This window comes from Arachis hypogaea, chromosome 3, assembly GCF_003086295.3.
Source record: "Arachis hypogaea cultivar Tifrunner chromosome 3, arahy.Tifrunner.gnm2.J5K5, whole genome shotgun sequence".
NCBI lineage: Eukaryota > Viridiplantae > Streptophyta > Magnoliopsida > Fabales > Fabaceae > Arachis > Arachis hypogaea.
This window is the reverse complement of record NC_092038.1, coordinates 101,470,135-101,542,223: the sequence shown is the minus strand read 5'-3', so window position 1 is coordinate 101,542,223 and position 72,089 is coordinate 101,470,135. Positions and strand designations below refer to the sequence as shown.

The window sequence follows — 72,089 nt, the reverse complement described above, 5'->3', positions numbered from 1 at the left end:
TACTCTTTTACGAAGGACAATGATGGACACGAGATTTGGAAGAGGGACACGGACTGTTTTTATGAATTTTTTTTTGTCCATGGTGCTATTTTTTATTATTCCACTGTTACCCCCTTCTTATTTTTCCTATTTTGCGTTGTTCTCAGAAAGTACTTTTTTTGTCTCCATGCTCTTTTTCTATTTCTACGTTTTCCTTCTTTCTCTTTTTTTCTTTAGGTACTTTCTCTTTTTTATAGAAATTTTTATTGGACTGGCTAATTTCTTTTTTCTTATCATTCTTACTTCAACATCATTTTAACCTTATATTATATTATTTGATTTGTAATAAAAATAATAACAAAAATAATTAGTCTTGAGACTTTTAAAAGATAAATATTATAAAGATAAAATTGATATTTTAAAATGCTAAAAAATAATTTATAAATTGTAATTGATTTTATATAATTTAAAGAAAAATTAATTTTTTGAAAAGAAAAATAAAATTTTAGATAAAAAAATTAGTTTTCTAAATAAAAATAGATTTTTATGTGCAAAAATTAATTTTTTTCCATGTAAAAATGGATTTTTTTGTAAAAGTGATTTTGTATTTAAAATTAATTTGGCTTATTAACCTAAACGAATTTTTTTATTAATTAAACTCAGATTTATTTATTTTTTTGTTAATATTAACCATATGTATTCCTACATATTAATAATAAATTTAAAAAGAAAATAATTATATTTATAAATTTTATTTTAATATAAATACTATTATATAATTTTTTATTAAAATTTTTGACTGCTTCAAATATTTTTTTCAAGTTCCTACTATCTGTACTCCTATGTACTCTCATTCTTTATTAAATTAGTTTATACTAGAAAATTTGGAATCACATGGCTATTTTAGTCATTTCATATAATATTTTAGTCTTGTCCATGTGTATCCAAACATAATACTGGACATTACATTAGTATCCTATCCATCGTATCCAAACACGATACACAAAACATAATTTTTAATGTCTCTGTCCTATTGTCTTTGTCTTAGTGTCCTGTTCTGTCGTGTCTCTACAAACAAACACTACCTAAGGTGACATCGTGAAAGCGTATATCTCTCGTGAAACCTAGAATTTTGGTTCTATCGTAATAACTCGCTTACTAAGTCTCTCGGCTACTTCCGTATCGTGGGCTCTAACATAACTCTTTCTTGGCATCTTTCTGTGGGATGAACGCCGTTCTCACGCTATTCTCTTTGACTATTATTACTAACTCTATTATTTTATTCTAAACTTTGAGAAAGTTACATCATAATCTTAAAATACAGACAAGAATCAGAAAATAGAGAATTAACAAGAAGTAGATGGCACATTGCAGAAAGAATTAACAGTAAACAATCACAATCAAATGTGCAAACAATTTATGATGCATGCCTGTTCCTAGTGCAGGCCATGAGCTCATGTGTCAGCTGTCTACCTGTATTCTGACGTTACTCGGAGTGAACCTCGAATATGGTCCCTTTACTGTGTCAATTAGACACCTTGGCATCACGATTACCCGTGTCAATTAGGCCTCATTATAATAACATTTTAATGTGTATCACAGTAAGGAACAGTGCTATCCATTAGGCGAATATTTTCGCAATAGCAATCTCAGGCTATCAGTTAGGCAGACAATTTCGCATTTGCAATTGGGCACAAAGGCCCATTCAACATACAATATGCTATCAGTTAGGCAGACATTCCCGCATTAGCAATCTTAGACTATCAGTCAGGTGGGCACCTCTGCATTAGCAGTATGGCAGAAAGGCCCAGTCAAACAAATAACATTCAACTATCCTTTTCATTCATTGTTTCTTATTTCCTGTCTTTTCATCATGCCTCCGCATCACCTTATAAATATACATACCTCCGCATCACCACATAACTAAGCATACCTCCACATCACCATATTACTAAGCATACCTTCGCATTACCCTTTTAACTTTGACCTTCTTAGGGGTAACTTGCATTCTTATTCATTTCTTAGCTTGTTTAGCCTAATAGCTTTTTAGCGACCAGTTTTCTATCTAACGATTAATATCACAAACGAACTCAGATTCATGCAAACTTTATGTCCACATGTTCGTATTGAACTCAAGTTTCTAAAAAACTAAGAATCATATTTTTTTGGAACAGCACCTTGCTGTCTTGTTGGGTGATTTTTATGTTGTGAAAGCTAACGTACGGACTATCTCTCTTATCAAAGTAACGCTAGAGATCCTAACCTTTACTTTGAATTAGATTCTACTGCATTTGGATTAGAATTGAATTTTATACAAGGTTTTAAAATTCTACTACTGCACTTGTAAAGATTCAGAAAAATAGCAAGCAGCAGTGTTTTTATAAAATCCATAATAATTTCAATTCTAATCCGTTGCTTCTAAATTTTAGGTAGATTACATTCAACTTTCCTAAGTTTCAGAAAAAACAAGTTTTAAGTTCATATCACTATATTTGATTAGTTAATTCTCAATTGGAAGTAATGCCTATTTTCATAAATCAGTTCAGAATTTCCAGCAAGCAACCCAGTTTCCAAGTGACTTAATTAAGTCTACAAAATAGATATGAACATGAAATTTGTACTCAATTAAAGTGAAGATATAGATTTTCAAAACTCATTTGATAGAAACTTAAAATGTTATGTAAAACAAAAGTTCCGGTGGTTTGAAATTGATGTTGCAGAACCAGAAAACCAGAAAAATTCTGCAGCAGCTACTGTTTTTAAAAATTCATATCTTTTAAACCACTTGGCCAAATCCCTTGAAATTTTTATGGCACATTCAAGACACACCTAAGTGTTACAGAAAAATAATTTCATCCTAAAAGGTGATCCGGACTGTTACCAGAATTTATTTTAAGTTACTGCTAAATACGCAGAAATTCTGCATCAAGTCATTCCAACAACCTCACATACCAAATCTTATATTTAAGCCTAAAATTCCTCTAAAATCATAATTCCAACTTTCTTGTGACTAACCAAATTTGCTAGAGTGATTAGCACAGTCCCAAAAATCTAGAGTCAATATTTTCCAAGTTTTCAAGTGCTTCTACACAAGTGAACTTTCATTTTTCTGCATCATGTTAAAAGCAGAATTTCCACATGCACTTTTTATCATTTAATCACATAATAAATCATCATTCAACTGGATTTAGTTATAACAGAACCCATCTCAAGCACAACAGCTTATACTACCAACTAATTCAATCATAAAACATGGCCTTTAGCCTTCAACTAAATTCTGCACATAGCAACATAAAACCCTAAGTAACATTATCAAACCTACAATTCACCAACAGTACCATCAACCAGTCACAAACATATCCATCTAAACATTCAAACCCTTACCTCTTTTGAAGTTCAAAATTCTATTTGTGCTTCTTTCTTGAATTAGAGATCCTAACCACACGAAATTGAAGCTTCGGTCACTCCCCCTACGAACAAGTGGCCGATTCAAGTTTGAGCAAGAGAAGAGTTCTCACTCGTCTTTTACTTATGGTTACCACTGATCTAGCAGAAATTGAAATTAGAATGGCAGAAATGGATCAAGGAGAAAGAACATAAATTCTTTCTTTGAATTTGAAGAAGAAGAAGAGAAACAGAGTTGTTGGTTCTCGCCCAGTAAGGATGCTTCATAGATTCAAAATGATGAGGAATGCAGTCTATCTTCTTGCTGTGGATGGCTCATTCCTTCTCCATCAGCTTCATTTCATTCTTTTTTCTGTTATTTCTTCCATTTGTGCATATTTTAATTTTGATGAGGATGAAAAGCACTGGGTTCATTAGATAGAAGAAAAGGAGGTGGGATGAGGTGGTGCAGAGGTTTTGTTGGTTTCTTCTCAATAAGACACATAAGGATGAGCATTTAATGGAAGAGGTAACCAAGAGGTGGAACTCGGGTTGGGGCTCCTTCTCAGGTTCGGTCATCAGAGGTAGAAGAAATAAGAAAATTAAGGCTAATCATAGTTAAGTTCTCCTGATGATGGGATTTTGATTCTGGTTCGGCTGAACCAAGAGAAAGAAGGCGGTTTAATGCGTGTGGGATCATAGTTAACTAAACTTAATGATATATCTATACTGTTCTTTTCACTTATCAAGTCTAAATCCGCCTTATTATTTTATAATGAGGTGATTCTCAGATATTTATTAAATTTCTCATCACAGAATTTCTAAGAATAACTCTATGGAGAATTGGGGTGTTATATCCCACCCACCTTACAAAAAGTTTCGCCCTCGAAACTTCGAGTATATCTTAAGGGTTATAAAACCACAAAAGATCCTATCTTAACTATCTCAACAACTATCTTACGCAAGAAAAGGTTTGATCCTAAAGGTGTTCGTAAGGAAAATCGATGGAAACTCTCTACATTCGTACCTCGTGTCACCTTGCTTCTGCTGCACATCACTCACATCGGGTCGTCTTGGATTCATCGTTAGCATTCTAGTACTATTCATATCCCAATGTTTATCAATCAACCATACTTCTAAGTACAATAGCTGCATGCCACACAAATGTGGTCATTGGTGTTTAAAAGTTTCTGATGGCAGTCTATCTAATAATCGCAGGTGTTGCGAGAAATCCTATATCGATAAATTCATCCACTCACAATCATTGAGGTCTTATTCATTCCCAACAATCAACATCAAGGTGATCAGCCTTAACACATCAGGTCAAGTATAAATAATTCCTGAACAAGCGCTCACAGACGATCATGCTGAATGCATTAATAAAGATACCCTAATAGCATGAGAAAACAAAAAGCAGAGTATGCGACGAGGCATAGTCAGTCCATTCCCAGGCTCTATTAGGAACGAACTGCTATGATACCAAGTTGTAATGACCCAATTTCCGACAGGTCCAGATCACTGCCAGTCATCAGGTGTTACTTCCCAGTAGCCCTGTAAAACTCTAAACTCGATAATATTTACTACATATAAGCCTTTCGAACTACGGAATCGCGTATGTTAACTTATTTTTATAACATACTTTTTTTAACAAACCTATTAACAAAACCATGAACATCTTCAGAGATATACAATATAAGATAAACACCAGACTAACAGCAAAATTAAATTTAGTAATAAGATCACAAAAAAGCTTTCATACATATATACGTCTTAAGTTAGTTCATACAAACTTGACATAGTTATATATATATATAACTGACAACTTTCTAGATACTTGGTTCATATAGAAAACCCTTAAATTGGTACCCGGGCTAAAAGAAAAGAAAATATCAAGTCTTATCCCTCAAAAAATGCCACAGAAGTAAGGGAAAACAAAGTCTAAGGAATGAATACCATCTATCGTACATTCTTTCTACCGTCGAGGCAAAACTTTGCAACCATCAGCTCAAGACTAGTTTCGAGCATCTCCTGTAGGGTCCGACAACACGTGCTCCTCTGGTACCTCTCTGAATATAACTCCTGTGGCGGCAATCAAGTCTGGATCTTCCATCTGTGGGGGAAGGGAAAAGGAAGGGGTGAGAACCTATATGATTCCCAATAAGGTGATCGTGAAAGTGTATCTTTCTTGTGAAACCTAGAGTTTTGGTTCTATCGTAATAACTCGCTTACTAAGTCTCTCAGCTACTTCCGTATTTCTTGGCATCTTTCTTTGGGATGAATGCCGTTCTCACGCTATTCTCTATGACTATTATTCTTAACTCTATTATCTTATTCTAAGCTTTGAGAAAGTTACGTCATAATCTTAAAATACAGACAAGAATTAGAAAATAGAGAATTAACAAGAAGCAGATGGCACATTGCAGAAAGAATGAACAGTAAACAATCACAATCAAATGTGCAAACAATTTATGATGCAAGCCTATTCCTAGTGTAGGCCATGAGCTCATGCGTTGGTTGTCTACCCGCAACCCGATGTTACTCGGAGTGAACCCCGAATATGGTCCCTTTACTGTGTCAATTAGACACCTTGGTATCACGGTTATCCGTGTCAATTAGGCCTCATTATAATAACATTTTAATGTGTATCACAGTAAGGAACAGTGCTATCCATTAGACGAACATTTCCGCATTAGCAATCTCAGGCTATCAGTTAGGCAGACACTTTCGCATTAGCAATTTGGCACAAATGCCCATTCAACATACAATATGCTATCAGTTAGGCAGACATTCACGCATTAACAATCATAGGCTATCAGTCAGGCGGGCACCTCTGCATTAGCAGTTTGGCACAAAGGCCAAGTCAAATAAATAACCTTCAACTATCCTTTTCATTCATTGTTTTTTATTTCCTGTCTTTTCATCATGCCTCTGCATCACCTTATAAATATACATACCTCTGCATCACCACATAACTAAGCATACATCCACATCACCATATTACTAAACATACCTCCGCATCACCCTTTTAACTTTAACCTTCTTCGGGGTAACTTGCATTCTTATTCATTTCTTAGCTTGTTTAGCCTAATACCTTTTTGGCAACCGGTTTTCTATCTAACAATTAATATCACAAACAAACTCAGATTTACGTAAACTTTATGTCCACATGTTTGTATTGAACTCAAGTTTCTAAAGAACTAAAAATCATATTTTTTGGGGCAGTCTATCTCCAGCTATTGAGAAAAACCCGAGACTGTTATTCTTGGTTTGTTGGAACAGCACCTTGCTGTCTTGTGTGGTTTTTATCTTGTGAAAGCTTACGTACGGACTATCTCTCTTATCAAAGTAACGCTAGAGATCCTAACGTTTACTTTGAATTAGATTCTACTGTATTTGGATTAGAATTGGATTTTATACAAGGTTTTAAAATTCTGCTACTGCACTTGTAAAGATTCAGAAAAACAGCAAGTAGTAGTGTTTTTATAAAATCCAATATAATTTCAATTCTAATCCGTTGCTTCTAAATTTTGAGTATATTACACTCAACTTTTCTAAGTTTCAGAACAAACAAGTTTTAAGTTCATATCACTTCATTTGATTAATTAATTCTCAATTGGAAGTAATGCCTTGTTTTCATATATCAGTTCAGAATTTCCAGCAAGCAACCTAGCTTCCAAGTGACTTAATTAAGTCTACAAAATAGATATGAACATGAAATTTGTACTCAATTAAAGTGAAGATACAGATCTTCAAAACCCATTTAGTAGCAACTTAAAATGTTACGTAAAACAAAAGTTCCAGTGGTTTGAAATTGACGTTGCAGAACCAGAAAACCAGAAAAATTATGCAGCAGCTACTGTTTTCAAAACTTCATATCATTTAAACCACTTGGCCAAATCCCTTGAAATTTTATGGCACATTCAAGACACACTTAAGTTTTACAGAAAAATAATTTCTTCCAAAAAGGTGGTCCAGACTATTACAGAAAAATAATAATTTCTTCCAAAAATAATTTCTGCATCAAGTGATTCCAACAACCTCACATACCAAATCTTATATTTAAGCCTAAAATTCCTCTAAAACCATAATTCCAACTTTGTTGTGACTAACCAAAGTTGCTAGAGTGATTAGCACAGTCCCAAAAATCCAGAGTCAATATTTTCCAAGTTTTCAAGTGCTTATACACAAGTGAACATTCATTTTTCTGCATCATGTTAAAAACAGAATTTCCACATGCACTTTTTATCATTCAATCACATAATAAATCATCATTCATCATCATTCAACTGGGTTTAGTTATAACAGAACCCATCTCAAGCACAACAGCTTATACTACCAACTAATTCAATCATAAAACATGGCCTTTAGCCTTCAAGTAAATTCTGCACATAGCAACATAAAACCGCAAGTAACATTATCAAACCTACAATTCACCAACAGTACCATCAATCAGTCACAAACATATCCTTCTAAACATTCAAACCCTTACCTCTTTTGAAGTTCAAAATTCTGTTTATGCTTCTTCGTTGAATTAGAGATCCTAACCACACGAAATTGAAGCTTCGGTCACTCCCCCTACGAACAAGTGGCCGATCCAAGTTTGAGCAAGAGAAGAGTTATCACTCCTCTTTTACTTATGGTTACCACTGTTCTAGCAGAAATTGAAATTAGAATGGCAGAAATGGAACAAGGAGAAAGAACAGAATTTCTTTCTTTGAATTTGAAGAAGAAGAAGAGAAACAGAGTTGTTGGTTCTCACCCAGCAAGGATGCTTCAAAGATTCAAAATGATGAGGAATGCAGTCTATCTTCTTGCTTTGGATGGCTCCTTCCTTCTCCCTCAGCTTCATTTCATTCTTTTCTCTGTTCTTTCTTCCATTTGTGCATGTTTTAATTTTGAAGAGGATGAAAAGCACTGGGTTCATTAAATAGAAGAAGAGGAGGTGGGATGAGACGGTGCAGAGGTTTTGTTGGTTTCTTCTCAATAAAACACATAAGGATGAGCATTTAATGGAAGAGCTAACCAAGAGGTGGAACTGTGGTTGGGGCTCCTTCTCAGGTTTGGTCATCAGAGGTAGAAGAAGTAAGAAAATTAAGGCTAATCATAGTTAAGTTCTTCTGATGATGGGATTTTGACTCTGGTTCGGCTGAACCAAGAGAAAGAAAGCGGTTTAATGTGTGTTGGTTCATAGTTAACTAAACCTAATGATATATCTATACTGTTCTTTTCACTTGTCAAGTCTAAATCCGCCTTATTATTTTATAATGAGGTGATTTTCAGATATTTATCGAATTTCTCATCACAGAATTTTTGAGAATAACTCTATGGAGAATTGACGTGTTATAAATGCTCACTTTACTACTAAAGACGAGATGTTTTGGATAATCCAACTCTCTCCATGAAATTGGTTTAGTAGTCTTGCCTACTTAATTATTACACGTCTTAATATTTCATGTCCTGATTATGTTGTTATATAAATTTATCAATCCCTCGTAGTACTTATTATGCTGTTGTTTTTCAGATTTTTTGCTATATTAAAAACACTATGTTTCATGTTTTTATTTTTCTACTCATTCTTCTCTTATTCTTCAAGCATATTCTGATATTGATTGGGCCAATGACCTTAATAATTGTCATTATACTTATGGCTACTATTTATGTTTTGGTGACTTTCTTATCTCATGGCGTGTCAAAAAATAGAGTTTTACTGCTTGATCAAGCACCAAAGCTGAGTATCATGCTCACCACACTTATGAATTAATCTTGATTCATTGACTTGTTGAAGACATGAGGACTCTTCTGCCTTCACAATTGATTTTTATTGTGACAACTGAATTACTATTTATATTGCTCATCATAATGCTAGATTTTGAAATCTTATGGCCAAACTCAACATAATTTCATTAGCTTCCACTTAAGTTTAATTGGGAATGTTAGGAGATATCAGGACATTTATATATTAGTTATATTGATATTCTTGTTAATAATAAGATACTAGGTATTATTATCTGATGAAAAATAATTTAAAGTCTTGGTTTATCCTCGTAATTATCCTCTTAGTTTCTAAATAAAGAAAGTTGTTAACTTTTTTTACCTGTTTTATGCTTTTAAAAAATAACATTTATATTTGATTTTTCTTTAAACTCTTTTAAGCTATGAAGCATAGACACTTTGTTGAGTTGTCATCTCTGCATGTCGGACACGTTTTAAATATGAAACCCATCGACACTTGTCTAACACACATGTCTACTGTGTCCAAATGTGTCTTAATAAAAAAAATTCTCCAGACACAAACAGACACACCTAAATACAATCACATGCTAATGTATCCAACCTTATTCTTAACATGTATTCTTAAAATAAATTTAGAAATAGCAAGGTTGCGAGAATCAGACAGATCAATAAACCGGTGAGGTGACTGATTCACTGATTTAATGGTTCAACCGGGATTCGACCGATTAATTAAATATTAAATAAAATTATTAAAAATTTACTATATAATTTTAAATATTTAAATTTCAATAAAATTTAACCTAATAAAATTTAAAATTTAAAATTTAAATTTATAACCTAATAATAATAAATAACAAACAAATTAGTAATAACTACTAACCATTGAATTTGCAAACATAATCATAATTTAAATTTAAATTTGAAATCAAACAAACAGACTATGAAATCAAATTGCAGTAACAAATTAAAAACATAACAAACTCATAATTTAAAACTTACAAATACGAAATCACAAAAATCTGATTAATTTATTTAATTAACAAAATAAAAAAACTAAAAACCAGAAGATAGCAGCACCCAATAGAGATCAAATGCAGAAGGCAGCAATGAAAAAACAACAATTAACCCAGACAAACAAGCAACAATCAACATAATCAAATCCAAAAAAACAGCAATTAACTCCCAAAAATGAAAACTGAAGCAGGGTAGGGATCTGCTTACAAACTCAGAAATTCATAAACTCAAGCTAAGCAGAAATTAGCAAACTCAGAATCAGAAATCAGAAACCAAATAAAGTACTAAAACAAGCAAAAGTAAATTGAAGATCGGCGGCAAAGGAGGAATCCAAGTGACGGCGATGGAAGAGGGAAAGTGAGCTCGGGCACAGAGGGGATTGAAGACAGGCTTGACGCGCAAGAGAGAGGGATTGACGATGAGGACGGACCGATGGAAACACGATTTCAAGGTGGCCAGCGACGACGAAGACAGAGGCGGTGACATCAACAGCGAGCATATCTGGCGACGTGAGGTGAAGCGATCCAGGAGAAGAGAATGCGATGGCGGGGCTCGACGCTGGCTGAGGAGAAGAGTTCGTCGGTGACGGCGGCGCTGGTCGCCAGCTGCTGCTGCTGGCGGTCTGGGAGAAAGAGAGCGGCTAGGGTTTTGTGTGGAGATCAGAGACAGACAGAGAGGGGCTGGGTGGTGACTGGGTTGTGGGTGTGTGCGAAAGAGAAGGGAAGGGTTTTATATATATTTTTTATTTTTTAAATTAAAAATCGGTAAAAAATTATCCGGTTCAAGCGGTTCACCGATTAATTGCCGGTTTGACTGGTTTTCATTGGTTTTTTGCCAGACAATTTTTTACTTCAACCGAATTGGCTAGGAAACCGGTTTTCGGTTAACCAGTTGAACCGGCCAGTCCAGTTCGATTTTCAGAACACTGAAAAATAGTATATATTATTATTTATTAAAATAAAAATTATTTTAAATATTTTATATAATTAAAACAAGATATTAAAATAATTAAAAAATTAGTTTATGTTTTAATATCAATAAAATATCAAAATATCATTATAATTTATCTAAAAATTATCTTATATTTTATATATATGCGTGTCTCGTGTTATGTTGTGTCTCGTATCCGTGTCCGTATCAGTGTTCATACATCATAAGTTTTTAAACTTTAGGTGCACAATTAAAAGCATAAATTAGGATTTTTTAACTTTACTCTTATTTGATTATTTTTTATTTGTTCATCACCTTTAATTAATAGCTGGTACAAAATCTTTTATTTAATATTTTCTCTTGCGTTCTAATTGTGTAGTTGAATTTATAGTCTAATAATTACATTATTTTGCAAATTACTTAAATAAATAAAATTGAGTTAAATATTATCCAATTGTAACTTTTGTAAAAAATTTACATTTCAGTCCTCTTTCGTTTCTATGTAATTTGTTAGAGATTTCTATAAATTACATAATTTAACATAATTCGCGATAACCTATAATGAATTGCCACATTTAAGTATTTAAGTGTTTGAGCATGATCCATGTGAGGGTACGAATTAAAGTAGTTCATTATTTATTGCCACAAATTACATGTATACAGAAAACTGTAGGAGGCAGCCATAAATTATGTGCAACTGGGGAGAGATTTCATCTCCTTCCATTTTCATCAAAAACCTATAAGTTCGTTTGATCCGACGATAAACCATCCATTTTCATCTCCTTCCAAAACATCACTCGAGAGATTTCAAAAGCATACAATGCAAGTATCACATAAAGGTAGGCCATAGACGAAGCAGATCTAATCATCTTTATAATTTGTTGGAAAGACTTTTGAATTAAATTTACATGTAATTCATGATAGTTTGTTGGCCACACTACCAAGTGTTGGTTAGTTTGAATTGTTTTTCTCTTTAGTTTAAAAGTATTCTTTTAAAAAATAAAGTACTTTTATTCAATTTTAAATTTATTTGGATATATTTTTTTTAAAAAATAGTTATTTAAAAAATAAATTTTTTTTTAAAAGCTAACAATACATTACTTTAAAAAAATTAAAAATAAAAAATATTTTTAATACTTAAAACTTTTTTTGAAAAAAAGGCCTATCCAGATGTGAAATAGTTTTTATCTTTTAAAATTTAAAAAAAAATGAAAAAATAAATATTTTTTTAAAAACCAACCCAAACTAACCTTAAGCTCCATAGTGATCCCTAGTAATTCGTTTTGCCCTCCTACATATTATGGGAAGTGGATCCTTTCCAGTGGAAAAAAAACTAGATGGTATCCAGTGGAAGATCTCACTCTTCATTGTATTCTCTCTCTCATTTATTTTTAGTCCCATTTGTAGAATTAAAGGTGGAAAATTACACTTTATTCTCCTTTGTGATAAAAAAAATAGAGAGGATCCATTTTCAATATGTGTTTAGTTACTTCTAATATAATTTGTTTTAGGGTAAAGTATATTTTTTCTCTCTGAAATTTGGTAAAAATTTTAAAAATATTTATAAGTTTTATTTTGTTTTAATTGTATTCCAAAAAATTTTTATTTGCATCAAATATACTTCTGACGGCTATTTTTTCAAAAAATTTAAGACCAATTTAACAATAATTTCATAAGATCAATCCTCAATACAATTAAATCAAGCATAATTTTTATACATTATTGTTAAATTGGTTTTAAATTTTTTAAAAATTTAGTTATCAGAAATATATTTAATACTAATAAAAAATTTTTAAGACCAAATTAAAATAAAATAAAACTTAAAAATATTTTTAAAATTTTTGACAAATTTTAAAAACAAAAAAACATAATGTATCCGTATTTTATATATCTTACAGTGAATTATGTACTTGTAGCAAATTATATAAAAGTCATTCAAGACAAAAATGTTTGCAATTTATGATTAGGACAATCGGATAATTTGATCTCAAATTATTTTATTCATGCAGTTTTTTTATATTTATTTAAATTTAATATTATATTATGTTATACTTTTTAGATAATACAAACGATACATGAATTTTTATTTTGAGATAAAAATTTGTGCGTCTGTGTCTATAATTAATTTTTTTTCTTATATTTGGTATCGTTATATTTTCTAAAAAATAAAATCATGGAAATTTTTTTAAATAAATAATTTCATATAAAAATAGGAGAGATTTTATTATAATTATTTTTCAAAAGTAAAAATTATTGAGTCACTTAATCCATGTAACTTTCGTAAAAAATTTCGCACGTTTTCGAAGAGTTACAGTACCCTATTCAATATGAGGAGGACGTGTTGGAGCAGTGTCTGCATGCAGAGGACACATCCTTTCTCCAAGAATAAGCAAGGTAGGGTTGAAGTTCTTTAATTTGAGCTCAACCCTCTCCCAGCATTCATTTAATGAAGGTCATTTAGGAGAAGAGAGAGATATTGGGGAGGAAATCTCCGAAAAAAAAAAGGAGGAGAGTTAGTGTTAAGAAAAAAGAGTGATTTCATATATAAAAAAAATATATTATAAGTTTGTATTAATTAAAAATAATTCATGATTATACAGATCCTAAAGAACATATTAGCAATTATTTGGATCATTTAGTTTATGTAAGTTGATAAATTTTATTTTTTTATGTATTTAATTTTTTCAAATTATAGTTAATATTATTTTTGTTATTATTAGTATCATATATTAAACTATTTTAGGATAATATTTTTGTTTGTTCAGTATAATATTATTTTATTTTATATAAATGTGAATATATAATTTTTTGATTTTTTTATTATAATGTGATTATTTTTTATGCATTTAATAGATAGTTTAAATATTGATAAATAAATAAATGTTATTATTTTTCAAAAATAAAGATTTCAATAAATAAATATTATTTTTTTCTTGTATTTTAATAAATATTTGTATTTATTTATTTTAATATTTAAATAAATAAGTGTTTTTATTTATGATTAGTAATCAAAATATTTATATTGATGTAAATTAGTATAATTAATAAATAATTATTTATTATAATCTTCATTCATTTAAATTAATAAACATATTTAATGAATAAATATATTTTTGTTATATCAGTATAACATGAATTTTATTTGCCAATTACCTCCAAAATAATTTACTATTACCCGGATTGACTCATGTCGGTCTGAGATTATACTCACGCCGTCTTTTCTAACATGTCTTCGTACATTACTGAAAAAAAAAGTGTTACACATCAGCGGTCTCTCCCTCCACGAGAGCAAAAATAATAGGTACATTATTTTAGTTCCCATCTTGTGCAACAACAACCAAAAGTGCACCTTTGTATTTTTCGTAAAGGTGTATGTCGTCAACATGAATCAGATGCTTGCAATGCTTGAACGCTCTAATACATGGATTGAAATTCTAAAATACACGGTGAAATATCTTGATATCGTCTGCCTCCTCACTCTTGTTGTACAGGGTCATTTTTTTATTTGGACAATTGAGCCAGGCATCTTCCGAACTATGACAGAGAACCACCATGACAAAGTTTGGTAAGAATCTTTCCAACCATCGAAAACTTTGGCTATAAACTTCTACTTTGCCAACCAAGCCTTTTGGTAACTGATGGTGTAGTTGAACCTTGATTGAACTTCTGCAATTATAGATTTTAGGAGTGTAATTGGTTCAATTTGGTTCGATTTTGGACCGAAAATCAACCGAATCGACCTGTTCGGTTTTACAACAATGCCAACCGTTCGGTTGGCTATTTTTTGGACAACCAAATCGAACCGAACTGAACCAATAGCGATTTAGTTCGGTCGGTTTTTTTGGTGTTTTTAAACCTAATAATCAGAATTAAATCATCATAAAATGAAGTTTAAAACCGTCAATAAACTAGAATAACAAGAGTATATGACATCCAAATTCAATACAAACTTGTCCCAACAATTAAACATAAGACAAAGATAATTAAAAATGTCTAGCAAACAACAAAAACAAACACACTTAAAAAACTGAAACAGTCACTTTAAACCAAATAAAAACCAAAATAGCCACCATGCTTAATTTGAATCCACACCAGACGCATCATCATCTTCTCGAGTTGGTGCAATTTCTACAAATACAAAACAAAGTAATCAATATAGATTATAAACATAAACATAATATAGATTATAAATTATAAACATAAACTGTGAAAGGAACTTCAAACTTCTTTTTTGCATAACTAATTCAAGTTTTTCAAACTCCTCAATAAGCTCCTCAAAATCAGTTGCTATTGGAGAAGCACGAAGCCAATTTTGTGTGCAAATCAATGCCTCAACTGTCTTTGGAGTTAAAGAACTCCTATAGTTGTTAAGCACTCTTCCACCGGTGCTAAAAGCTTATTCTGAAGTAACAGTCGTGACTGGCATTGCTAAGACATCTCTAACTATTTGGGATAAGATAGGATACTTGCTAGAATTTACCTTCCACCAATTCAAAATGTCAAAAGAATTTTGATCACGAGGCTTCTCTAAACCATCCATCAAATACAAATCCACCTCATTCTTGTTGATGATCTCATGAAAATGCATCTCCTTGAAAAAATCACCAGCCATGTCGCCAACAGGTACTCCCACATTTGATGCACCATCTATTGTTGCTGAAGTAAAAGATCTATCCCCATTCAAACATCTTGGAGAAGGTCTCTTTCACTTTTGTACACAAAAAATCAGCATCATCCTTATCATATAGCTTTTCAAAGCTAAAGTTCACAAACTTCAACTCGTATCTAGGATCAAGAACCACAACAACAAAATAATCATATTAATGTTTTTTATGTTACCCCAGTACTTGTCATACTTAAGTTTCATCCTCTCAGCCATACTCCCAAGTAATGGATCTCGACTACCACAAGAAGCCTTGAACACTCGCAATATTTTACAAAACTCATGAAAATATTGAGAAGAAGTCACAAGCAAACTACCGGACACGCTCTTTGTCACATCATGCAAAGTTTTCAAGAATTCCATAAAGTGTTTTGCATTGTCCCAATCAAGATTCCTCGGAATACCACCTTGCATTAAAGCATATACTGCATCTCTCTCCCCTAACCTTTTGAAATTTTTGAACCTATTCATGCGACAATAATTAGACAAGTGTATCTTAGATAAGATATTGCAATATCATTAGAACTAGCATTATCAATAGTAATTGTGAACACTTTAGATATCCCCCACCCCAAAAGACATCTCTCAATTTTTCTACCAATTCTTTCTCCTTTGTGATTTTTAATAAGACAAAAATTGATAACCCTCTTTTAAAATTTCTAATCATGATCAATGTAATGAGCAGTAAGACACATATAATTCAGATTTTGCACAGAAGTCCAACAATCAGTAGTTAAACAGTAATCCTTCCCAGAAGTAGAATCGTAGGTTGCACAATACTCATATAGAATCTGAATTCCTCCCCCTCAACAAACTTGAATGGTACCTCATCAATAATTATCATCCTAGCAAGGACTTTTCTACACATTTAAGCATCAAAAGTAATTGCAGTAAATACCCCTTTACCCTCTTGATTTTGTTGAAAGGTAAGAATTGTTTGACTAGGATCACCTGAGTCCCTAGAAAACTTTTTACATTGATTCAACAAATGATTTTGCATATTAGTTATACCATTTCTATGAGAATCATATGCATATGATGCTCCATACCAATTACATTTAGCCCTAGGATGTGATGGCTTGGACTTAGATCCTTTTGTAAAGTGTTCCGAAGTCCAAGATCTAGGTCTGGAAGGTTTTTTGTTATCTTTATTGGGATCATCCTTGCCATCCTCTTCATCAGTTTTCACAGTGCTTGGAGTTGGATTTGTAGGAGTTGCTCCCGGAGTTGCACCCACATTAGTTGAATTAACCTTCCTCTTCTTTGATTTAGGATGGGGCGGGGGTTTGATCTGCACATCGCTGTCCGTTGAAGTACGTACTACGGACTCAACATTTTCACCTCCAACTTCAGGCCTCGGTTCATTGGGCTGTTCATTGCTTGTTGGCTATATATATATATATACATATATAAACATAACAATGAACAACAAATACAGCAATTTTATTGATAAATCAGCATTTAAACTTGTTCAAAAAATCACTTTCCAGCATTTATGCAACAGCAACAAATTACAAAACGTACTAAGTTCAAAACACAGTAGTAAAAGCAAAATAAAGCAACAGCAACAACAACATACTAGGTTATTAAAGCAACAATAACATTTTAAAGCAACAGCAATATATAAAGATAAAAACAATCAAAGGCTATAAAAACAATCATAATGGAAATACTATTTGGTTAGTTAAAATAAAGTTGGGAATAGTATATAATGATTAATCTTATAGTGAATATAAAAAATATTTGTGAGTTTTCCAAATATAGTATGCATAAGATGTGTTCTTAAGTTAACAAAACTATTTTTAGTATTAATAAATTTAAAGAATATTTTTATCGAACAGCTTAATAATTTATAGTTCTTTTATGTGTTCTTAATATATTGTTTTTTCTTATGAAAAAAAAGATAAACACAACTAAAAAGATAAATTCTTCCTAAACTTTTACAGAAAATATTTATCATTTGTACTCTCTCCATTTCAAACTTCATCTCAATAGATTCTTAAATATTCTTTTTGTCATATAATATTTTTGGCATAAATTATGTCTAACTTGCTCTCCATTTTAATACATTTCAAGACTTTTTGACATATAATATTTTTGATATAAATAAAATTATTTGTGAGATCAGCTTCCAAGATGCCAAAAAACACATTCATTCACCATAAGATACTAAATAAAATAAAATAAAAACATGTATAGAAAATGCAATGCATTCTTTTAGCAGTAGAATGAAAATTTCTCCATGATGTATGTATGTGAGTGGCAAATCTTATCACAAAGGTTGGATTTTGTTGCCAAATTCCTACCAAGTACCGATAGACATGCATGAACAACCTTATGACAATGAATTTTTATGAGAGCAATAAGAATAGACCAGCAACAAGAAATCTCATAAATTGCAACAAATTGTGAAAAAACCAAGTTACTAACCTTAGAAGAAAAAATTGAGTTGTAGGAGAGGGCTCGGACTAAGGGTTTGTTCGACGACGGAAAAGAACGGCTCAGACGAATATCGATGACGGCGTGAAGACTACGGTTAGATGATGGCGCGATGGAGATCGACGAAGTCCTTCATTGTCACGATGGACGACTTGCGACTGAACTCTAAAGGATGGCGGTAGCTCTCTGGCTCACTGGCTCTCTCAGGCTCTTATTCTCTCAGAGTGTCAGGCATGGAGGAGAAAGAGGGAAGTGAGTTTACTGAAGCTTTGTGCTGGGGGGTTGTGTGTGGCTGTGGTGAGTGGTGAGTGGTAAGTTAGGAATTTGGGGTTTTGGTTATTAGGTTAAAGGGCAAACTTGTAAAAATGAGTATTTCTGAACCCATTATTCGGTTCAGTTCGGTTCGATTTTTGTTGAGCCAACTGAAAACCGAACCGAACCGATCTGCTTAATTCGAAAAAACAAAAAAAAACTGGTTTTTTTGGTTTTTTATTCGGTTGTTGTAAATTTTGGTATAGTTTTGCGATAAATTTTGGTCTGGTTCGGTAACTTACACCCCTAATAGATTTCACCTTGATGGATGGGTCAGTCTCAACTAATGACCTTATAGTCTCAGCAACTATATCCGAGTCCAGTTTGGAATGATCTTGTGAAAACATTCCTATAGTGAATGTGTGCCTACGGTTGTATCTGCGTATCTCCCAATATAAGACTCCGGATTTTTGTATGTTAAATAATAAGTTATTTACGATTTATTATATCTAATCAAGATTATTTTTTTCAGAGATTTTTATATTATTTGAGTAATTTATTATTTATGATTTAAAACTTTAGAAATTAAAACATAAGCAGAATTTTATATGCCTTAATTTGAGTGTTTAGATTTTTAATCTTACTTTATGAATTAAAAAATTAATTAATTTAATTATCTTTAATTCTTGAATTAGAATACTATTTGAAAAATAATATACAAGTTGATGAATAAATGATATTTTTATATATATTTATTGTTTGATTAAAATTGATTTTTAATTACTGCTTTACCCTATTTTTATTAGAAATTACAAAATCATCCTTATACCTACTTATGCATGAGCATCTTAAGTACTTTTCATTAGCATTTCTAATAGAAAAGTTGTGACTTTTCCTTAATAATTATATGATTTTCAAAACTTTTCTATTAGTACTTTGATTTCCTTAGTTTCATGATTCTTGTAGGAAATTGTTAGAAAAGGAGAAGAAAAAGAACAAGGAAGAACCAAAAACTAAAGAAAAGTGCAAAGAAAATTCATGGATGCTGTTAATCATGACCTCTTCACAGTCCAATGAGCATAACTTGAGCTATAGAGATCTAATTGACACGGTTTTAGGAGCATGAAAAAGCTAACTTTCAGAGATTTCCAACTATATCCAATAGTTTATACTTTTTCTCTGGCATCATGGCGCTAAATGCCACAACATTGGCATTTAGCACCAAACCGCGTCCAGCAGCAATTCTTCTCGGGACTCCCAGCGTTTAGCACCCGACAAGCAGCAAGGAAGTGCAAAATTGTATAAAAAGAGGCACTAAATGCCACCAAAGTGGTGCTAAATGCCTATAACAGCCCCAGACTCGAGAAATCTTCGTAATTAATGAAGATTTGAAGTCATCAAGCTTAAATTACAAGGAAGATCACTAGTTAGTCGAAGATTAAGAAAAAATTTGATTTAATTATTTAGTTTTGATTTAGTTTGAATTTGAATGATTAGATTTTATTTTGTTTTTATTTAGTTTGAATTTGAATTCTAGGTTTAGTCTTAGAGGTTTTACTATAAAAGGGGACTTCCTTCCTCCCTAACCGCACACTCACTCTCCTACTCTTCCATCTTATATTCCTCATTAGTTTTAGGTTTTACATTAGATTAGAATTTAAAATTTTCTTCACCATGGGCAACTAATCCTCTATTGTTAAGGTTAGGAGCTCTATTTACTTTGATGGATTAATAATTATTTGTTCTTCTACTCTTAATTGATATTTTTATTATTGTTTAAGAATTGGTTTCATTCTTTATCTTAAGAATTAGTGATTATTGGGAAATAACTCTAATTCTACTTGAATTCCATTTGAGTCTTGGAAATGTTATATCAGTAGAATTACAGCTTGAAACCAATTCTCATAATTCCTAATTTCCTGGACTTAATGTAGTATGTGACATATAATTGCATTATGCTTTTGAATTCTTAGGGTTGTGTAGTTTATAAATTAAAATTTGAACTTCACTCTCTAATGCAATTGAGTGATCAAGGAATTGACGGTTGGTTGCACTAGAGAAGATTGGATTGCCTTGGAATAGGAATTTAATCACTTGGAGTTTGCCATAAATATAATCTTTGCATGATCAAGGTGGTTGACATTGAATATTAATTCGGCAATTTAAATATCTCCGACACCTTAACTATCTTTATCATATCATTCTCTTCACTAATTTTAGTTTGCTTTTATTTAATTGTCTGTTTTTACGTTATTTGCTATTGAAACCCTAAATTTTGATTGTCTAACTAGAATAATCAATTGACTATTATTTGCTTAATCTGTTAATCCTCATGGCATTGATACTCACTAACCTGAGTTTATTACTTGGTACGACCCAGTACACTTGTCGGTAAGTTGTGGATTACAAATTTCACACCAAGTTTTTGGCGCCGTTGCCGGGGATTAATTGTGATTAACAACTACTAGTTGATTAATTACCTAGATTAGACACTTTTTTGTTTTCTCTTCATAAAAAATAAATAAAAATTTATTTCTTTCTATTCTTTCTCCTTTTTCTCTCTTTTTACCATATGGTGCGTTTGATTCGGTTGTGTTTTGTGCTAAGAAAAATAATAGAGAGAAATCACATGGGTTACTACTCACACTCAAAGAATGATTCATATTACTATAGATCGAGGAACTATCCAGATTTTGGTTAAAAATGTCAAGGCCAAGGAAACTAGAGTGCTCCATATTCCATCTATCAAGAATTACGATCTCCTTATTCATACAAAGAACCATCATTTCTCAATTCATACCAAGAGCCATTATCTCCATACTCATATTAGGAGCCATCCTCCAATTATTCATATCAAGAACCACCATCTCTCTATTCATATCAAGGACCCTCATCTTTTTATTCATATCAAGAACCATCATCTCCTTATTCATATCAAGAACTATCAGCTCTTGATCTTGCCATGAAAGAATTAAGAAATACTACTCAAAGTTGCATACATGATATAAAAATGAGTGTTAAAAAATAGAGAAATATGTGAAGTTAATTACCAAGCATTTGGCAGAGGAACGAACAAACTCCCACCTACGAGAAGCAATATAAGATCCTACAAAAGAATGTGAGAGAGTTAATCAAAGGAGTTCATACTCTAATGAATTAGAGAATTCTCCACCCTCACACATGGAAGAAGATGAAGATGCACAAACAAAAGAGGAAGCCATGCACACTCTATACTTGCATATTCCAATAATTAAGGAGGAAGCTATACAAGTCCCTTTAAATCTATGTATGCAAGCTTCCGGGAGGAAAAATCTGAATGCACCACCCACATCTGAATGCACCACCCACATTCGAATTGAAGTCTTCTCCTCAACACTTGAATATGTTTTCATTGGTCCTAGTGAATCAGAGAGTAGTATGGGGGTTACTTTTTAGTGGGTATCCTTTTTCTTTTCATGTCCATTGAAGTAATTTCTCTTAACCAACTGGAAGAAGAGGAAGAAAATGCAAGAACTAACCATCAAGCTAGTAACATTAAAGAAGCGCTTGTTGGGAGGCAACCTAACGTTAGGTAATTTTTTTCATTTTATTTCTTTGCTTCATGCTGGATATGTATTTCATGGATTAAGTTTGGTGTTGTTACACCAACATGATGCTTGTATTTCATTGGGTACTTAGTCAAGCTTTTCATTGATTGTGTCACACTAAGTTTGGTGTTCTCACACCAAGTTTGGTGTTGCCACACTTCACCCATGCAAGGTCCACTCCCCCATGACAATACATTAGCAACATGTTTATTTTGTCTTTTCTTTCATTTTATTTTTAATTTTATTTCTTTTATTTGAATGAGCTTCTGCCTTGCTTTCTTATATCCACTAAACAATCATGATTATTCCTATTTCCATCACCATTATTTTTTTGTTGCTTGAGAATAAGCAATCATTCTAAGTTTGGTGTTGGTGGCTATGCATTACATAGCCTAAAAGGATAATGACGGCAATGAGAATTAAAGTTGTTGACTTCTATTTGTTTTCTTCCTTTTTAATTATATTCATATGTTATCTTATTATATCCTATATGATGCATTTATGAGTCTTGTTAGTCAAGTGCATATCATTACTTGTCCATCACAACATGACAATTATAATTGTGCTTGCTCCTAAATTTAGGTAAGGATCATTTGCCAAGAATGAACAAAAAGAAAAAGGGATTGATCATAAAGAGCATGACAATGTGAGTTTGGAAGGCCAAACTAAATAAGAATATTCAATACAAGCTGAGTCAAATTGCTTGAGGCCTTAGTCTAGTGGACTATTATGGGATCTTTACACTTGACAAAGCCTTGAAGGAGCAACATGTAATGAAACCAAAAAAAAAGAGAAAAAAAAGAAAAGGGGTTGAAGAGAAGCCAAAGGCTCTGAGTACCACTGAATAAGAATATTGAAAGAAAAATAAGCTCAAAGAGCATCCTAGTCTAGTGCTTGTAGTGCTTATGTATCAAGCAAAAAAGCTTGAAAACAAAGCATTTAGAGTCACAGCTAGGTTCAAGGTACAAAGCACCCTCCCTCCCCCCCCAAAAAAGGAGAAAGCTAAAGGCTCTGAGCACCAATGATGGAGAATGTTCAAAGGACATGATAAGCTCAAAGAGCTCCCTAATTATGTGCTTGTAGTATTTCTGTGTCGAGCAAAACTTGAGACAAAACATTTAGAGTCATGGCTAGGCTCAAGGTGCAAAGCACCCAATGAAAATAAACTATGAAAATAAAGTAAATAAGCTTGCTTCAAGGTGATGATTCAAGGAAAGATTCTATAATCTAATCCGGACAAAGGTCTTAAAAGATTATAACCAATTGTGTTGAATTGTGCATAAGTGAAATGGCAAACTAATCAAATTTGGATTGCAACCAATCCTCCTTGGTGTTATGATATGTGAGGATCTTAAGCACTTTTCATTAGCATTTCTTATAGAAAAGTTGTGACTTTTGCTTAATAATTATATGATTTCAAGGCTTTTCTTAGTACTTTGATTTTCTTGGTTTCATAATTCTTGTAGGAAAATGTTAGAAAAAGAGAAGCAAAAGAACAATGAAGAACCAAGAATTAAAGACAAGTGTAAAGAGAATTCGTGGATGCTGTCAACACTGAATCTTCACACCCCAATGAGAATAACTTGCGCTATAGAGATCCAATAGACACAGTTTTAGAAGCATGAGAAAGCTAATTTTTAGAGCTTTCCAACAATATATAATAGTCTATGATTTTTCTTTGGCATCATGGCGCTAAACACCGCGACATTGGCATTTAAAGCTAAACCGCATCCTACAGCAATTCTTCCCGGGACTCCCGGCGCTAAACGCCACTCCTTCGGCATTTAGCACCCGACAAGTAGCAAGAAAGTGCAGAATTATGTAAAAAGAGGTGCCAAACACCTACAATAGCCCGAGACCTGAGAAATTTTCGTAATTAATGAAGATTTGAAGATACCAAGCTTAAATTATAAGGAAGATCACTAGTTAGTCAAAGATTCATTAAGAAAATATTTGATTTGATTAGATTAGATTTTGTTTTGATTTAGTTTAAATTTGAATGATTAAATTTGATTTTGTTTTTATTTAGTTTGAACTTGAATTCTAAGTTTAGTCTTAGAGGTTTTACTATAAAAAGGGGACTTCCTTCCTCCCCAACCGTACACTCACTCTCCCACCCTTCCATCTTATATTCCTCATTAGTTTTAGGTTTTACATTAGATTAGAATTTGAAATTTTCTTCACATGGACAACTAATCTTCCATTGTTAAGGTTAGGAGCTCTATTTACTTTGATAGATTAATAATTATTTGTTCTTCTACTCTTAATTAATGTTTTTATTATTGTTTAAGAATTGATTTCGTTCTTCATCCTAAAAATTAATGATTATGAATTCTATTTGAGTCTTGAAAAAGTTATATCATTAAAATTATAGCATGAAATCAATCTATGATAATTCCTAATTGTCTAGACTTAATGTAGTATGTGACATATAACTGCATTATGCTTTTGGGTTCTTAGGGTTGTGTGGTTTATAAATCAGAATTTGAACTTCGCCCTCTAATGCAATTGAGTGATCAAGGGATTGACGGTTGGTTGCATTAGAGGAGATTGAATTGCCTAGGAATTAGGGGCGGAACTAGATAAAATATTAGAGGGGGGCAAAAAATATTTACACAATAAAATAAGACTAAAATAAAATTTTAAGGGGGGCTAAACTGAAATTTAGATATAATTTACATGTAAAAAATTATGTATGTAGCTCCGCCCCTGCTAGGAATAGGAATTTAATCACTTGGGGTTTGTCATAAACATAATCTTTGCATGATCAAGGTAGTTGACATTGAATATTAATCCATAAATTTAAATATCTCTAACACCTTAACTATCTTTATCATATTATTCTCTTAACCAATTTTAGTTTGCTTTTATTTAATTCTCTATTTTTATGTTAGTTGCTATTGAAACCCTAAATTTTGATTGTCTAACTAGAATAATCAATTAGCTATTGTTTGCTAAATCCGTTAATCCTTGTGGGATCGATATTCACTCACCTGAGTTTATTACTTGGTACGATCCGGTGCACTTGCCGGTAAATTGTGAATTGTAAATTTGACACCACCCACCAAAAACCCTAACCTTTACTCCCCTTCCTACCTTCTAGTCGTGACCTATGAGAAAAGAAAAAATAAAGAAAGGGAAAAGAGATATGAGGGGGATCAAGGAAGAAGAAGGAAGAGAGGGAAACGGAGATAGCGCCGATGGGCATCACTGCCACCGTCGCCGCTGCTGTGTCACCAGCAGGAGAAAGACACAAGTGAGGGTGAGAGTATCACGGAGAGGGAAGCATTGCTTTTGAGCCAGAGCTGCCGCTGGGGATCTTTGCCCTAAAGGGAAGTTCAATAATAATCAATGCATATGGGTTGTGATAAAAAAGAGAATGCATGTGTGTGAAAAAGTGAAGAATGGGTAGTTAGGTTGCATTAGAAGTGAATAGGTTGTTGTAGATTAGGTGGAAGTTTAAGTTAATCAAAGATTCAAATTCTAGTCCACTTGACCAAATACAATCTTACTTTGACCTTAGTCCCATTACAACCTCTGGAAATGTCCTCATGATATTTGTATGCATACATTGAATAATTTTTGATAGTTAGAAGAAGAACAAATATTAGAAAGCATAATTAGAGGAGAATTGAGTGAATCAACCCTATACTGCTATACACTTGAGCAACTAGAGCGTATACACATCCGGTGAGAGGTTTGATTGCTCAATTCTATGTTTCCACCGGTTATTATTTCTATCTTGCAAGTTTATGATTCTTTTCAATAACTCAATTCAGTTGTGGATTTGATTTGATTGTGATTGCCTTAGCCTTATGTTCATATATGTATTCTTGGAAATTAATTTATTTTGACCAAGTAGTTGCATGCATTTAGGTAGATTGCATATAGATAGTTTATTTTGAATAAGTGTTGCATCCCTTAGTCTTATCCTTCTTGACTTTAGTATGAGGACATGCTATTGTTTAAGTGTGGGAATGTGATGAATCTATTTTCATGGTATTTATTTGCTTTAATTGGGTGGATTTTATTGACTTCTCTTGCATTTATTCATTAAAATTGCATAGTTTTGTGAATTTCTCCTAATTGTGCTTAATGATGAAAACCATACTTTTATGCGTAAAATTGATAATTTTAATTTCACTTCTATTTCATTCAATGCATTGATGTGTTTGTTTAACTAATTTAAGGTTTTGAAGGCAAAGGATGGCTCGAAGAAAGAAAAGCATGCAAGTTGAGAGAATTCATGAAGAAATGAAGGTATTGCTAAGCTGTCAATCCTGACCTCTTCATACTAATTCGATCAAAATTTGAACTACAAAGGTCCAAATGAGGCGGTTTCAGTTGCGTTGAAAAGCTAACACCCAGGACTTCAAAATGGTATGCAATATGCTATAGTGGAAATAATACAATTCCTAAATGTTTGCCCCTTTCTTTTTAAGTTAGTTTTAGTTCTTTTCTCTTCCACTTTAGTGTACCTCACTGAGATTCTCTTTACTGTGATTTTAAGAATCCCACTTTTCCCTTTTTCAAATTATTTATGTAGAGGAACAAGGACAAAGAGCCTCTTCTATATGATCCTGAGATTGAGAGGACTCTTCAGAACCAAAGGAAGCAAGCTAGAGCTCCAGAAGTTCAAGAAATCTTTGGGGACAAACCTGAGGAGGATACTGACCTCAACATGGCTGAGAATAATGATAATTTCGTGGTTAATAATCCCAACAACATTCTGCCTGCTATAAAAAGTTTGGGGTCTTATACAATCTCGAGAGTTGTGTGAGAAGTATTGTACCACCGGTTGTGCATGTAAATAATTTTGAGTTGAAGCCTCAACTCATATCTCTAGTGCAATAAAATTGTCAATTCAGTAAAAGTCCGCAAGAGGACCCTAATCTTTTCATATCCAAATTTCTGAGGATATGTGATACAGTCAAGACTAATGGGGTTCTTGCTAAGGTGTACAGGTTGATGTTATTCCTTTTTGCTGCTAGGGACCGAGCTAGTCAGTGGCTCGAGACACAACCTAAGGAGAGTATAGCAACCTGGACGGATTTGGTAAGTATGTTTTTTACCAAATTTTTTCCACCCCAGAGGTTGACTAGGCTGAGAACTGACATCTAGATATTCAAGCAGCTTCTAAGGTAGTCTCTTTATGAAGCTTGGGAGATATACAAGGCCATGATCAAGAAGTGCCCACCACATATGTTTGCAGATTGGGTATAACTACATATTTTCTATGATGGTATCACTAAAGGTTCCAAGCTCTCTCTAGATAATTCTATAGGAGGTTCTTTCCATATGAAGGCCACTAATTAGGCTATTGATTTGACTGAGATGGTGGCCAACAATCAGTACTTATACTCATCAGAGAGGACCGTAAAGAAAGGCGTCATGGAGCTAGATACCTTGGATGCTATTTTGGCTCAGAATAAAGCCATGTCTCATCAGATAGCCGTCATCACTCAACACTTGGGAGGTATGCAAGTCTCTTCTATTACTACCCCAGATCCTTCTTTTGATATGAGTGGTGGAATGTCTCAATTTGGAAGCTTTGGTTATGAACAAACTCTCCTGAGCAAGTATATTACATGGGTAATTGTTCAAGACCAGCCAATAATGATCATTTTTCTAAGACACACAACCCGGGATGGAGAAATCATCTAAACATTGGTTGGAAAAATCAAAACCAAAATCAAAGGCAGTCCGGTTTCCACAACAACAACTAGTTTAACTAGCAACCTCAATCTTTTCAATCACAAAGTCCATACCCAGTGAGCCAAGACACCTCGGCGTTGGGAGCTCAATTGGTAGAACTTTCTAAGAGCACTGGTAGTTTCATGCAAGAGACTAGAGTCTCAATTCAGAACTTGTAGGTACAAGTGGGACAATTGAGAAAAAGGCTTGCTGACAGGCCACCCAATACACTCCCAAATGATACTAGTCCTAATCCAAAAGAGGAGTGAAAGGCCGTCTATGTGTTAAGTGGAGAAGAGGTGGTGCGCGTGTACGCAAAATCCCCACACCTTTTCGTACAACAGCAGCACCAGCAAGTACACTGGATCGTCCAAGTAATACCTGAGCGAGTCAGGGTCGATCCCATGATGATTGTGGCTTGAAGCAAACTATGGTTGTCTTGCAGGTCTTAGTCAGGTGGAATCAGAAGGAGTCTTATGCTTAAGTCATAATTCAGAGATGGCAAGGTATTACGACCTCTAAAATAAAAATTTAGTACGTATAGTAGTATGAATGATTGATTATAACTAGGAGCCTTTGTAGAAAAAGGGGTAAACAAAAACGCAACTTAAAAGTGCAACACTCCGATCGATAACGTAACGAACAAGGATAAACCAACGTGAGATTATATATATACAAAGGAGTGTCAAAAACAGGAATATCAAGACTCAAGATCCGGCTGCGAAGATAACCGGTCCGAGGATAACATTATATACATATGATATAATAAGGAAAACCCCAAAGGAAACCCAAAGGGACACAAATACATAAAACCTATTCTCCAAAATCTCCCATAAGAGGAGTCATCACAGTTTGTATTATTTAATGGAGATAAAAGTATCTAAGCAAAACATATAAACCAAAACATAGCCCCGAGAACAAAGGATCTTCGCAAATCTAGAAGTCTCCAGCATGCCTCAACGGGAAACCACACGTCCTGCATCTGAAAACCACAAAATCCGCATGGGTGAGAACCAGAGGTCCCCAGCATGGTAACAGCTTCCACATATATAATACATAATAATGGAGGAAAGCCAAGGCAATCCTAGAACTTCCTCCAAATAATATCAAAGCTTATAAACAAGCTAAACCATAAAGGGCATCTGACTAAAGATACTTCAGTCTAACTAATACTTCCCTTTCCAATTCCTTCAATCCTCCCAACCACCGACAGGAGTATAATGTAACAAACACAGTTATATCAAGCAAGAAATATACAATTAGGAACAAGTAAGGCATTTAGACAATTAGCAAGTAATATGCAGTCAAATAGGCAATCTCAAACAATTCATGTAGTATGCATATGATGAATGCCTGTCCCTAGTGGCTGATGATATCATCTGTCGGTTATAGAGCCAACCCGACAAGTCCTGGTAGCTAACCATTGGACTGTCCCTCTGTCATGCATCCCCAACTCGAGTTATACTCGTCATAAACTTGATCATAATCATGATCTATATCCATCACCCTCACTGGTGAATATTTACGGGGGCGAGCTCATCCGGGTCTTTCACAGTGCCCGGCCACACTTATGACATAGGGTCAAAAGAGCTTCGAGTCTCAACCTGGAGCACGTGGTGGCTAGTCACTGCTACTACCCAGGGAAACTCTTATCTCCGATAGTGGAAGTGCAAATCACAATTATCAATAATTCAGCATAAACATGCATGAATTCTCATCCATGGATCAACATCCATATCAGCCATCCGACTCACGGTTCAATCCAGAACCAGCCAATATTCATATCATACACAGCCATTCCGGCTCACGGTTAAATCCATAACCAGCCAATATTCATAGCATACACAGCTATTCCGGCTCACGGTTCAATCCAGAACCAGCCAATATTCATAGCATACACAGCTATTCCGGCTCACGGTTTAATCCAGAACCAGCCAATTCATAAACAATTACGGCCCTTCGGCCAATGGCTTAACAAGCACTTCCACCACCATCCTCCACATCTCACATAATCATCAATGATCCTCATTGATTATTCATTTTCCCTTGCTTCACTCGCAAGTTACCGCATCCACTAGCTCCTTCTCTCATAGCTAGGCATATCATAATGTTTTGAGATATAAGTGGTGAGATCGGAGGCTTAGAAGTATGAAGTTTGGCTTTTAAAACTCAAAAATCAACTTTGGGATGAAAACAGGTCCGCGCGTACGCGCACTCCACGCGCACGCGTGGATGGCCTCAAAAACTTCATCGACGCGCAAGCGTCATGCACGCTAACGCGTGGATTAAAAACTTGCCAATCGCCGTGTACGCGTCAACCACGCGTACGCGTGGGTGTTCTCGTGCCCCAGGCACAACACTGGCACAGTTCTAGCATAACTCTCTGGAAAATGGCTGGGCATTGGGTGCAGCACCATCGGCGCGCCCGCGCACATCACGCGCACGCGTGGATGGCATTTTCGGGAAGAACGGCGCGCACGCGCCAAGTGCGCCCACGCGCAAGGGGTCTTTCTGCTAAAAATTTTCTAAGTTAAAAGCTGCAGAATTCACCAATTTAAACCCCAATCTTCCAACGGACATAACTTTCTCATTTTAAATCGTTTTTCACCCGTTCTTCGAACGGCATGGACATCCCGGATCCAATTTCATTTCTAAACAGATTTGGCATAAAACAGAGATCCGTAGTCCAAGTTATGTCCCACCAAAGTATGCCCAAAAATAATATTTTTCATAAAAACCACAAAGTGCCATTTTCAGACAAGCCATTTCCAACTCTTTTCAAAATCAATCAAAACATGCCATTTTCATCCCTTTTCTTTGAAATCAATCAAAATACATCAATTTCAACATCAAGCCTCCTCAACTCACACATTGAGACTTTACCACATATTACAAAATCACTATCTCATCATTTTAACCCACTTCACCCAAGTGGCTCAAACTCAAACATATTGACATATCATACACTCTTTCTCATGCCAATTATCAACAACACCAATTCCACTAAATCATCATTGTACACAATCAATATCATACTCACCATAAACATGGTTCAACCCACAATTCAACCATAACCAATCATTAAGCATATATCACAACATGCATATTTCTCATACATCATACCACCAAGGCATCATTAATCATCATCACATATATGACCACATCATATATATATATCAACAATTCAACAACACCAACCATTCAATGCCTATCTTAGGGCCTCTAGCCTAAGTATTTCCTACCACATTACATATTAGATACGGGAAACCGAAACCATACCTTAGCCGATTTTCCCAAGCTCCACCGGAGCACTTCCAAATCACTTATCCACAAGCTCTCAAGGCCTCAACATCTCCAAGAACAGATTTTTCACCACCAAACCCTCTCCAAGCTTTTCAAAATCACCAATCAAGCTCCAATATCCATACATACACAACCTAAGCCACAACCATCATACCCATATACAACATCTCAAAACCCAAGCATCATAAAACAACAAAATACACTAGGGTTGAGAACCTTACCACACCCAAGGTCCAAGGAGACAAGATTAACCTTCTCCTTCAAGAGAGTTGGGTCCTATAACATCAAAGAACCCAAAATCTCAACATTTCACCCATGAAACTCGAAAATAAGGGCTGAGATTCGAACAGCAACACGTGGCTTACCTCAAGATTGGTTGTATGGGTTTTGTAGAGCTCTCCGCGGTGAACGCGTGGCCGCAAACGGGGCGGCAATCGGAGCTCTAGATCAAAAGTTATGGTGGTTTGAAGATCAACCAAGGGAGAGAACTTGAGAGAGTGTTCTTCCTCCCTTTCTCTCTAATTTCAGCTTGTGTGTGTAACAAATGAGGAGAGAGAGTGCTGAAAACTAGGGTTTTGGTTAAGTTATGTTGGGCCAAGGGCCCACTTTGGGTCCAATTGGCCCGGTTTGGCCCGTTCGGTCCAATCTTGGTCCGAATTCTATAAAATTGGTACCAAAATTCTCGTCTCAATCTCCTCTATCACATTTAGCCACAAAAATCACATTTTGGGCTTTCTAGAATAAATTCTCATTTATGGGTTAATTAGCCGTTAATTAACCGGGTTTTACATTCTACCCACCTAATTGGGAATTTTGCCCACAAAATTCAAATGCAATTACCTGAGAATAAATGCGGATAGTCCTTTCGCATCTCCGACTCAAGTTCCCAAGTGTGTTCCTCAACACCGCCTCGACTCCAAGCCAATTTGACTAATGAAACCTCTTTTCCACGCAACCGTTTGATACTAGTATCATCGATTTTGACTGGAGCCACTGGAAGCGTCAAATCTTCCCTTAACTGAACCGACTCAGGTTCTAACACATGCCTAGCATCAGGGGTGTACTTCCGAAGCTGCGACACGTGAAACACGTCGTGCAGGTTCGAAAGATGAGGTGGTAGAGCCATCCGATACGCCACCGGTCCAATCCTCTCCAGGATTTGAAATGGACCAATGTATCGAGGATTCAACTTCTTTGTCTTAATCGCCCTACCTACTCCCGTGGTCGGAGTAACCTTAAGGAAAACATGATCTCCTTCCTCAAATTCTAAGGGCTTTCGCCTCTGATCGGCGTAACTCTTTTGACGACTCTGCGCCGTAAGCATCCTATCACGGATTTTCTTGACTTGTTCAGTAGTCTCAGCTATCATCTCCGGCCCTAACAAGCCTTTCTCTCCAGCTTCATACCAACATAGCGGAGATTGACATTTCCTCCCATACAAGGCCTCATACGGAGCCATTCCGATGCTCGCATGATAACTATTATTGTATGCAAACTCCACTAATGGCATATACCGATCCCAACTCGCCGGTTGGTCCAAAACACAAGCTCTCAACATATCCTCTAATGTTTGGATTGTCCTCTCAGATTGACCATCTGTTTGAGGATGGTAAGCCGTGCTCAAGCTTAATCGGGTTCCAAAAGCTTTCTGAAATGCACCCCAAAACCTTGAAGTGAAACGAGGATCTCTATCAGCGATTATAGTAGCAGGTACACCATGAAGTCTCACAATCTCCTTTATGTATAACCGTGCTAGCTCCTCAAGGGTGTAGGTCATCCGAATGGGTAAAAAGTGAGCTGACTTCGTCAGTCGGTCCACGATCACCCAAATAGCATCAAAACCAGCCCTAGTCCTTAGCAATCCAGACACAAAGTCCATTGCAATACTTTCCCACTTCCATTGTGGAATCTCTAAAGGTTGCAACATCCCGGAAGGTCTTTGATGTTCAATCTTTACCTTTTGACAAGTTAAGCACTTTGATACATATTCCGCCACATCATTCTTCATACCCGGCCACCAAAACATCGCCTTTAAATCATGGTACATCTTAGTACTTCCCGGGTGAATGGAGAATCCACTTTTGTGTGCCTCCTTTAAAATATCATGCCTCAAGGTGTCAACATCCGGCACAATAATCCTACCCTTGAATCTCCATAACCCATCTTTTTCTTCCGACACTCTCCATTGTTTTCCTTGCTGAATAGCCGGTAACACCTTCCATAACGCTTCATCATTTTGATGAGCCTTTAGGAGTTCGGACTTAAAATCACTTGAGATCTCTAATCGGCTCAAACACAAAGTTCCGGATACTTCTCGAGCACCAATTTTCAGACTCTCAAATCCCTTGAGCAACTTCTCCTCTTGAAGCATCATCCAAGCCGCATATAATGACTTCCGACTCAACGCATCCGCCACTACGTTCGCCTTTCCCGGATGGTAATGCAACTCAAAGTCGTAGTCCTTTAACAATTCCATCCACCTTCTCCGCCTCATATTAAGCTCTTTCTGATCAAAGAGGTACTTCAAGCTCTTATGATCAGAGAAAACTTGGAACTTAACCCCATAGAGGTAATGCCTCCACACCTTCAAGGCAAACACAACTGCAGCGAGTTCCAAATCGTGCGTAGGGTAACTAACTTCATGAGGTCTCAACTGTCGTGAGGCATACGCCACCACATTATGATGCTGCATCAGCACGCACCCTATACCCTTCAATGAGGCATCACAATACACCTCAAATGGCTCATTCGGCTCGGGTAACACTAACACAGGTGCAGTGGTCAACTTTTCCTTCAATGTCTGAAAGCTCTCCTCGCACTCAGGAGTCCAAACAAACGGAGTGTCTTTGCGGGTGGTGGGCGAAATTGTGAACTATACTTTTTCACAACTCTCATAATCCCCGGTAATGGCTCCAAAAACTTGGTAGCTCAATACCATGGCATTACACAACTTCGCACAACTAACCAGCAAGTGCACTAGGTCGTCCAAGTAATAAACCTTACGTGAGTAAGGGTCGATCCCACGGAGATTGTTAGTATTGAAGCAAGCTATGGTCATCTTGTAAATCTTAGTCAGGCAAACTCAAATGATAATGATGATGAACGAAAATAACACAAAGGTAAAGATAGAGATACTTATGTAATTCATTGGTGAGAACTTCAGATAAGCGCATGAAGATGCCTTCCCTTCCGTCTCTCTGCTTTCCTACTGCCTTCATCCAATCCTTCCTACTCCTTTCCATGGCAAGCTCGTGTAGGGTTTCACTGTTGTCAGCAGCTACCTCCCATCCTCGCAGTGAAAGCTAATGCACACACTCTGTCACAGTGCTGCCAATCACCGGTGTGGTTCCCTTCCCTACTGGAATAGAATCCAGTGATTCTTTTGTTCTTATGTATTTTCAACGGTGGAGTTTCTACACACCATAGATTAAGGTGTGGAGCTCTGCTGTACCTCGAGTATTAATGCAATTACTATTGTTCTTCTATTCAATTCCGCTTGTTCTTGTTCTAAGATATCACTTGTTCTTCAACTTGATGAATGTGATGATCCGTGACACTCATCATCATTCTCACCCATGAACAAGGTGACTGACAACCACTTCTATTCTACAAGCAACCAAGGCTCTAGTGAATATCTCTTGGATTCTTTAATCGGAATCTTCGTGGTATAGGCAAGAATTGATGGCAGCATTCAAGAGAATCCGGAAGGTCTAACCTTGTCTGTGGTATTCTGAGTAGGATTCAATGACTGAATGACTGTGACGTGCTTCAAACCTGTAACCTACTGGGCGTTAGTGACAGACGCAAAAGAATCACTGGATTCTATTCCGGTAGGGGAGGGAACCACACCGGTGATTGGCAGCACTGTGACAGAGTGTGTGCATTAGCTTTCACTGCGAGGATGGAAGGTAGCTGCTGACAACAGTGAAACCCTACACGAGCTTGCCATGGAAAGGAGTAAGAAGGATTGGATGAAGACAGTAGGAAAGCAGAGAGACGGAAGGGAAGGCATCTTCATTCGCTTATCTGAAGCTCTCACCAATGATATACATAAGTATCTCTATCTTTATCTTTATGTTTTATTCATCATCTATACCCATTTGAGTCTGCCTGACTAAGATTTACAAGGTGACCATAGCTTGCTTCATACCACCAATCTCCGTGGGATCGACCCTTACTCGCGTAAGGTTTATTACTTGGACGACCCAGTGCACTTGCTGGTTAGTTGTGCGAAGTTGTAGTGATCACAATTTCGTGCACCAAGTTTTTGGCGCCGTTGCCGGGGATTATGAGAGTTGTGAAAAAGTATAGTTCACAATTTCGCCCACCAAGTTTTTGGCGCCGTTGCCGGGGATTGTTCTAGTTTTGAGCAAGCCTTTGGTAACATCAGTGCCAAGATCCGGCAACAACATCAAGTTTTTGGTGTTATTGCCCGGGATTGTTCTTGTGTATGGACAACTGACGGTTCATCTTGTTGCTTAGATTAGGTATTTTTCTTCAGAGTTCTTAAGAATGAATTCTAGTGTTTCAAGGTGATGTTCTTATCATCACCAAAGCTGATTGATCATCATCAATTTAGCTCTTGAATGCAATGTCCTGCTGAAGCTTAGCTAGCTATGTCTAATTCCTTTAGACTAAAGCTTTAGACTAACATTGCATGATTCCTGGAATTCTCATTAAGAATTTTGATATCTTTATTTTCTTTTACACTTAATTTTCGAAAAAAGCAAAAAAAAAAAAAATTTTACAAAATCATAAAATCCAAAAATATTTCTTGTTTGAGTCTAGTGTCTCATCTTAAGTTTAGTGTCAATTGCATGTTTTTGTTACATTTTTCGAATCCATGCATGTGTCTTAAAGATCTTCAAGTAATTCTTGATGATCTCTTACTCTGATCTTTGAATTCTCTTGACTTGAGTGTTTATGTGTCTCATATGCATTCTCATTAGTGTCAGTAGTATACAAACTGCTAAGTTTGGTGTCTTGCATGCATTGTTATTTGATTTTATTTGCATTTTGATTATTCCTTATTATTAAAAATCCAAAAATATTTTTAATTTGTGTCTTTTCAAGTTAATAATACAAAGAATTGAAGATTCAGAACATACTGCAGAGGAATCACACAGAAAAAGCTGGGCATTCAAAAATGCCCAGTGAAGAAGACAGACTGGCGTTTAAACGCCAGCCAGGGTGCCTGGCTGGGCGTTTAACGCCTAAAAGGGTAGTAGTTTGGGCGTTAAACGCCAGAATGTGCACCATTCTGGGCGTTTAACGCCAGGATGGCACAAGGGGGAAGATTTTGTTTTCAAATCAATTTTTTTTCAAGTTTTCAAAGTTTTTCAAAATCAAATCTTTTTCAAATCATATCTTTTCAATCAAATGTTTTCAAAATCAATTTCTTTCCTTTTTCAAAGATACTTACTAACAATTAATGATTTGATTGAACATTTTTTGCCTTTTCTGTTGAGAAAGGTTTTATGTTTGAATCATATCTTTTCTTGTTAGGCAAGTCATTAATTTTTAAAATCATATCTTTTAAAATTGTTTTCAAATCATATCTTTTAAAATTGTTTTCAAATTATATCTTTTCAATCATATCTTCTCAATCACATCTTTTTCAAAATAAGTTTTCAATCAAATCTTTTTAATTTCTAATTTCAAAATCTTTTTCAAAAATCACTTGATTTCTTTTCCATTTTCATTTTCGAAAATTAAGTAATGTTTTTCAAAAATGTTTTCAAAATTTTTCACTTAATTTTCGAAAATTACTTCCCTCCTTCTCACATCTTTCTATTTATGGACTAACACTATCCCTTAAGGCAAAATTCGAACTCTATCTTCTTTGTTAAGTTCGAATTTTCCACTTCTGTCTTCTACTCTTCTTTTCCTCTGACACCTAAAGGAATCTCTATACTGTGACATAGAGGATTCCACATTTTCTTGTTCTCTTCTCTATCTTATGAGCAGGAGCAAGGACAAAGGCATTCTTGTTGAGGCTGATCCTGAACCTGAAAGGACCTTGAAGAGAAAGCTAAGAGAAGCCAAAGCACAACTCTCTTTAGAGCACCTGACCGAATTCTTCAAGGAAGAAGAACACATGGCAGCCGAAAACAACAACAACGCCAACAATGCAAGGAAGGTGCTGGGTGACTCTACTGCACCTACTCCCGACTTCTATGGGAGAAGCATCTCTATCCCTGCCATTGGAGCAAACAACTTTGAGCTTAAGCCTCAATTAGTTTCTCTAATGCAACAGAATTGCAAGTTCCATGGACTTCCATTGGAAGATCCTCATCAGTTTTTAGCTGAGTTCTTGCAAATCTGTGACACAGTCAAGACTAATGGGGTTGACCCTGAGGTCTACAGACTGATGCTATTCCCTTTTGTTGTAAAAGACAGAGCTAGGACATGGTTGGACTCACAACCTAAAGAAAGCCTGGACTCTTGGGAAAAGCTAGTCAATGCCTTCTTGGCAAAGTTCTTTCCACCTCAAAAATTGAGTAAGCTTAGAGTGGAAGTCCAAACCTTCAGACAGAAGGATGGAGAATCCCTCTATGAAGCTTGGGAAAGATACAAACAATTAATCAGAAAATGTCCTTCAGACATGCTTTCTGAATGGAGCATCATAGGTATTTTCTATGATGGTCTCTCTGAACTGTCCAAGATGTCCTTGGATAGCTCTGCTGGAGGCTCTCTTCATTTGAAGAAGACGCCTACTGAAGCTCAAGAGCTGATTGAAATGGTTGCAAATAACCAATTCATGTACACTTCTGAAAGGAATCCTGTGAACAATGGGACTAGTCAGAAGAAAGGAGTTCTTGAGATTGACACTCTGAATGCCATTTTGGCTCAGAACAAAATATTGACTCAACAAGTCAATATGATTTCTCAAAGTCTGTCTGGAATGCAAAATGCACCAAGCAGTACTAAGGAAGCTTCATCTGAGGAAGAAGCTTATGATCCTGAGAACCCTTCAATAGAAGAGGTGAATTACATGGGAGAACCGTATGGAAACACCTATAATTCTTCATGGAGAAATCACCCAAATTTCTCATGGAAGAATCAAGAGAGACCTCAACAAGGTTTCAACAACAATAATGGTGGAAGAAACAGGTTTGGCAATAGCAAGCCTTTCCCATCATCTTCTCAGCAACAGACAGAGAGTTCTAAGCAGAATACCTCTGACTTAGCAACTATGGTCTCTGATCTAATTAAGACCACTCAAAGTTTCATGACTGAAACTAGATCGTCCATTAGGAATTTGGAAGGACAAGTGGGTCAGCTGAGCAAGAAAATTACTGAACTTCCTCCAAGCACTCTCCCAAGCAATACTGAAGAAAATCCAAAAGGGGAGTGCAAGGCCATCAATATGGCCGAATTCTGGGAGGAAGAAGAGGCAGTGAACACCACTGAGGAAGACCTCAATGGACGTCCACTGACCTCCACTGAGTTCCCCAATGAGGAACCTTGGGAATCTGAGGCTCAAACTGAGACCGTAGAGATCCCATTGGACTTACTTCTGCCATTCATGAGCTCTGATGAGTATTCCTCCTCTGAAGAGGATGAGTATGTCACTGAGGAGCAAGTTGCTAAATACCTTGGAGCAATCATGAAGCTGAATGACAAGTTATTTGGAAATGAGACTTGGGAGGATGAACCCCCCTCTGCTCACCAAAGAACTGGATGACTTGTCTAGGCAGCAATTGCCTCAAAAGAGGCAGGATCCTGGGAAGTTTTCTATACCTTGTACCATTGGCACCATGACCTTCAAGAAGGCCTTGTGTGACTTAGGGTCAAGTGTGAACCTCATGCCCCTCTCTGTAATGGAGAAATTAGGGATCTTTGAGGTGCAAGCTGCAAAAATCTCACTAGAGATGGCAGACAACTCAAGAAAACAAGCCTATGGACTTGTAGAGGATGTTCTGGTTAAAGTTGAAGACCATTACATTCCTACTGATTTCATAGTCCTAGAGACTGGGAAATGCATGGATGAATCCATCATCCTTGGCAGACCCTTCCTAGCCACATCAAAGGCTGTGATTGATGTTGATAAAGGAGAGTTGATCATTCAAGTGAATGAAGAATCCTTGGTGTTTAAGGCCCAAGGATATCCCTCTGTCACCATGGAGAGGAAGCATGAAGAGCTTCTCTTAAAACAGAGCCAGACAGTGCCCCCACAGTCAAACTCTAAGTTTGGTGTTGGGAGGCCACAACCAAACTCTAAGTTTGGTGTTGAACCCCCACATTCAAACTCTAAGTTTGGTGTTGGGAGGGTCCAACACGGTTCTGAGCACTTCTGAGGCTCCATGAGAGTCCTCTGTCAAGCTAATGACATTAAAGAAGCGCTTGTTGGGAGGCAACCCAATGTTTTATAATTAATTATTTTCTTTTGTTATTTTATCTTTTTTTTGTAGGTTGATGATCATAAGAAGTCACAAAAACAATGAAAAAAGCAAAAACAGAATGAAAAACAGGAAGAAAAATAGCACACCCTGGAGGAAGATGCTGCTGGCGTTTAAACGCCAGTCAGCCTAGCAGTTGGGCGTTTAACGCCCAGTCTGGCACCCATCTGGGCGTTTAACGCCAGAAAGGGGCACCAGACTGGCGTTAAACGCCAGTAAAGGGCAAGAACCTGGCGTTAAACGCCAGGAATGGGCACCAGCCCGGCGTTTAACGCCAGAAATGGCTCAAAACGTGATTTTGAGTGCCATTTGGTGCAGGGATGACTTTTCCTTGACACCTAAGGATCTGTGGACCCCACAGGATCCCCACCAAACCCTACCACTCTCTCTTCTTCTTCACCCATTCACCAATCACCTCTACCAATCTCCCTCTCCTCCATTTCTTCTTCTTCTACTCTCTTTTTTCTTCTTTTGCTCGAGGACGAGCAAACCTTTTAAGTTTGGTGTGGTAAAAGCATTACTTTTTGTTTTTCCATAACCATTTATGGAATCCAAAGCCGGTTCAACTGAGAAGGCATGACCTCAAGCCCATCACTAAGAAAAAAAAAAAGAAAAAAAAGATGGAGCAAACAAGAGACCCCTCTCATCATGAGATCCCTGAGATACCTCAAGGGATGCACTTTCCTCCACAAGACTATTGGGAGCAACTAAACACCTCCCTAGGAGAATTGAGTTCCAACATGGGACAACTAAGGGTGGAGCATCAAGAACACTCCATCATCCTTCATGAGATTAGAGAAGATCAAAGAATCATGAGGGAGGAGCAACAAAAACAAGGAAGAGACATTGAGGAGCTCAAGCACTCCATAGGATCTTCAAGAGCAAGAAAGAGCCGCCATCACTAAGGTGGACCCGTTCCTTGATTTCCTTGTTATTTATTCTTCTGTTTTTCGAATTTTATGCTTATGTTTATCCATGTTTGTGTCTTGAGATCATTAGTGTCTTAGTGTCTATGCCAAAAAGTTATATGAATCCATCACCTTTCTTAAATGAAAACTGTTTTTATCACAAAAGAACAAGAAGTACAGGATTTCGAATTCATCTTTAAAACTAGCTTAATTAGTTTGATGTGGTGGCAATAATTTTTGTTTTCTGAATGTATGCTTGAACAGTGCATATGTCTTTTGAATTTGTTGTTCATGAATGTTAAAATTGTTGGCTCTTGAAAGAATGATGAAAAAGGAGACATGTTACTGAGGATCTGAAAAATCATAAAAATGATTCTTGAAGCAAGAAAAAGCAGTGAATACAAAAAAAGGGGAAGGAAACGAAAAAAAAAAAAAAGAGAGAAGGAAATAGAGTTGTGATCCAAGGCAAATAAGAGTGTGCTTAAGAACCCTGGACACCTCTAATTGGGGACTTTAGCAAAGCTGAGTCACAATCTGAAAAGGTTCACCCAATTATGTGTCTGTGGCATGTATGTATCCGGTGGTAATACTGGAAGACAGAGTGCTTTGGGCCACGGCCAAGACTCAATAAGTAGCTATGTTCAAGAATCATCATACTTAACTAGGAGAATCAATAACACTATCTGGATTCTGAGTTCCTAAAGAAGCCAATCATTCTGAATTTCAAAGGATAAAGTGAGATGCCAAAACTGTTCGGAGGCAAAAAGCTACTAGTCCCGCTCATCTAATTTGGAGCTTAGTTTCATTGATAATTTGGAGTCTATAGTATATTCTCTTCTTTTTATCTTATTTGATTTTCAGTTGCTTGAGGACAAGCAACGATTTAAGTTTGGTGTTGTGATGAGCGGATAATTTGTACACTTTTTGGCATTGTTTTTAGTATGTTTTTAGTAGTTTTAGTTGAGTTCTTAGTATATTTTTATTAGTTTTTAGTTAAAATTCACTTTTCTGGACTTTACTATGAGTTTGTGTGTTTTTCTGTGATTTCAGGTATTTTCTGGCTGAAATTGAGGGACCTGAGCAAAAATCTGATTCAGAGACTGAAAAGGACTGCAGATGCTGTTGGATTCTGACCTCCCTGCACTCGAAGTGGATTTTCTGGAGCTACAGAAGCCCAATTGGCGCGCTCTCAACGGCTTTGGAAAGTAGACATCCTGGGCTTTCCAGCAATATATAATAGTCCATACTTTGCCCAAGATTTGATGGCCCAAACCGGCGTTCAAAGTCACCTACAGAAATTCCAGCGTTAAACGCCGGAACTGGCACCAAAATGGGAGTTAAACGCCCAAACTGGCATAAAAGCTGGCGTTTAACTCCAAGAAGAGTCTCTACACGAAAATGCTTCATTGCTCAGCCCAAGCACACACCAAGTGGGCCCGGAAGTGGATTTTTATGTCATTTACTCATCTTTGTACACCTTAGGCTACTAGTTTTCTATAAGTAGGACCTTTTACTATTGTATTTTCATCTTGGTTCTTCTGGTTCCCTCTCTGGGGCCGAAACCAATGATCACTTTTGTTCTTATGTATTTTCAACGGTGGAGTTTCTACACACCATAGATTAAGGTGTGGAGCTCTGCTGTACCTCGAGTATTAATGCAATTACTATTGTTCTTCTATTCAATTCCGCTTGTTCTTGTTCTAAGATATCACTTGTTCTTCAACTTGATGAATGTGATGATCCGTGACACTCATCATCATTCTCACCCATGAACAAGGTGACTGACAACCACTTCTGTTCTACAAGCAACCAAGGCTCTAGTGAATATCTCTTGGATTCTTTAATCGGAATCTTCGTGGTATAGGCAAGAATTGATGGCAGCATTCAAGAGAATCCGGAAGGTCTAACCTTGTCTGTGGTATTCTGAGTAGGATTCAATGACTGAATGACTGTGACGTGCTTCAAACCTGTAACCTACTGGGCGTTAGTGACAGACGCAAAAGAATCACTGGATTCTATTCCGGTAGGGGAGGGAACCACACCGGTGATTGGCAGCACTGTGACAGAGTGTGTGCATTAGCTTTCACTGCGAGGATGGGAGGTAGCTGCTAACAACAGTGAAACCCTACACGAGCTTGCCATCGAAAGGAGTAAGAAGGATTGGATGAAGACAGTAGGAAAGCAGACAGACGGAAGGGAAGGCATCTTCATTCGCTTATCTGAAGCTCTCACCAATGATATACATAAGTATCTCTATCTTTATCTTTATGTTTTATTCATCATCTATACCCATTTGAGTCTGCCTGACTAAGATTTACAAGGTGACCATAGCTTGCTTCATACCACCAATCTCCGTGGGATCGACCCTTACTCGCGTAAGGTTTATTACTTGGACGACCCAGTGCACTTGCTGGTTAGTTGTGCGAAGTTGTAGTGATCACAATTTCCGGCAACGGCGTCAAAAACTTGGTGCACGAAATTGTGATCACTACAAAAGTTGTAGTAATTGCATTAATACTCGAGGTACAGCAGAGCTCCACACCTTAATCTATGGTGTGTAGAAACTCCACCGTTGAAAATACATAAGAACAAAAGTGATCATTGGTTTCGGCCCCAGAGAGGGAACCAGAAGAACCAAGATGAAAATACAATAGTAAAAGGTCCTACTTATAGAAAACTAGTAGCCTAAGGTGTACAAAGATGAGTAAATGACATAAAAATCCACTTCCGGGCCCACTTGGTGTGTGCTTGGGCTGAGCAATGAAGCATTTTCGTGTAGAGACTCTTCTTGGAGTTAAACGCCAGCTTTTATGCCAGTTTGGGCGTTTAACTCCCATTTTGGTGCCAGTTCCGGCGTTTAACGCTGGAATTTCTGTAGGTGACTTTGAACGCCGGTTTGGGCCATCAAAACTTGGGCAAAGTATGGACTATTATATATTGCTGGAAAGCCCAGGATGTCTACTTTCCAAAGCCGTTGAGAGCGCGCCAATTGGGCTTCTGTAGCTCCAGAAAATCCACTTCGAGTGCAGGGAGGTCAGAATCCAACAGCATCTGCAGTCATTTTCAGTCTCTGAATCAGATTTTTGCTCAGGTCCCTCAATTTCAGCCAGAAAATACCTGAAATCACAAAAAAACACACAAACTCATAGTAAAGTCCAGAAAAGTGAATTTTAACTAAAAACTAATAAAAATATACTAAGAACTCAACTAAAACTACTAAAAACATACTAAAAACAATGCCAAAAAGTGTACAAATTATCCGCTCATCAGCGGGTTAACTTTGTCATTGGCAAAGCTATCTGTGAAAAGCCTTTGATAAACCTTCGGTAATAGCCAGCTAAACCCAGAAAACTCCTTATCTCTGTTACGGTGGTTGGTTGCTTCCAATCCATCACAGCCTCCACCTTAGTTGGATCTACGGCTATTCCCTTCTTACTCACCACATGGCCCAAAAACTTCACCTCACTCTTCCAAAACTCACACTTCGACAGTTTTGCATAGAGTTTCTTCTCCTTTAGAATCTGCAACACAGTCCTCAAGTGTTCCGCATGCTCTTCTTCAGTCTTGGAGTAAATTAGTATGTCATCAATGAAGACAACAACGAATTTATCCAGAAACGGACGGAAAACTCTATTCATGTAATCCATGAATACCGCAGGAGCATTCGTCAACCCAAAAGACATTACAGTGTACTCGTAATGACCATAACGAGTCCTGAAAGCGGTCTTAGGGATATCCTCACCCCTCACCCTTATCTGGTGATAACCGGATCGCAAATCGATCTTGGAGAAAACTCCAGCTCCTTGTAACTGATCCATGAGATCATCAATTCTCGGCAATGGGTACTTATTCTTTATTGTAACCTTGTTCAGCTGCCTGTAATCCACACAGAGCCGCATACTCCCATCCTTTTTCTTCACCAGTAACACTGGAGCACCCCACGGAGATACACTTGGGCGTAAAAAATTCTTCCCCAACAAATCCTCTAACTGAGACTTTAGCTCGTTCATCTCTAACGGTGACATCCTGTAAGGAGCACTTGAGATTGGTCCCGCCCCGGGCACCAATTCAATAGCAAACTCAACCTCTCGGTTAGGTGGAAACTCATCAATATCATCAGGAAACACTTCCGGAAACTCACACACAACCGGAATCTGTTCCAACCTTTGATCATCACCCGAAACACCCGCGGTTAACAACAGGATACCCTGACATTCGGTTCCAGAACAGTTCACCATCATCGAATTCAAGTAATAATTATTCACCACGACCGGCCCTTCAGTATCATCCGGCATAAAGTACACCGACTTTGTTGAACAATCAAGCAGAACATGGTTCTTAGATAACCAGTCCAATCCCAAGATAAGATCAAGACCAATCATTGGTAAGCAGACTAAATTATGAACAAAATCACGCTGCTTGAACCTAAAGGAAACTTCCGGGCATCCTAGCCTAGGTACCATGGCTTCATGGGTAGCATTGTACACTCTTAGATCATAACCTAAAGTTACAATCTTCAACCCTAACTCATGGGCTTTCTCAAATGCAATGAATGAATGTGATGCTCCCGAATCAAATAAAGCATTTAAAGTTTGACCAGCCATTTCACAGTTACCTCGAATAAGTGTCTCAGATCCCTCAGCTCCTACAGCTGAAGTGGTGAACACCCGACCAGTCTGTTGTGCTTTTCCAGCACCTTGTTTCTGCTTCTCAGGACAATTTGCGGCTTTATGCCCCGCCTTTCCACAATTGTAGCACAAACCCCATCCAGCCTTGCATGGTGCTCCCGGATGGTGACTCCCACATCTAGTACAAGCTTGATCATTCTGAGGCTGCTTCCCAAACTTCCTCCCTGACAAACCCCAATTTGACGGTTTGTTGTGTATTGAATTTAGAGTATTTTGATAACCTTTTGTCACATTTAGCTTATGAATTAGCATGGTTTTGTTATCTCTCCTATATTTGTGCTTAAGTGTAAAAACATGCTTTTTAAGCCTTATCTTGATGAATTCTAATTTCTCTTTGATTCCATAAGATGCCTTGATGTGTTTGCTAGTAATCTCAGGATGTAATAGGCTAGAAATGGATCAAAGGAAGCAAGGAAGGAAGCATGCAAGTGGAGAGAAGCACAAAAAGCCAAAGAACTAATCCAGGTCATGCACGCGCACGCGCACAAGGCGCTCGCGCACACATTGCGAAACAGGCCAAGGACGCGCACGCGTACCATGCGCGCACGCGCCGATGATGGCACATGACTTCATTTATGTAGCACGTGCCTGGCGATTTTGGGAGGTTTCAGCAACCAACTTTGGCGCCAAAATGCATATAAGAGCCAAGGATTGAAGGGGATTGACAATCATTCACACATTGACACACATTCACATCCATAGACTAATTTTAGATCATTAGATAGATATTTTTTTAGTTAGTTGCATTTGTAGAGAGAGAAACTCCAACTTCTCTCTAGGATTCATCTTCATTTTCTCAATTCTCAACCATTCCTTGGTGAGATCTATTACAACACTCAATTTACTTTGTTCATGTTGTAGATTCTCTTCTCTAATCTCATTAGTGTTTTGTAATTGTTCAATTCTTGTAGATCTTAGGTTTAACTTTGTTGTTTTGGATTCTATTGATTCATTGAAGATTTCATTTTCATTGTTGTTCATTGTTGATTGTTGTTAATCTCTTGTGTTGAATTGTTTTGATTCTTATTCTTTTCTCTCCATTTTTACTATGTCTTTCATCCTTGCTCTCCAAGTGTTTGAGAAAATGCCAACTTTAGATATGGAGTAGTATTCCCTCACTTGGCCTAGTGGTTGAGTCATTGGAGACACTTGAATAATGGATGTCAATTGTTGATTAAGAATTGAGAATTGCTAATTGACTTAGAGTGCACTAAAGCTAGACTTCCCTAGGGTAAGACTAGGACTTGTGACTTGAGTTAGTTACTTTTACTTGACTTTCCTCTATAATTAGGGGTTGACTAAGTGAAGCAACACTCCTTTGTTATCACAATTGAAGGAAATTATAGTGATGGAACTTCCAATGTTCAACCTTGGCCAAGACTTTTAATATTGATTGATTGTTGTTTTCTTTTATTCACGCTTTTATGCCACATTCTTCAAGCCACAAAAAGATCACTTAACCAATACATGCATCCTTGTAGCATTCCTAGGGAAGAACGACTCGGGACTAATACTCTCGGTTATAGATTGTAGATTTGTTTGATGATGGATTTTGCGTCGGTTTAGACTATACTACGATTGATTACTTGATAATTTCTATACCGGCAAAAATTCATTTGTCAAAATGGCGCCGTTGCCGGGGACTGCGCATGAGTGCCATGTTTTTGGTTAATGTAAATATGTGAATTTTGTGAATATGTTTGTCTTTTGTTTGTTTGTTAGTTTTTGTTAGTTTTAGATCTCTATTAGTTTTGTTTCTATTTGCCACTATGAATTCTCGTCCTTGTGGTTTTGGATATGACTATGACTACTTTGTAGGTGATGAAAACTTGAATGATGGCTCACATTATGGGATAGACGAATTCTCAGGAAGGGAGCCATATACATATGAGCAATCACCATGGCAACCTTCCCCTTCAAGTTACTATGATGGTAATCCTTCCTATAATGCATATCATTCCTATGGATATGATGACTCTTATCATGGTTATACCTCTCAACCACCACCATTCTATGCACCATATTCTCAACCCACATCTTATTTCCACCAATCGCCTACATATGATCCAAATCTATATTCCCCCTATGCATACCCTTGTGACGATTATGAACAAGCAACCCTTGAATCACTTCCACTCCAACATCTCTACCCTCCAACTCAAATCCCCATGAATGATACACTTGATATCATTCTTCAAGAGCAAGAAGAACTCCAACCCGCCTTCACTAGTTTCACCTCTACCCTCCAAGAATTTACATCTCGTATAATTCCACCGTCCACCATTAACCAAAATAACTTCCCACCTCAAAGCTTTGATGAATCTTCTTTCCAACCATATTATGAATTCCCCACTCCGCCACAAACCTCCATGGAAGCATATCAATGTCCATTAATCCAAGAGCAATATGATCCTACTTATGTTAATAAAGCGGAACAAGAATTAACGGATCGTTTCAAGGAAGAAATGGATCGACTTCAAGCAACCATCCATCAAAAGATAGATTCTTGGGATTCATATCGCAACCGAAATGAGTTCACGGATGATTGTGAGAAAGCAACCAAAGAGGGAGGTATGAGGGAGACTTTAGAGTCTCAAGTTTGGCACAAGGAAATGGAGTGTGTGTCGCAACAAGCGGAGGAAATGAAGGTTGTTGAAGATAAAGAAGTGGAAGAAGACCTAGAGGAGGTTGAACAAGAAGGAAGTTCCATCAACGAAAATAACTCTACATCAAGTAACAATGGTGATCTTGTTGAAGCTTCCCCCTTCGAATGTGAAGCCAATGATGAGGAGGGTGCGCAACCTCCAACACACAACTTGATCAATGACAAAGGTTTGAAGGAAGTTAGCAAACAAGAAGAATTTAAAAGGAGTTATCGAAAGATGGAAATCATCATGGAGGAGCCAAAGGAAGTGGAACCTACAATGTCAAGACCATTGGATATATTCCTTGCTAAGTCGCCGTCCCAATCACAAATTGAGTGGGTAATCATCTCACCCTTTAATTTTCTTGACCCATATCAATATGCATTGTTAGAAACGGACGGCCAACTTAGAGCTCTTTGTGGGCTAGAGAGTAAGAACGGATTAGATGTCGATGGACAATTTGAATCAAGGTGCATAAAGGATGGAATATCAAACTTTGAGTCTCAAAGGTGGAGTGAAGCCAAATTCAATGGGATTAGGATGATGAGTATGAGTTACAAGGAGAATTCAATAAGTTTGTTACCTTATTGGAAGCATGAAGATCAAGAAGAAAAGGAGTTAACAAATAAAGTATGGGACCCCGGAACATACATAGACCACTATCAACTTAAGGGCCTCGTTACTTGCTTAGGCCCCCTTGAAGGCCTTGTACGTTTAAATTGGGATCCCGGAGGCTATTGGAAGTGCAAGGACTGGTGGGGATTCGAAGAAGAGTTCAAGCATAAGCCACCCTAGCAAGGACTCCACCAAATGTCCAACTTAAGGACTTTAACTAAAAGTGCTAGGTGGGAGACACCCCACCATGGTAAACTCTTTCCACTCTCTTCTAACCTTGTTTAATAAGTGATTTGAGTTACCATTGTAGGTAGGTCTGCATATTATAATTAGCTTGTTTGTATACATTAGTAGCTAGAATATTAACATGTATGTTGTGATTAGTAGAAATAGAATAAATCTCAAAACCAACTTGCATTTTAGAAAGTGTAGGTTTTTGACTAAATAAGGAGTTGTAGGCACCATGGGGAGTCTTTGGGCAAGTGGAGCTTTTAAGCATTATCCTATTCGAAAGAAAAAAAAAAGGAGGGGGTGGACGCGCGCGCACGCTGCATGCACACGCGTCCATAAGCGGATGCACCACGAGCCACACTCCCGAGAGTTGGGCCTCCCTTGGGCAAACATTATGCCTTGAGCCTAACACGACCCACGCGGACGCACACATGCCGCGTCCGCGCCGATTCGCTGCTGCAAGATTTCGAGCCAAACTTCAGAGAGTTGAGCCGGCTCTGGGCCAACTTTAGGCCCCTGGCCCAACTCGGTCTGCGCGAGCGCGCACATCGCGCCAACGCGCCATTTCATAACTTAGCAAAGTACGCGGACGCGCACTTACCGCGTGCGCGTCCTTGCGTGCTGCCGCCAATCTAGGCCAAGGACCCGAGAGTTGGGCGTGCCTCAAGCCCCTTCTAAGCCTCAGGCCCAATCTAATGTACGCGTGCGCGCACTGTACGCGCACGCGCCCATACCTGTGCTGCCACCCACGCTAGAGCGCACTGCACGCTCACGCGTGGACTTCCTAATGTTCTCACTGCGCGCGGACGCGTACGTGCCGCGTGCGCGCCGATCTGATAGCGCAACTCCAAGGCCATTCTCCAGAGAGTTAGGCCTAAGTTGGGCCAACTCTAAGCCCCTCGCCCAACCCCATGCACGCATGCGCGCATTGTACGCGCACGCGTCCCTTCCTATATTGCTCATCCACGCTCAAGCGCGCTGTACGTGCACACGTAGGTCCCAAGTCTCCTCATTGGGCGCGGACGCGCAAGGTGCGCGAGCGCGCCGATTCAAAAATTAGGATAACCCTAGCACGCGTAGCACACTGCGCAGTCGCGTTTTTTTCCCCCCCAATTGCCCTTCTTCTCCCTTCCCTCCATACCACCTCTGCTCTCTTGCCGAACCACCGCTGCTGCCAATTTCACCGCCACCGTCCACGGCGGCACCTCTCTTCGATTCTGCCTCACTCTAGTCCCATTTTCCCTTTCCACTCCCGGTTCTTCCCCGCTCCCAGGTTCCTGCTCCAATCTCTGTTTTCTTTAATTTTTCATTTCTGTTAATTACTGTAATTTTCTGTTAGATAGTCTGGATTCAAATGTTGTATGTTAGGATTAGTTAGAAATAATTGCGGTTAGGTAGCTAGGGCTGGATAGAGGATTCTTCAGAGCCAGAGCCTATCGTTGTACCTCCCACTGATCCTCCGGTTTAGCATCGAGGACGATGCTTGGTTTTAAGTGTGGGGAGGGCACCGGTAGCATTATTTGGGAACCGGTGAACTTTTCAGCCTAGTTATCTTATTTTGCACATTTTTGTATAGATTTTGATGCATTTTTAGTTTGCTTTGGACACTTTTATTGCTTAACTAAGAAAATTTTTGAATTTTTCAATCACAACAATGCTTGGTCAAACATTGAAAATTTCCAAAGAGTTTAAATATAGGGCATTAACCCAATTGATTGAAAGGAAAATTTTTGGTAAAACTTGCTTGAATTTCATACTTTGTGAAGCATGTATTGAATTAAGAAAACAAGCTTGTGAGACTTGAGCCTATTGATGTGGTTACATTTTATAACCACTTATTTTCCATTCTTGTGTGAATTTATTCTCTTTCTATGATTGTAATCCTTGATTTGCTTGATCCTATATGTCCATTTATTTCGTGTATTTATGCATTTATATGATTGAGGCCATTACTTCATTAGCCACTTACCCAAATAGCCAACCTTTTATTCTCCATTGTTAGCCAATTTTGAGCCTATGCTTAACCAACTTATTCTCATTATAGCACATTACAAGCTCAAGGCGAAAAACCAATAAAAGTCCTTGTTTGGATCTTTGATTAGCCTAGGCTAGTGAGAGTGTTTATTATTCAAAGTTGGTGAAGCTTAGGAACATTGGATGGGATAAAAGGGGTAGTACAATTTCATGTTTAGGAATTGGGTACATACTCATGTATTGATCAAATGAATAGACCTTATGCATTGATGCTCTTGTATATAGTTTGACAAAAGAAAAAAAAAGGGAAATGAAAAAAAAAAGAGAAATAAAAGTGAAAATGAGAAAAACAAAAAGAAAAAAAATATAGAAAAAGAAAGACAAAAGAAGGAAAAATAATAAAAAGGGGACAAAATGCCCCAAAGTGAAGTCAATAAAAAGAAATCAATGCATAGGTGTTATGAATCAAATAAGGATGCATGAATATGTAAGAAAAAGTGAAGAATGGGTAGTTAGAATAGTTTGAATTTGTATAGGTCATCATATAGTTAGGTGGGAAAGTCTATGCTGATCAAAGATTCAATCTTAGCCCACTTAACCATAAAAGATCCTACCTTGACCCTAACCCCATTACAACCTAAAAGAAAGACCTCATGATGAATGTATGCATGCATTGAATAAATGTTGATTGTTAGAAGGAAATCAAATTTTGGAAAGCTTGATTAGAAGAGAATTGAGTGAATTGACCCTTAAACACTTGAGTGAATAGAGCGGATATACATATCCGGTGAGGGTTCAAAAGTTCAACTACATGTGTTCACCCATATTATCTATATTCTTGCAAGTTTAAATTCTTGTTGCTAATTCAATACAATTGTGGTTGGAATTAATTCCTATTGCCTAACCCTTGTGCTTACACATGCTCTCTTGGCAATTTGACATGTTTGAGTTTAGCATTTGCATTTGCTCTAGGTAGTTGCATTTAGATAGGACTCATATAGTTTAGTTGCATTCATTAAATGTCATCACCTTTAGTTCCTTCTTATTTTAGCATGAGGACATGCTAAGGTTTAAGTGTGGGGAGGTTGACAAACCCCAATTTGACGGTTTGTTGTGTATTAAATTTAGAGTATTTTGATAACCTTTTGTCACATTTAGCTTATGAATTAGCATGGTTTTGTTATCTCTCCTATATTTGTGCTTAAGTGTAAAAACATGCTTTTTAAGCCTTATCTTGATGAATTCTAATTTCTCTTTGATTCCATAAGATGCCTTGATGTGTTTGCTAGTAATCTCAGGATGTAATAGGCTAGAAATGGATCAAAGGAAGCAAGGAAGGAAGCATGCAAGTGGAGAGAAGCACAAAAAGCCAAAGAACTAATCCAGGTCATGCACGCGCACGCGCACAAGGCGCTCGCGCACACATTGCGAAACAGGCCAAGGACGCGCACGCGTACCATGCGCGCACACGCCGATGATGGCACATGACTTCATTTATGTAGCACGTGCCTGGCGATTTTGGGAGGTTTCAGCAACCAACTTTGGCGCCAAAATGCATATAAGAGCCAAGGATTGAAGGGGATTGACAATCATTCACACATTGACACACATTCACATCCATAGACTAATTTTAGATCATTAGATAGATATTTTTTTAGTTAGTTGCATTTGTAGAGAGAGAAACTCCAACTTCTCTCTAGGATTCATCTTCATTTTCTCAATTCTCAACCATTCCTTGGTGAGATCTATTACAACACTCAATTTACTTTGTTCATGTTGTAGATTCTCTTCTCTAATCTCATTAGTGTTTTGTAATTGTTCAATTCTTGTAGATCTTAGGTTTAACTTTGTTGTTTTGGATTCTATTGATTCATTGAAGATTTCATTTTCATTGTTGTTCATTGTTGATTGTTGTTAATCTCTTGTGTTGAATTGTTTTGATTCTTATTCTTTTCTCTCCATTTTTACTATGTCTTTCATCCTTGCTCTCCAAGTGTTTGAGAAAATGCCAACTTTAGATATGGAGTAGTATTCCCTCACTTGGCCTAGTGGTTGAGTCATTGGAGACACTTGAATAATGGATGTCAATTGTTGATTAAGAATTGAGAATTGCTAATTGACTTAGAGTGCACTAAAGCTAGACTTCCCTAGGGTAAGACTAGGACTTGTGACTTGAGTTAGTTACTTTTACTTGACTTTCCTCTATAATTAGGGGTTGACTAAGTGAAGCAACACTCCTTTGTTATCACAATTGAAGGAAATTATAGTGATGGAACTTCCAATGTTCAACCTTGGCCAAGACTTTTAATATTGATTGATTGTTGTTTTCTTTTATTCACGCTTTTATGCCACATTCTTCAAGCCACAAAAAGATCACTTAACCAATACATGCATCCTTGTAGCATTCCTAGGGAAGAACGACTCGGGACTAATACTCTCGGTTATAGATTGTAGATTTGTTTGATGATGGATTTTGCGTCGGTTTAGACTATACTACGATTGATTACTTGATAATTTCTATACCGGCAAAAATTCATTTGTCACTCCCTTGGGAGTTGTTGTTGTTGTTGGGCCTCCTAAAAGAGCTTCCTCTCTTGAAAGACGAACCTCTAGGTGCAAAGCTCTTCCCTCGGTTCTGTGGGAATGATCCCTTTTGTCTCCCTTTCTCAGCGGTTGCCCTCTTCACACACTCTTCAGCAACCCTACACTTGTTTACCAACTCGGAGAAGGTCCTAATCTCCATTGGTCCCACTGAACTAAAGATATCACTCCGGAGTCCTCCTTCATACTTAACACACTTCCATTCCTCATATTCCACCAGAGTCCCTTGGCACATACGAGAGAACCTGAACAGCTCCTCAAACTTGTCAGTATACTCTGATATGGACATAGTACCCTGCTTCAGCTGCAATAACTCAAGTTCCTTAGCTGTCCTAGCAGAAGTCGGAAAGTACTTCTTATAGAACTCTTCTTGAAAAACATTCCAGGTGATATAGTCATCACCCTGCTGCAGAAGACGTCGGATACCTTGCCACCAATGGGACGCTTCACCGACAAGCATATAGGTAGCAAACTCGACACGCTGTCCTTCAGGCACCACTTGCGCTTGCAGCGCTCGCTCTATAGCCTGAAACCATGTATCAGCCTCAGTCGGGCTAGTAGTCCCCTTGAACTTGGGCGGATTAACCTTCAAAAAGTTTGCCAGCGTCATCGGGCCATGAACTCCACCTCCATCATTACCATGGTTGTTCATCTGTTGACCAAGAGCCTCAGCAGTGGCTTGCATAGCAGCAGCCATGTTCTCCAACGCAGTCATAAAGTTCACCGGGTCATTAGGGTTATTCTCCGGTGCACGAGCATTCGTACGACCTCTCGCACTACCTCTACCGCGTCCACGAGACGCCATCTGGTTCCTATACACACCAAACAATCGATATTAAGTTGATCAGTCTCAATATCGGAAGTCTAGTGCTTCAAAGTCCCAAATGCATGCTCATGAACGTTTATGCCAATTATATCAAGCAGATATACTAATAGCACATAACACACACACAGAGAATGCACAGAAGCATAATCAGTCCATCCCTCAGGCTCTACAGGAACGAACTGCTCTGATACCATAATGTAACACCCTACCATACAGAGTCTTATGCTTAAGTCATAATTCAGAGATGGCAAGGTATTACGACCTCTAAAATAAAAATTTAGTACCTATAGTAGTATGAATGATTGATTATAACTAGGAGCCTTTGTAGAAAAAGGGGTAAACAAAAACGCAACTCAAAAGCGCAACACTCCGATCGATAACGTAACAAACAAGGATAAACCAACGTGAGATTATATATATACAAAGGAGTGTCAAAAACAGGAATATCAAGACTCAAGATCCGGCTGCGAAGATAACCGGTCCGAGCATAACATTATATACATATGATATAATAAGGAAAACCCCAAAGGAAACCCAAAGGGACACAAATACATAAAACCTATTCTCCAAAATCTCCCATAAGAGGAGTCATCACAGTTTGTATTATTTAATGGAGATAAAAGTATCTAAGCAAAACATATAAACCAAAACATAGCCCCGAGAACAAAGGATCTTCGCAAATCTAGAAGTCTCCAGCATGCCTCAACGGGAAACCACACGTCCTGCATCTGAAAACCACAAAATCCGCATGGGTGAGAACCAGAGGTCCCCAGCATGGTAACAGCTTCCACATATATAATACATAATAATGGAGGAAAGCCAAAGGCAATCCTAGAACTTCCTCCAAATAATATCAAAGCTTATAAACAAGCTAAACCATAAAGGGCATCTGACTAAAGATACTTCAGTCTAACTAATACTTCCCTTTCCAATTCCTTCAATCCTCCCAACCACCGACAGGAGTATAATGTAACAAACACAGTTATATCAAGCAAGAAATATACAATTAGGAACAAGTAAGGCATTTAGACAATTAGCAAGTAATATGCAGTCAAATAGGCAATCTCAAACAATTCATGTAGTATGCATATGATGAATGCCTGTCCCTAGTGGCTGATGATATCATCTGTCGGTTATAGAGCCAACCCGACAAGTCTTGGTAGCTAACCATTGGACTGTCCCTCTGTCATGCATCCCCAACTCAAGTTATACTCGTCATAAACTTGATCATAATCATGATCTATATCCATCACCCTCACTGGTGAATATTTACGGGGGCGAGCTCATCCGGGTCTTTCACAGTGCCCGGCCACACTTATGACATAGGGTCAAAAGAGCTTCGAGTCTCAACATGAATGAGCTCTACATGCTCTAGAGACAAGACACGACTCACTGTGTGTGGTAGGACTAGCTTCTTAGTGAAGACAATTCTCATGCCAGGTGAAAGGCCTTCAGTAGGAACTTTCTTGTCCTTCCAGCCTTTAGGTACTTTCTTCTTAGTACCTTTATGCTTAGAGCTTGTTGATGGCTACCCAACACCAAACTTAGAATTGATGTTTGGGGGTTCTTCAATGCTCTGCATAGAAATAGAGGGTTGGCATACTAGGTGTTGCACAGTTATCTCTCTTTTAGAGGGAGAATTGGGATGAGGTATCTTGAATAAGATGTGATCCTCCCCTAACTTTAGGGTTAGTTCTCCCTTAGCCACATCAATGATAGCATTAGCTGTGGCTAGGAAAGGTCTTTCAAGGATGACATAGTCATCCTCATCCTTTTCTATGTCCAAGACAATAAAGTTTACAGGGATGTTGTGGTTTTCAACTTTATCTAATACATCCTCTACTAAGCGATATGGCTTTTTCATGGTCTTGTCTGCCATCTCTAATGAGATGTGTACAGCTTGTACCTCAAGGATTCCCAACTTCTCCATTATAGAGAGTCGCATGAGGTTAATACTCGACCCTAGGTCACACAAAGTCTTATCAAATGTCATGGTGCCTATGGTGCAAGGGATTAGAAAGCGTCCAGGATTTGGAAGCTTCTGGGGTAGCTCTTTCTGAGCCAAAGCATGAAATTCATTGGTGAATAATAGAAGTTCTTCCTCCAGAGGTTTTGTACCAAATATCTTGGTATTCAGCTTCATTAGAGTTCCTGGGAAATGAGCAACTTGCTCTTTTCTACTGTCTTTATCCTTATCTGAAGATGAGTAGTCATCAGAACTCATGCACTGCAGAAGTGCATTCAAAGGAACCTCTATTGTCTTTATGGTTTCTTTTGGTTCTGGGCTAGAGGGTTCTTGAGTAGGATTTGAGCATTCAAAGGGTGTGCTTTAATTGGCGTTCAATGCCAGCTCTGTTAGCTTATTGGGCATTGAATGCCCTTGTTGTCCACCCTGACTGGCGTTAAATGCCAGTCCCTCTAGTATTTTGGGCATTGAACGCCCAGCAGGGATGTCCTTGCTGGCATTCAACGTTAGCTTCCCTGGGCTGGTGGGCGTTGAACGCCCATTGAAGGCTTCTTCACTGGCGTTTAATGCTTTCTCATTCTCCTCTAATTCAGCCTCAACCTCCATGGTTATGGACTTGCACTCTTCTCTATGATTAACCTCAGTATTGTTGGGAAGAGCGTCAGGAGGGATCCTCTTGCTCAGTTGACCAACTTGTACCTCCAAATTTCTAATGGAGGACCTTATTTTATTAATGAAACTGTGAGTGGTCTTAGTGAGGCTGGAAACCATAATGGCTAAGTCAGAAAGGCTCTGATTAGAGGTTTCCATGTTCCCTTGAGAAGATGGGAATGGTGGTCTATTGTTGAACCGATTCTGGTTTCTACCACCTTGATTGAAACCTTGCTGAGGTTTCTGTTGATCCTTCCATGAGAGATTAGGATGGTTCCTCCATGAAGGATTGTAAGTGTTTTCATAGGGTTCTCCAATGTAATTCACCTCCTCCATGGTGGGTTGATCAGGATCATAAGCTTCTTCTTTAAGAGAAGCTTCCTGATTACTGCCAGCTGCAGTTTGCATCCCAATGAGATGTTGAGATATCATGTTGACCTGTTGGGTCAAGATCTTATTCTGAGCCAAAATGGCATTCAGAGTCTCAACTTTATGAATTCTTTTCTTCTGAGAGGTACCATGGTTTACATGATTCCTCTCAGATGTGTACATGAATTAGTTGTTTGCAACCATCTCAATGAGCTCTCTTGGTTCTACATGTGTTTTCTTCAAGTAGAGAGATTCACCTGTAGAGCTGTCCAATGAAATTTTGGACATCTCAGACAAACCATCATAGAACACGCCTATGATGGACCACTCTGAGAGCATGTCAGGAGGACATCTCCTGATTAGTTGCTTGTATCTTTCCCAAGTTTCATAGATGGATTCACCTTCTCTTTGTCTGAAGGTTTGAATTTCCACTCTAATATTGCTCATCCTTTGAGGAGGAAAGAATTTAGCCAGAAAAAGCATTAACTAGCTTTTCCCAAGAGTCAATACTCTCTTTAGGCTGGGCATCCAACCAGTTTTTAGCTCTATCCCTTAAAGCAAAAGAAAAGAGCATAAGCTTGTAGACTTAAGGATTAACTCTATTAGTCTTTACAGTATCACAGATTAGCAAGAACTCAGCTAAAAACTGATGTGGATCTTCCATTAGAAGTCCATGAAACTTGCAATTCTGCTGTAAAAGAGAGACTAACTGAGGCTTAAGCTCAAAATTGTTAGCTCCAATGGCAGGTACAACAATGTTTTTGCCATAAAAGTCAGAGGTAGGCATAGTGAAGTCACCAAGGACCTTTCTAGGCTCCTCTTGTGCTTCGGCCATGTCCTCCAATTTTTGTTCAAAACTTTCTGAAAGGTCTCTTCCGGAGTGTTGTGCTTTTGTTGTAAATGCCTCCTTAGAGTTCTTTCAGGTTAAGGATTTGGAGTCAAGAGGGGTTCTTTATCCCTGTTCCTGGTCATAAACAAGAAGAAAAGAAAGAAAGAAGAAGATACCACGCCAATAAGCAAGAAACTCCTTCTTAAAGTCAAAAGTAAAGGAAGAAAAAGATAAAAAAAATAAAAATAGAAATAAATAAAAGAAGTAGAAGAAGATTACCTTGAAAAGAGAAGATAGAATAAAAGAAAAGAGAAAGGAAGAAAGCTTTTTGTTCTACTTGGATCAAAGAGCATCCAGTTAGATGTGAAGAAGAAAGGAAAGAAGATAAAGAAGTTGAGGTAGACCAAGAGAAGGAAGTAGAGTTAAATGAATAGAGATGAGAAGAGAAGAAGTATAAATAGAAAGAGTAAATAAGAATTAAAATATTTTTATTTTTATTAAATAATTAATTTTTCAAAAATTAAATTAAATTTATTTAATTGTTAAATTTTCAAAAATAGAGGAGGGAAGAGAAGAAGAAATTTTCAAAAATTAAGAGAGAGGAGAGTTAGTTAGGTGGTTTTGAAAAAGATAGAGAGAGAAGAATATATTATTTTCGAAAATTAAGGAAGAGAAAAGTTAGTTAGGAGGTTTTGAAAAAAGAAGAGAGAGAAGAAGAGGAGTGGTTTTCGAAAATTAAGAGAAGAGTTAGTTAGGAGGTTTTGAAAAAGAAGAGAGAGAGAGAGAGAGAGAGAAGAAGAGAACTTGATTTTTGAAAATTAAGAAGAGAGAGTTAGTTAGGTGGTTTTGAAAAAGATGAGAGAGAAGATAAGATATTAATAAAGAAAAGATTTTTAATTTAAAAATAAAATAGAAGATAATATAAGGAAAGATTTGAAATCAAAATTTGAAATTAGAAAAAGATAAAATAAGAAATTAAAAAGTTTTGAAAAAGATATGATTTAAAAATTAGAAGTTACAAAAGATAAGATAAAAAACAAAAAAAAAAGATAAGACTAGAAAATTGATTTTGAAAAGAATTTAATTTAAAATTTTGAATTTTGAAAAAGATAAGATAAGATTTTCGAAAAAGATATGATTTTTATTTTTGAAAAAATTGATTTTTGAAGACTTGATAACTAAGATATGATAAGATAAAATTTTAAAATTAAAATCTGAATTTTAGAAGCAATTTTCGAAAATTATGGTTGGAAATTAGTTAGAAAAGATATTTTTTATTTTTTTTGAATTTTATGATGAAAGAAAAAACACAAAAAAAAGACACAAGACTCAAAATTTTTAGATTTAGCACCCTTATTTTTCGAAAATTTTGGACGGAAACACCAAGGGACACCAAACTTAAAAATTTTAAGATCAAGACACATACAAGACTCAAGAACACTTTGAATAAACACAAGAACACAAAGAACAAAAATTTAAAGACTCAAAGAACTCAAGAACATAAAAAAGAATGCCAAACTTAAAATTTTTAGAAAACCAAAAGTAAATTTTTGAAAAACATAAAGAAAAATAACAAGAAAACACTAAACTTAAAAGTTGAAACAAGATTTAAACAAAGAAAAATTTATTTTTGAAAAGTTTTTGAAAGAAGGACTCAGACAATTATGAGGATGCCAAAAATAAACTATATGAAAAAGGTTTTTGAAAAGTTTTAAAATTTTTGTAATTGAAAACCATGGACATGCAGGATTCAAACCAAGAACATGAATTAAACAAAGAAAAGAAAAATATTTTTGAAAAAGGTTTTGAAATTTTCGAAAATTTGAAGAAAAAGAAGAAGAAGAAAAAGAAAATAAAAAAAGACTTTAATCAAAGTTATACTCTTGCCAAAAATCAAAGACTCAATAAGAACATAAATTGAACAAAGAAAAAAAAATATTTGTGAAAAGGATTTTAAATTTTTTTTCGAAAAAATTAAGAAGAAGAAAACGAAAAAAATTAAAGGAAAAAAAATAAAATTACCTGATCTAGGGAGTAAGATAATCCGACAGTGTGTCCAAACTCAACAATCCCCGACAACGGCACCCAAAACTTGGTGCGTGTGAACGCAAAACCCCCCACACCTTTTCGTATAGCAATAGTACCAGCAAGTGCACTAGGTCGTCCAAGTAATACATAAGCGAGTCAGGGTCGATCCTACGAGGATTGTAGCTTGAAGCAAGCTATGGTTGTCTTGCAGGTTTTAGTCAGACGAAATCAGAAGGAGTTCTATTATGTAAGCTATTAGGAATTATATGCTGGGAATAGAGTTGAGAGTCAGAGTTGCTTTGTCTTTCTAAATTAACTCTGGTACTACTGCTCTCTTTGCTTGTGAATGATTTCTTCAACGACAGGCTGTATGTGATTAACATTGGTTTGAGCAGCTCCCAATACTCCTCCAGATCTGAACCCCAGGTTTAATGTAGATCCATCTCTACTTGAGGGTGAAGTTCCTGCAGGCTATTCTCCTTAATGATCCTACTCAAAATGTCACAGACAAGGTCGGATCTTCCAGATTAGAGAATGCTGCATCTTTGGGCTCTAGCCTCTACCACAGAGACCCCAATCTCCCCGAAAATCGGCTAAACTGATGTCTCAAGAAGTCCCCAACGAAGTCGTGGATTCGCCGTATGAGATATGTATATTCAAGCTGTTGGTCATCCTTGTCCGGTGAAAGAGGCATTCTGACCTAAGTAGACGCGGGTGTTTGTCAGGCACATTCGTCTTAATGTGATGAACAGAGCTAATTGGTTAGATCATCCTATTCCCCACAATGAAATAGAAATATACATCCTAGAATTAATCAAACACGGATCAAAGAGAAACAATAGTACTTTTATTAATTCATAGGACTCAGTAGGGCTCCTCTCCTCAACCTAGGAGGTTTAGAAACTCATACTAAAAGTAAAAAAAAAAAAACAAAGTAAACGTGTATGATGCTCTCCTAAATTGAAGAGTGTCTGAATTACATAAATAAAATTCCTTAAATACTAAACAAATGAGTAGTAAGGGTAAAACAAAATATTTAATGCTAAAATCCACTTCTGGAGCCCACTTGGTGAGTGTTTAGGATGAGCCTTGATGAGATCCACGTGCTATGAGGCTCCTTGGGTGTGGAATGCCAGCCAGGGGGTCCTCTTTAGGTGTTTGTACATTAGTCTCTGCTCTTTGGGCACTGGACACCAGGAAGGGGGTAGAAAGCTGGCGTTGGACACCAGTTTTGGGCCTTCTAATCCAAAGCAAAGTATGGATTATTATATATTACTGGAAATCTTTGGAAGTCGGATTTCCATAGCCATTGAGAACACTCCATATGAACTTTTGTAGCTCTAGAAAAGCTCTTCTGAATGCAGGCATGTCAGATCTGGATAGCATCTGCAGTGCTTTCTCTGTCTTTGAATCAGACTTCTACTCTACCTCCTCAATTTCAGCCATAAAATACCTGAAATTGCCAAAAAAGAAAAAAAACTCATAGTAGAATCCAAAAATGTGATTTTAACACTAAAACCTATAAAAACTCAATAAAAATTAAAGAAAAACTACTAAAAACTATATAAAAATGATATCAAAAAGCGTATAAAATATCCGCTCATCAAGAAGCAAATATTCAAACCTCTGATAATGAAGAGCAAGCTGGAGAAGACAAGAAGAAAGCCGAAAAGTTTGAGGAATACTCCTTCTCTCTACTTGTGCATAATGAGAGCAAACTACCTAAGGTGGAAAACTCGATGCTTGAAAGTCAACCAAGAGGGAGTAAGAACAAACAATGCTTTAGTCTCCTGGAGGTACTTTGACAACTGTATATCAATACTCCTTTTGTAGAAATTCTTGAACAAATGCTTATGTATATTAACTTCATGAAGGAGTTTTTATCTGAGAAAGTGCGTCAAAAAGGATATCAAACAATGGTATTGACTAGAGAGTATAGTGCCATCATTCAAAGAAATTTGCCAAGCAAGTTGCCTGATCTGGGATATTTTCAAATTCCTTGTACTATTGGAAATAATACCTTTGAGAAAGCATTGTGTGATTTAGGAGTGAGCATCAACCTAATACCGCTCTCTGTGATGAAAAAACTAAAAATTTAAGAGGTGAAGCCCACAATAATTGCTCTTTAGTTGGCAGATAAATCCGTACGGGTAGCATATGAATGACAGAACGGTGATGATGAGCACGACAGAACAGCGACGGTGCGCGAAGACAACCCCTCTAACTCACGCGAGCTCCTTCTCTCTACTCTGTCTCTTCCCGTGACGGTGGCATCTCGCCTCTCTCCCTAGCTAAATGACGATAGTGATGGCAAAGATTGATGAATTCACATTTCATGGTATTTATTCGCTTTAATTGGGTGGATTTTATAGACTTCTCTTGCATTTATTCATTAAAATTGCATAGTTTTGTGAATTTCTCCTAATTGTGCTTAGTGATGAAAACCATACTTTTTATGCTAAAAATTGCTAATTTCAATTTCACTTCTATTCCATTCGATGCCTTGATGTGTTTATTTAAGTGATTTAAGGTTTTGAAGGCAAAGGATCGCTCGAAGAAATGGAAGAAAATCATGCAAGTTGAGAGAATTCATTAAGAAATGAAGGTATTGCTAAGCTGTCAATCCTGACCTCTTCGTACTAAATCGATAAAAACTTGAGCTACATAGGTCCAAATGAGGCGGTTCCAGTTACGTTAGAAAGCTAATACCCAAGGGTTCAAAATGGTATGAAATTTTCTATAGTGGAAATAATACAATTCCTAAATTTTTGCCACTTTCTTTTTAAGTTAGTTTTAGTTCTTTTCTCTTCCACTTTGGTGTACCTCACTGGGATTTTCTTTACTGTGACATTGAGAATCCCACTTTTCCTTTTATTCAAATTATTTATACAGAGGAACAAGTACAAAGAGCCTCTTCTATACGATCCTGAGATTGAGAAGACTCTTCGGAAGCAAAGGAAGCAAGCTAGAGCTCCAGAAGTTCAAGAAATCTTTGTGGACAAACCTGAGTAGGATGCTGACCTCAGCATGGCAGAGAATAATGATAATTTCGTGGTTAATAATCCCAACAACATCCTCCCTGCTAGAAGAATTTTGGGGTCTTATACAATCTCAGGAGCTGTGTGAGAAGTATTGTACCACCGATTATGTATGTAAATAATTTTGAGTTGAAGTCTCAACTCATATCTCTAGTGCAATAAAATTGTCATTTCAGTAAAAGTCTACAAGAGGACCCTAATCTTTTCATATCCAATTTTCTGAGGATATGTGGTACAGTAAAGACTAATGGGTTCCTGCTAAGGTATACAGGTTGACGTTATTCCTTTTTGCTGCTGGAGACCGAGCTAGTCAGTGGCTCGAGATACAACCTAAGGAGAATATTACAACTTGGGCGGATTCGGTAAGTAAGTTTTTTACAAATTTTTTCTGCCCCAGAGGTTGACTAGGCTGAGGACTGACATCTAGATATTCAGGCAACTTGAAGGGGAGGAGTCTCTCTATGAAACTTGGGAGAGATACAAGGCCATGATCAGGAAGTGCCCTCCGGATATGTTTGCGGATTGGGTATAGCTACATATTTTCTATGATGGTATCACTCAGGCTTCCAGGCTCTCTCTAGATAATTCTACAGGAGGTTATTTGCATATGAAGGCCACTGATGAGGCCGTTGATTTGATTGAGATGGTGGCCAATAATCAGTACTTATACTCATCAGAGAGGACCGTAAAGAAAGGCGTCATGGAGTTAGATACCTTGGATGCTATTTTGGCTCAGAGCAAAGCCATGTCTCATTAGATAGCCATCATCACTCAATACTTGGGAGGTATGCAAGTCTCTTCTATTGCTACCCAGATCCTTCTTTTGATATGAGTGGTGGAATGTCTAAATTTGGAAACTTTGGTTATGAACAAACCCTCCTAAGCAAGTATATTACATGGTAATTCTTCAAGACCGGCCAATTATGATCATTTTTCCAAGACATACAACCCGGGATGGAGAAATCATATAAACTTTGGTTGGAAAAATCAAAACCAAAATCAAAGGCAATCCAATTTCCACAACAACAACCAATTTAACCAGCAACCTCAATCTTTTCAATCACGAAGTCCATACCCAATGAGCCAAGACACCTTGGCATTGGGAGCTCAATTTGTAGAACTTTCCAAGAGCACTGGTAGTTTCATACAGGAGACTAGAGTCTAAATTCGAAACTTGGGGGTACAAGTGGGACAATTGAGCAAAAGGCTTACTGACAAGCCACTCACTACACTCTCGAGTGATACTATTTCTAATCCAAAATAGGAGTGCAAGGCCGTCTATGTGTTAAGTGGAGAAGAGGCAAATATTCAAACCTCTGATAATAAAGAGCAAGCTGGAGAAGATAAGGAGAAAGTCGAAAAGTTTGAGGAATCCTTCTTCTCTATACTTGTACATAATGAGAGCAAACAACCCAAGGTGTAAAACTCGATGCCTGAGAGTCAACCAAGAGCGAGTAAGAACAAACAATGATTTAGGTTCCTAGAGGTATTTAGACAACTACATATCAATACTCCTTTTGTAGAAATTCTTGAACAAATGCCTATGTGTATTAACTTCATGAAGGAGTTTTTATCTGAGAAAGTGCGTCAAAAAGGGGACCAAACCATGGTATTGACTACAGAGTATAGTGCCATCATTTAAAGAAACTTTTCAAGCTAGTTGCCTGATCTGGGATGTTTTCAAATTCCTTGTACTATTAGAAACAACATCTTTGAGAAAGCATTGTGTGATTTAAGAGCGAGCATCAACCTAATACCGCTCTCTATGATGAAAAAGCTGCAAATTCAAAAGGTGAAGCCCACAAGAATTGCTCTTTAGTTGGCAGATAAATCCGTACGGGTAGCATACGGATTGATAGAACGGTGATGATGAGCACGATAGAATGGCGACGGTGGGCGAAGACAACCCCTCTAAATCGCGCGAGCTCCTTCTCTCTACTCTGGCTCCTCCCATGACGGTGGCATCTCCCCTCTCTTCCTAGCTAAATGACGATCGTGATGGCGAAGATTGATGAATCCACATTTCATGGTATTTATTTGCTTTAATTTGGTGGGTTTTATTGACTTTTCTTGCATTTATTCATTGAAATAGCATAGTTTCGTGAATTTCTCCTAACTGTGCTTAGTGATAAAAACCATATTTTTTATGCTTAAAATTGCTAATTTTAATTTCACTTCTATTCCATTTGATGCATTGATGTGTTTGTTTAAGTGATTTAAGATTTTGAATGCAAATGATGGCTCGAAGAAATAGAAAAAAAGCATGCAAGTTGAGAGAATTCATGAAGAAATGAAGGAATTGCTAAGCTGTCAATCCTGATCTCTTCGTACTAAATCGATCAAAACTTGAGTTACGGAGGTCCAAATGAGGCAGTTCCAGTGGCTTTGTGTGTGAGTGTGTTTAGTGTGCTTCCGTTTAGAGAGAGTGGGGAAAGGGGGGTGGGTTTCGAAGGAGATGAGTAAGGTGAGTGAGTATGAATGAGGGTGAAGAGTTAGGGTTAGTGGGTTCCAATTTGGAAATTTAGGATTAATAGATTAGGGTAATTTTAATAAAGTTAAGGTATAATGTATAAATTTAAAATATAATTTAATCTCTTAAAACTACTTTAAAAATATTACTTAATTATCAATTTACTAATTGGGTTTTAATCAAGTATTCTAACGTAAAATTAGAGATATTATAATTAATTTTCTTTGTTTATAAAAATTAAAGTATTAAATTCTAAAATTTTAATTATTTAAACTAAATCATATAAAATTCTTATTCTTCTACAACTGTTAAGTTTTATAATTTAAATATAGAAAATTATTCAATATTATAAGGTTATGTAAAATTTCTAATTTAATTATCAAAACTTAATTTAATTATTTTTAATAAAATAATTTCTGAAAATAAAATTTGTAATGAATAAATAAATTGAAATTAACTCATAATAAGATTTTACAAAAATTCTGGGTCTTACATCCTACTCACCTTATAAAAATTTTTGTCCTTAAAAATTAAAATAATACATAAGATATTACATAATTTTATTACTTTTTTTAATACTTTAGAAAAACAAAAATTTTTAGCATATATATAAATTTTTAAATACTGGATAAGCTATAAAACTTAGATATAGGAAAGAGTATGGTGTAAAGCAGAAGTTACAAGATAGGTTCAAAACAAAGGGATCACATGGTTTCAACATCGAGGACTTTAACATAGCTCACCATCACAACTCTCAACTGTACTTTATCAAACGAATCATCTGAAAATTCTCAACCTCATCAAAAATTTGAAGGATGATTGTGGAATGGAAACAGGTAGGAAAATAGTCAATTCTGAACTTTTTCAGTCCAAAACAAAAACTCTAGAAATAGATTGTAAGGAATAATGCATCACACTAAACAAGCTCAGTTTATGTCAAGGAGTTACAGAGATCACATAGAGGAGTTCAAGGTTAGGAACTATGATGTCAAAATTTAAGAGATAATCAAGAATATGGTTAAATCAAGAAATACATTAGACATGAGTTAAAAGAATCAAATTACATAGTTAGCTTGATTCAAATCGTAACTTTTTAAAGTTCAAACTGCTCAAGATTTAAGAATTATGCATCACGCCAAATCAAGTTCAAGATCAGATTAATAAGCACAGTATTTATGAAGAAGAGTATAATAAATGATAAAGACAGATATCTTTGAAAAACTCAAGCAAACTCTTAGAAATACAATCAAGTAAGGTTGTGGACAAATAAATAAAATATGATCGGAGAATGGTCAAATCATAGTTTAAGGAAGGAATCCGAGTCAAGGAACTCCAATGAGGATAGTAAAGAAGAAACAATATGCCCACCTAAGCGATGTAAACAAAAATCATAAGACGAAAACAAGCACGAAAAGTGAACTCTAGCATCCCCGAATTACGTGACTCGCATTACCCATTACTTATCAATCCCAATTCGCCTATAATAACCTATTAACTTCCCCATACACATAAGCCATCAACATTAAGTTAGCCAAACTTAACATCAATAGATATGTAATGGTGAGCCAACATCATTAATCAATAGGCAGTCATGTGCATCAAGCTCTAATTATTATTATCTGGACAAGACATACAACATGACAAACACCTAGAGTATGCAATGAAGCATAGTCAGTATATTTCCAAGGCTCTAATCAGGATGAACTGCTCTGATACCATAATGTATCACCCTTACTTTTAATACCTCATGATCGTACTAAAACTTTAGGCATTACTTATTTCTAATCCGTTAATTTAATATTATAATTATTTAGTATTGAGTCCTCACGAATATAAATTGAATCCTTTATTATGAAATCGAAAAGTCTTTACTTTAATTCACTTAATCACATAATTATATTCACATGATCATAATTACATAATCTTATTCAAAACTTCTTAATACAAGTCTTGCACCCTCTAAAATTTCAAAATGACAATTGACAAGGGATAATGTCTCAACTAAACCAACAAATAGAAAATGAAAACATATATATACATTAAGCTTCGTATTTTGATCGCGGCTTCGTGCCAAAGCTTCCTGAACCTGTAACTAAAAAAGAAATTTTGTAGGGGAGTGAGAACGTCGTCCTTGAAAAGCTTCTCAGTAGAGGGTTTAAGAATTGTTATAAAAAGAAACGTATAAAGAGAAAAATTAATTTCAAGACAATGATTATTGTTTGTCCTATGAATATTTTTAGAAAAACAACGGCTAATCGTCCAAAACTTTTTCAAAGAAACAATATTTAATTTTCCAGAAATCCAAAACCTTTCTTTTCTTATAAGAAAAGCTTAATCTCTTTCTTAATCTCTGTTCCAAGCATAGGTTTATTAAGTCTATACTAAACCAACTTGATTTACATACTTTACTAAAACCTCAATCAGAAACGAATCACGGCCCCCAGCTCAAGCAACTCAAACAAATCAACAATCAAATCATCATCTCATCAACAATTCCCAATCTCAAAGGTACCACAACAGAAACGAACACAGACAAAACAGAAAAGGAAAATACAAGTATAGATAGCAGTTACAATAAATAGCTCAGATAGCAGTTATTAACAATTAAGCAATTAGGCAAACCCAAATAAATTCAAACTCAAGAAAAACATACAAATGCATATGATGAATGCCTATCCTATGGCTAATGAACTCATTTGTCGATTATATAGCCAAACCCGATACGTCCAGTAGCTAACCCGGACATTGTCTCTCTGTTACGCATTAATACCATTAAAGGATTATGTGCCCTGTCACCATTAGAGGGATTATGTGCCCTGTCACCATTAGAGGAATTATGTACCCATCACCATTAGAGGAAATAAGTGCCCTATCACCCTCACAACCAGAGAGAAAACACAGACATACTAATCATCAACCAACCACAATTAAACTTCGTTTATCATATCCATTCAATTTCATAATTCAAACTCATTCTTAATCATTCTTCTTCCTCATCTCTTTCCCAGAGCAATTGGACAATGCCACTGCCTCTTAATCGGGGTCACATCTTTCACTCATTTACAATTCATCTGTTTTGCACTTCCTCAACCACAATTCATTCTTTTCATAAAAAATAAAGCTCAATCATAATTCTCTTCTCAATAATTCAATTCAAATCATAATTCATTATTTCTTCAAATAATTCAAGTAAAATAATATAGTTCCTAAATTCATCATTTTTTAAATAACATTTCGAACAAAGTCTCAAATTTTATAGAAATTTTGGCAGCACCTCCTAAGATTTGGACTTTGCCATCCTTTTCGCTTCCCAACCAATTCCACAACTCTTTCCAACGGGTTCAATACCAAATTTGTTCAAAATCAAGATGATTCCACAAATTCATTTCATTTTCATATCTCACAGAAACCGATCCAAAACTAAATTATTTTCAAATATCAAATCCTTTTCAAGTTTGTTTTAAACCAAATTTTGAAATCAAATCAGATTCAATATTAATCCAAATTTTACTATTAAATACTTTCTGAAATCAAATCATTCTCAATAATAAAACATTTCCAAAACCTCAACGAAACCAATTCGGCAACCACCACTTTAATAAAGTCAATCACTCAAAATATTCAACCTAATCAAACAGTCAACACTTCCACCAGACAAATATTCATAATTATCCTGAGCAACTCAATTCAATCCATAAGACTCACATAATCACTAAAAATATATTTTTGCGTAAATATCGATTTATAATAATTCTCGAAGCACAAAAACTCTAAAATGAGTTACAAACTCATTTTCTCTCAGCCCACAACTGCGACAGCCTCAACCACAGCTTCAAACCACTTTTAGAGCAACCATAGCAACTCTAACAATAACCAAAACTCAACCTTATAGCAATTAACACCACAAAACCTTAGCGACATATATCGAAATAGCAACAAAGAGCTTTCGGAGTAAAATAACTCACCGCACAAATAAAAGAACTAAGAACAAAGCGGCGGCAGCTCTGACAGTGATTCCGGCTACACTCGTGCAATACCCGGTAACCAGACGGTAAACCTGATGGTGGCAGAAGCTCGGCACAAAACTGACAGTGACAGGAGGCACGAACGGTAGCAATTCCTCCCACAACGGTGACGGCACAGCTGACGGTGCAAACCCTTCTCCCTCTTCGCATCTCCTCTCTTGGATAGCTTCTTGGCGAGCTCTCTCTCTCTTTGTCCGATCTCTCTTTCATCGTCGGCGTTCGTGGCATCAGCGGGACAACTCAACGGCAGCTGGGCTTGGTACATGGCTTTGATTGTGGCAGCCCAGCAACGGCGGCAACAGCAACGCCACCCTTCCCTCACGTGCGCACCCTCTCTTTCATATATTATTATCCATTTCAGTTATCTCTTTTATACATGACTTCTCATTTTCTTTTTTCTTTATTATGCCTCCACATCACCAATTATATACACACCTCCACATCACCTACTTTATTAAACGTTCCTCTGCATCACCGCCTAATTACACATACCTCCGCATCACCAATTAACCTTAAACCTTCCTTGGTTATTCTAATACTATGGTTTTAGAATCCAAAACTTGGTATTGAGGTAATTTGGTCCTAGTTTAAACTTGTACTATCTCTTTTTTAAAAAAATGCTATCATTATTTTTAAGAAAGTGTATAAAAATAGCAGGGGTAGTAAATTTGTTAAATTCACTAAAAATCCAATTTTCACTCATCGCCTTTCAAAATATATGACCTTAAACAAAACTCTTCCAGTTTTCCAACAAATTAAGTTCCAGATCATTACCATGTCATATGAAAAATTTATAAGGTTAGAAACATAGCCTTGCCTTTTAGAATTCTGTTTTCAAAATCTAGCAAGCTACCAACACTTTTTGCAACATATCTAATTGGTTAAAAAGAATTTTGACATAAAATTTAAAATGAAGATTGTGGGAACACAAAGCCTGAAATTGTCATTGTTTTTAGTTCAAACACTTTTCAGAATTAAAAATTAAGTGGGTTGGAAGTTGGTGCTTCTACAATAAAGAAGCAGAATTTTCTGCAGAAACCATCAAACTTCAAAAATTCGTTTCTCCCAAACCACTATCAATGAATTTTGAATTTTTTATGAGATGCTCAAAATACCTTAAAGTTTCATATAAAAATAGTTTCATTCAAAATTAAGACTGGGAATGCTCCCAGAAACTAATTTACTTTGCTGTCAATTATGTTGAAATTCTGCATTGGATTTTTTCAACAACCTTACATACCATAACCCTCATCTAAACTTATAACCCTTCCAAAATCACATTTTTAACCTTTCTTTAGATATTCAAAGTTTCTTTCACAGCCAACATAGCCCAAAAACCAAAATTCAATAATTTTTACAATTTCAAGTACTTAATTATAATCAAACTTTCACTTTCCTGTATTATGTCATACATAACAATTAATATACACTAATCATCATTCAAACACATAATAAAGATATGTTTATCATCAATCAAACATATGATAATTCAATAATTCTCATCAGCAGACACGGCCACAAGAATAACAATCCAACTAATACATCACAATTTAATTTCAATCATCATAATTATTATGGCCTTGAGGTCAAACCCATGATCATAGAAAAAGGAAAGATGAAACACTCACCTCCTTAAGCTAGGTGGTTTGGTGGTTCAGAGAGGTTAGGGAAAAAGCCCTTGAGCTACACAAACTAGAAGAAAAAACAAGGTTGGGCTACTGGGTGATAGTGAAAATTGAATTGAGCAGAGAAGAAGAAACTAAAGCTAGCTTACCTAGTGAAGATTCCAAAACAGCAAGGGTTGATAGAGGAAGGTGAGAATTATATTGCTTCAAGCTCCTATGGAAGTCGAAAGGGTTGGAGAAGGTTGCATGATAACAGTGCCCTCTATTGGAGTTGCTCTCAGTCTTCTCTCTTTCTCCCTTCTTTGAATCAGACTATTTGTTTTGTGAGCAATGAATAAGGGAATGGTGGGATAAGTGTAAGCTTATTTATATGTTTTGTGGCTTATTAGGAGGATAGGGTAACACTTGTACTCAGCACCAATGACTAAGCATGTACTAGCTAATTAACTAAGTGGTGTAACTATAGTTTGAGGGTAATGTCCATGGGGATTAAAGGAAGGAGAGGCTTGGTTTCTTTTCTTTTTATTCTTAGCTGTAACGACCCAATTCCCAATACGTCATTATCATACTGGAAACTGAGTATCACCAACTTACTTACCCAAAACTTTAACTATTTATTATTAAGCCTGTAATCGTATTAGCGCATTATCGAATTTTTGGAGTAAAACTTTTACTTTATAAAAGATTTGCGAGGACAACTAATTAAACATACACAAGCCATAATAGAAAATCAAATAAAACATACACAAGGCCACATTATATATAAACATGACATATAGCATGGATTATACATACATATAAAGGTACTATCATATATATATATATATATATATATATATATATATATATATATATATATATATATATATATATATATATATATATATATATATATATCATAAGTTAGCATACAACCCTTCACATCTTGCTACTATGTACAAATCAACACTCTGGGCCCTGGTCCATATAGAAAACCCCTAAGCTGGCACCCAAACTAGCCTAGTCAACTATGTACACCCTACTCTCTTAGTGAGTCTAACCAAAGTGAGAGACTAACTCAAAAGCTAGGCTAATACAAAAAAAAACGACTATCAAAAGGGCACATCCTCAGCTCCCAGGCATCAGCTATCATCGTCAGAGTCAGAACACTCCTCAGGATCCTCGTTCTCATCATCAAATGTCTCGATAATCTCTAGAGGGGCACTGGCACTCGTGCTACT

The 72,089-nt window shown here is 36.6% G+C and overlaps 1 non-coding gene across 1 annotated transcript; it reads right to left on the bottom strand.

Annotated features, from left to right (window-relative positions):
• Window positions 1-37,480: 37,480 nt before the first annotated feature.
• Window positions 37,481-37,588, bottom strand: LOC112794023 (small nucleolar RNA R71). Its single transcript, XR_003198705.1, has one exon. It is a non-coding gene; the product is annotated as a small nucleolar RNA R71 (small nucleolar RNA).
• Between the last annotated feature and the right edge of the window lie 34,501 nt (window positions 37,589-72,089).